Below are 71058 nucleotides of genomic sequence, written 5' to 3'. Positions count from 1 at the left end.
TAGCATGCATTAAAAAAAAAATAAAAATAAATAAATAAATAAATAAAAATCACATTTTCTCTTTTAAATTGTATATTTTCTAATATTTTTATGTGGTTTTACGCTCAGTGGTGATGGGTTTGAACAACGTTTTCCATTAAGGAAGTACTTACTAATGGGGGACTAAGAAATCTGTTGTGAGAAAGTAAATTCCTTTGGATAATGTTGGCTTGCACAAAAGGGCAAGACCCTTCAGCAAATATACAGAAGCAAAGTCAAACCAAAGCCAAAGTTAGAAATAAGCACATTTTGAGCTAATGCAGATTCATCTGCAGCTGCAGAGCAAAGTCACCTGCCTGACTTGTGAAATTATGAGGAGTGTGAAGAATCACAGGAAAAAAAGAAGCATTTGGTCCCCAAAGCTGGTCTTGAGGGGTGAAATAAGTTGGCAGTGGGGAACTCTCTGCAGGCAGCTGGGAGGATCTCTCTGCTTCCCAAAGGAATGACACTTTTAAAGAATAACCTGCTTTTCCTGCTTGGCTTTTGCCCCATGTCAGGACACAGACAGAAATAGAGACATTTCATAAATGCCTAAGCATAGCAGCATGGTAGCCATTCCCACAGGAAGCTTATAATTCAAGCAATTATAAACACAGAGGAAAGGCCATATTTCTTTCATGGTGCATCTCAGCTGAAAGCAAAACAGAGATAAGAATAAAAAAACAAGACCACTAAGTTTTGAAGGGAGCCGCAACAATGCTGAACATGTGAGCAGTCTGAATATGACTTCATTTGCTTAGTTAGTTACTTGCTCAGGAAAGTTGAGGCTTTGTTTTTTTTTTTCTTTCACTGCCTTCTGTATATTCAATTTCAGGTTCAATCCTAGAATGATAAATTGGTACACTGTAGTTAAAATTATTCAAGTGCTTTAAACAACTAACATTCAGTGAGATTAGAATGGAGATCAGACAAGCTAAAGTGTCAGAATATGTTCTTCCTTTTCATTAAAATTCAGGTTTCTGAGCAGTGACACATTTTGGATTTTGATCAATTGATTTATTTCCATTAGTTGTAAGGGGCAATTAATTGCTTGCTGCATTAATGACAGATTAGATCATTTTAATAGAAAAATCCAAACCCAGTGATCCCTTTCACTGTAACCAGCCCCTTCAGTCATCCTATTCTTAACTGCTAGAACACTAATAAAATCCTAATTTAAATAGGAATATTACTATTGACTTCAAACAAGGCCAACTTGCACCCAGTGTAAATCATCGTGTTTTGGAACTAGATAGAACCTTCTTGTGATTCTGCTCAACAGAAATTGATTTCTTCCTTGCTGAAGCAACATTAGTCAACATTTAATGCAAAGTTCTTAATAAAACTAATTTTTCAAATGATTGCCATTGTTGAGTTACAATGATTCTTTATTTGATTTATAAATTTAGAGGAAAGAGATGCCCAAAATTTTAAGGAAAAGACGCATGATATTCAAAGTACAGAAATTTGGCTTCTCTACACCAGGAAGGCAGAGAAGGAATATGGCTGGTCTTTATGAAAACATTGGAATCTACATATTGGATACTGTTTCATCCCCTTTCAGCAAGAGAAAGCTGTTACTCCAAAGAGCAAATATCTGCCTTGGGTAAATTTGGGCTGAAAATCAGAAAAAGACTCCTATATTTGTGGGAAAGCAGGTTTTATCAGACATTTCTAAGTGGATTGAAGGAGGAAACACAGATGGCTTTTACAAAGGAGCACTTCCTGCAATAATTTGCATGTCATAGTATTGTCAAAATAGATCCAACTCCATTCCTATTAGAAGCATTTAAAGTCAGCAGAAAAGAGTATCATGTTACTGATGTCAGCTTCATCATCAGATGCAACAAATTACAATTAAATATCTGGGGTTTTTGCTTGCGCCTTCTATAAACTTGTTTGGGGCTTTCTGAAGTCAACTGAACCGTACTATTTTTTCTCACTTCTAGTGAGTAACAAAGATTGTTATAGCACAAGATTTACTGACCTATCCCTATCTGTCCAAAATTAAGGTTTTAATTTGATCTGTTTTGATCTGTTTTCTGTGGTTGTCAGAGAGTTGTGGGCAGCCTTGAACAGCAGTGCAGCTCCTTCTCAGATGGGTTTCCAAGACATGGGGAGAAGTGTCTCCTGAGATGCTTATGCTGAATATGAGCCAAGGGGAAACCAAGACAGTTACCAGAGGCTACAGGCCCAGCCTTCCAACAGCTAAAAGGAATCATGAAGAACCCAAGCACTACAGCTAAAGACAGACGGTTCATGAAGACTCTGACAAGGCCAAATACTCATTTTTGCCTTTAAAACCACATGATTTTAAAGTCTCTGACTAAGAGAATAAATATTCTTTTAACACTAGTTTTGTATGCAGCTTGATGTTTGTCACCGTATCCATGCTCTACAAATAATATAATATAGTGCAAGCTGGAATTCTATTCCAAATCATGTTTCTGTAATGATGATTGAAATAATAGCTAAGAAAGATATTTCTAGGGTGAGCTTATTATTTAGTTTTTAAGCAAATATACTTCTTACCATTCATTGTAAGAAGAGGCAATATTCCAAAATCAGTGTTCCAGAATTTCTGCCTGGCTTTCTTCCCAGGAAGTTCAGCAGAGCAGCTCATCAAAATCTAAGATTCCTCCAATGTTTTGCTCTTAGCTATTGTGAAACAACTTCTGAGTAGTCTTATACTCAAGTATAGGAAAGACAGAAAATTCTTATTTTTGGGAAAGGATAGTCTAGCTCCTTGCCAGGCTCAGCACGTGTTCTGATGAAAAGCAAGTTCTCATCAGGGAGGCAGAATGATTGGCACAGCCAGGAAGGCTGAATGGGGGCTGCCTGGTCAGCATGGCCCATTCAGTAGGATTAGCTGTATTCCTAAACGTTTCCAAACATCTCGCCTCTTGGAACAGATTCCACAAGGAAACAGGAAAGCAAAACGTCTTGGGATAACACACTCCCGTCCCTGACCAGTGCTGTGAGCTACCAGCATAGTGTTCAGCTCACAGCTGAATTCTCTTGATGAAGAGCAGCTTGGCTCAGCCCTCTCAGAACAAAAACTCATGGTGGGTACCTGAAATGGCTCTTTTATCATTACCTGAGGGCTGCTGTGAAGCTTGTCACGGTTTACCAGCCCCAGCTCCACCTTCAGCTGCCATAGCCTCCTTGCTTCAATTTTCAGGCACACATTCTCTCTCCAAAAAACAGTTAGCAAGATAATTTTGAGTTTAATTAGAGTATTTGCTCTTCTAATTTGCTTCAAGCAGCTGAATTAAATAATGGAAGTTCTGAACCACCTAGAGGACTCTCTAGAAAGAATAACCACAGACAATCTCTACACCCCACCCTCTACAAACACACATGCACGCCAGCACGTGTGCGCGCGCACACACACACACACACACACACGTGCATACATTATTTGTGACTATCTTTCCACCTGTGCTGACATGGATGAGAATTTACAACTGCTTCAAAAAAGTTACAAGCAGTAAAATTCCACATTTTACTGAGGTGCATTACTATAGCACATTTGTCAGGCAGCCAAATGCTATGTCAGTCCTGCAATTGATTTCACAGCAACATCTGTAAGAATATTTGAGGAGAGGAGGAAACTAATGTCCACTTTCAGTTCAGCGTTCCAAAGAAACTAATGGTCGTAGGGGATTTACAAACAGAAAATACAGAAATAAATAGCACGTTTGAAAGGTTATGTGCTTGATGTTACGAAAAGGAAGGGAAAAAATAACAAATGAATGCAGTACTTTACAGACAGGAAAATAACCACAGCCTTTTCAGGCATGTCTTAACTTAGCCATATAAAACACCTGCCCCCCAAAAAAGCAAACCCTTTCTTTTTTCTTTCCTGACAAGTATATGAAGCTTGAGCAGGAAGCCCACATAAGCTTAAAACTCCTTTGTGAAAGACCTTATTAAAAAAAAGGAAAAAGGAAAAAGGAAAAAGGAAAAAGGAAAAGGAAAAGGAAAAGGAAAAGGAAAGGAAAAGGAAAAGGAAAAAGGAAAAGGAAAAGGAAAAGGAAAAGGAAAAGGAAAAGGAAAAGGAAAAGGAAAAGGAAAAGGAAAAGGAAAAGGAAAAGGAAAAGGAAAGGAAAAGGAAAAGGAAAAGGAAAAGGAAAAGGAAGGAAAGGAAAGGAAAGGAAGGAAAGGAAAGGAAAGGAAAGGAAAGGAAAGGAAAGGAAAGGAAAGGAAAGGAAAGGAAAGGAAAGGAAAGGAAAGGAAAGGAAAGGAAAGGAAAGGAAAGGAAAGGAAAGGAAAGGAAAGGAAAGGAAAGGAAAGGAAAGGAAAGGAAAGGAAAAGGAAAGGAAAGGAAAGGAAAGGAAAGGAAAGGAAAGGAAAGGAAAGGAAAGGAAAGGAAAGGAAAGGGAAGGGAAGGGAAAAGAAAAGGAGAAAAGAGTCCCACCAAATTTATAAAAATAGCTACTTTGTAATTGCTATGAACTATAAAAGCAAATTCCTATTTTTCTATTTAAGAATGTTTTGTGAGGAGAAAAGAGGTCCAACACAAAAGATCCAACACAACTGAACAGCTGGAAAGCTTTGGGTGAGGAAAGAGGTAGGAATGCCTTTTCCAGATCCCCTCTCAACCTCTGCCCCTGATCAATGCCCAGACGTTACAGACTCAAAGATGTTTCCTCAGCTGCCTTGTTTGAGAGCTAACTATCTGATGCAGCCTTTTATTTGCACTCAGTTTAACAGAAGAGATGATTCGGGCATTGCTTGCACAGCTCCTGAATCTGAGGTGCTGTTTGAGATCTGCTGGATCAAGGCATCTCCAGGGCAGGAGCCATGGAGAGCAGGGCTGCCACTGCGGCTGCCCTGCCAGCAGCACACACAGCAGGGCTGAGAGCCTACTCGGGGCTTGCTCAGATTCCACCCTGGGACCAGCCTCCTACAGCTCTCAAAGCGCGCAGGGAGCAGAACATTTCTAATCACACAGAAAAACATCAAGCCTGACTCTTTATGATTATAGAAACTTGTTGAGTCAGTACTTTCAAGAAGAAATCAAGGAGAGAAACATGGCACTGGTAGGAAGGAGAATCAATCCACAAGGACCTGTGAAACTCAGATCAATGGATTCGAGAAGAGGGATGCGCAGCAGGGAAAGAACAAGCAACAGCTCTGCACACTCCAGCTGTGTGCCTGGTCTGTGTTGCCCTGATAACCCAAGGGGCCTCTGCACTTTATATTCCAGTTCTGAACGGAAAAGGGAGAATTCAAAAACAAAAATTAAAATACTTTTGAGACAAGTAATTTCAAAGTGAAAAATCAAAACATTTCTATTTTTTCACACTTTTTTCATGTTCTTATTTAATTCCACTTAGTAAAACAAATTCAGTGACTCATTGTCACAGAGTTGCTTTTTGATTTAATCTTCTCTTTTTTTTCCCAAAAAACCCCCATACTTTGAATGCAAACACTGTTAGAGATAAAACTTCTAGAGTGTGCTGGTAGGTGAAATAACACAGTTGTTATAAGCTACAGAACAATAAACAAAACACATTTTTAAAATAAGGCACTAAGAACCTCAGTTTATATGAAAGGATAATTTTATTCATTAAGTAATGCAGCCTTTTGATTAGTCACATTTTCCATCATCACCACTATTTTATGAATTTACCTACTGTGTGGTCACTTTTACATGAAATTTAATTCATTCTAAGAACATTTTTACACGTGGGCTTTTGTGCCCTTGCCAAAATCTGAGAGCAGATTAACTTTTCCCTGCTAACAGCAAATGCCTACGAGGCTGCTGCAAGCACCCCTGACACTTTCCATTCTTTAGCTTACATGGACGGCTGTGTAAGCTAATTACATTGGAGGCCGTGTTTCCCCTTTCCTGAGGGAAGGTTAATAGAGAAAAGAACTTTACACTAATAAAGAATCCGATCACTCTGTGGCAGAGGCCAGGCTACGGGGCAGCTGGCTGCTGTAGCACTGATGCTTTCTTAATGCTGCTGGTGTACAGACCCACAGCAGGTAGCAGTACAAATCCAGTTTATTTTAAGCCAGGAGAGTGGCTAGTTTCAGTTACGAGTTGGCTTAATTATATATGTCTTCTAACACTTACTCAAACAGCAGCTTCTTCATTGCTGTGCTAGTCAGCCATAGCAATTAGAAAACATAGAAAAAAGACTGATTTGGAGATGTGTTAAAAATTACATGGTACCAGTGAATCAAGTATTTTTTTTGTGTGAACGGTCTGGTTAGTCAATAGACTGCAAAATTCTTCTGCATGCAGTAAGGCACATCATGAGGGACCTCCATGTGCCAAATGAAAGACCAGGTCTTTCTGCTCACTTCCTAGAACCACAATGAGATTGAAGAGCAGTTCCAGAAACTCCAACGTATTTTGTCCTGCAGAAAATGCACACCTTCCCCATTCAAGGGCTAATAAAGGGGCAGCTTTAACTCCTTGATAAGCATATAGAATTATGAGGGGTAAATGTTAAACCTGCGCAAGTTACTCCCTTGGAACAAGGGAACTATTCAAAACCCCCTCCATGGATGGGAACTACAGCCCTCCTCTGCTGAATTCCCTTTACAGTATCTCTGGAGCTCTGCCTTACAGTAGCTCTTGTAGCTCTGACTACTCCTCTAACATGCAGCATGCCAGCACAGGACAGAACTAGATATGTCTGTCAAGTGCTGGCACATCTATGAAAAACAGGATGAAAGTAGTCCACCATTTGTTGATGAACAGAGGCTGAATGGAGTCCTGAATTCTCCACGTCACAGAAAAACAAAATGCAAGCATTTTGCAAACATTTTGTAAGCCACCCAAGGACATCAATGTCTATTCTTCCATGACAGTATTTTTTTCAGTGATTTCTAAAGTAAGTAGGCTGAACACCAAGAATAGTACCAAAGGTCGCTTCTTTAACTGGATAGGAAGTGATGTAGCTTTGCATCATTTTGCCATAAAAAAAATCTGAAGCCTCACTGTCCAAAAAGATGTTATTTCACACGTCTCAATAATCAATACCCAAATTTTGATAATCCAGCAGCAGACCCAAATCGTGAGTCATAGCTTCTCCATGTATAGCTACAAAGGAAGTGCTAAAAATAATTAGGTCGCTTATTGCTGTGGCAAATGAGTGTCTTTAGACAATGTTGCATACCAGCCTTTCAAAGCAGAGGCCTACAAAATCCCAAAGCCTGTTTTATATCCAGGGGATCTTACTACCTCTGTCAAGTAAGCTAGATCTTAATTTCTAATGCCATATTTGAAATTCACATGCCTTAAAACTAGCCACCATTAATTTCAGAGCAGAGTACATACAGGTACTTGGACTGCAAACTCCTGCACTGAAATTGCTGGTCAACAGCCCACGGTCAACAGACAAACTGAATAGGAACCAATGCCCTTGTTGATGGCTGACATCCAGGGATCATGCAGAAGTGCTATTCACTAGTCCCTAATCTAGAGTAATTTATGGTTCTGTTCTCTTTTGTGTGGGAAAAAAAATTCTGAACTCACAAAGCCTAAATTTGTTTTACAAGCAGTTAATTTAGAATTGCTACCAACTTCACCCTCAGGTCCTGCTGTCCCATGGCATTCCTGAGTCACATTAATCACACGCATTCTGACACAGTGGACCCCACAGACCACATGACTCTGGGAAACTATGCACTGCACCAGCAATATTCAGTCTTGAACCCAAACACAGGAAAACAAACAGATCTTGTTTCTTGTCTACCAGGAAAGGAGATGTTAGATGGAGTAAGAGGTAACTCTCCAGATGATGTGCTCTTTGGTGCATTGCTGCTTTTGGCACTTGAAAACATAGAGCATACAGAAAACATTGTAAAGTTTGTAAAGTACAAAAATGCTCTTTGTTGTGCTCATAACATTATAATATAAATATTTTATCCCTGTTTCCTGAATTATGCATTTTCTGCACAGTCATACCAAGTTCCTCCTAAAGCTGTGGCCAGCCTGTTGCCCCCAAACACTTTCCCGCTCTTCCAGCACACAACCAACTGCTGATGTACTGCTTGCAACTGCACTGTGCTCTGTGAACTGAGTGCATTTGTCCCAGGCTGTCACCACAGAGACAGTGCAAGCAGAGAAACTGGGAACTGAGGAGCACACATTACCAGAGAGGGTCCCCTGAGGACACGGGAGCAATACTGAGCTATGAGAAAAAGAGCAGCACAGGAAACAGGAGAGGCCATCCATGCCTTTTGGTAAGAGGTCAGGTGTGCACATACTTATTTCGGGGAACAACTGACACCTTAATACTTAAACACAACAAGGAGAAGCACCTTTTGCCACACATTAGTGAGCTAATACGTTGTTTTTATTCGCTCCTGCAACACTCCCCTGAAATACAAAAAAGGAAGGTATTGGTAAAGTTTTTAATGCGAGTAAAATGGCATGTACACAAACTGCATCTTGTTATACATTGCTTTTTTTCCCAGGCTGAGGTTCTCCTGCCTCCTTATTTTCTTAAGTAATTTCACAAGAATCGCAAACTAACATCCAACTAGTCAAGACACATTCTCTACGACAAAGCAATACACAAAGTGAGCAAAAAAGATTTCACTGAGAAAGTTTAACTCCGAGATGTGTCATATCCATAACAAGAAATCTTGCAAGTAGCTAATAGAATTTCTGCTTATGTTTATATTCAAGAAGAAACACAATCCCCAATTATAGTCCTGGTTTGTAAGGCTGGCAGAACACAAATGTTTGCAGTGCAAAGCTAAGTCTTAGTTTTAAGCTTATTTGAAGCGGCTCAAGGAATAAGGCTTAAGTGTTCAAGAGATCCCAGAGACTGAAATAAGAAATGTTTGGTGACACTAATGAGCCCTCAGTTGGAGAAAGCTTTGCACCTAACTCTTTGCAAGATCTCCTTACAGTTAAGATTTCTAAATTAAAGCATTTGCTGCTGAAATACAGTAGAACTCCATAAAGTTGTGTTTGAAATTGTAATGCCCTTCAGTATGCAGGTATCCCTAGTGTCATCTCATACACACCATTATCATTACCATATTACACATTTAGAAAATGCTCACTCCAGAGAGATTGTGGCAAATGAGTAACTACATTTATCTAAAACTATTTAGGGCTTACAGAAACTGTACCTCAGCAATTGCTTGTGTGAGTTCAACAAGGCAAAACATTTTGTTGTGTAAAGCATTAAGTGGATACTGCCCTTAAAGAAAATTCTACAAGTTTTAAGTGAGCCCATGGCAAGATTCCAGCTGCTGCTGGTCATAAAACTGCTAAATGTCTGTTTTGCCACTGAGCAACACAAGACTTCTTTCTCATTCTAATTCTTGAGATGCAGTGTAAGCTTTACTCAGGGTTGGCTGCAATTTCTTTCCCCATCACATCAACTTACAATTTAGCTTTCAGCTGGGTAAATACCCAACTACTCACTAACATTTGCATCTTAAGGGGGGGGGAAAGACAAGCAAACTTCCAAGCCTTTAAAACAGGTGTTTTGTTACATCATTGGTTTAAGAAGAACTACTAAGATATTGAAACTATGTTGCACTCTATAGATTGCCACTGTATTAAAGCACAATCCACTTATAAGTCACAAAAACTCAAGCTAGCAGAAAAGATGATGTAGGAGCTTTTATTTTCATTCCTGGGAATTTAAGGCATCAAATAACATTTTAAGTCATTCCTATGTCTAGATTACTAAATGCAACTTGGTGAAAAGCATTTAAAATTCAGTCATTGACCCTGAAAATTTATTTAGGTACAGACATTCAAGCCCTTGGAAGATTAGTATCTTTGCAAGGGAGATGAAAAAAGAATGACATTGCCACTGTTCTCAACCTTCACCCACTACAGAATTTAAAGCTTGTTTTTCATGATGAACCTTTAACATGGAGTTCTTAAGGATACACACTAAATCTGGAGTTACTGTTTTTAACTTAGGTATTTTTTAATATGCCAAAAAAGCAATGTCTGGCTATAAACAGGAGCTATCACAGGCTCCAGCTCTCCTCTCCCTAAAAAACAGGGTCATTAGGGAGGGAGGTTTGGGGGGAAAAAAGGAGAGATTATTGAGTGAATCAAATTTTAGATTTCTTGCCTTGTTGACCTACAGGTTTGTGCTTAACTGAGGAAAAATTAATCCCTTTCAAATGCACTTAATTATAATCAAACACCCGTACCAATGTCTGTCACCACATCAGCACATCTGGCAGCAATGAAGACAAATTAACAATAAGTCAAAAAATCTGGCAATATGATCAACTAAAGCACGCAAATCCCATTCGGTAAGCTTAGACCACCAGTGACTAAGGATGGATTAACTTCCTGCCTCTAATACTGGTGCCTAAATTAAAGGGAAATTGCATTGCAATCTGGGTACCAGGTTTCTGGCTGCAGACAACTAAAAGCCCTTAGTTCAGCTACACCAGGCAACAAAATCTTTGCTTTCGCTTTAGCCCTGATGCCTGTGATGGCCTATTCTAACAGCTGCTTTTAATTTAGTTTAAAAGAAGCTATTTGGCAACCATGTAAGTTTGCACCTTCAAAGGAGGCAGATTTAAAAAGCCAATGTCCTGTAGAATTAACCATTTTGAAGTCTCACTGTTTTAGCACAGTGATGACAACAGAATTCACCGCTTTTTAAAACAACAGGCATCTGTACCTGGAAACAGAAAAAGTGGACTGTGTCCACTCAGTTTTAACTACTGTTTTCTCTGTATAGTTAGACACTGGGTTCTTTACTAAAAATATAATCCAGCAAAAGTCTACAATTGCTCAACGTGACTGAGCAATTAAATAAAGCACAGATCTCACCTATAACCAGAGAGAAGGGCAGCCAAGTAAAGAACAGAAGCATGAATTAAACAAAAAAACCCATTATCTTATTCTTGGATTACCTCCTCATGTTGAGCAGGGAGTGGCTGCAGAAGCAAGAAAAGAGGGAGAAAGGGTATGGGAAAGCAAAGACTCAGGCATGCACTCCGTATTTGGCAAACACTTGACACAGCCACTCAGAGAAGAGCTAGGTTACCAGGCAGATACCCAGTGCCATTTTTCTTCTTTTACTAAATAGCTTGATATCAATTCGTGCATCTACTGTGTATATCATATCCCTCCACCAGATGCAGGCACACTAACAAAGGCACAGGCAAACTGCTGGTTCTACAGTCTTACAGGCATGAAAACGGAGAGCGTGTGTGTGCACATCTGACAGGGGGAATTCACAAACTGGAGGATTTACAGCCTTGCTTTAGTTCTAACAGCTGCAACCAACCTTACCAATAACCATGGCAGGACCACACCCTCTCTTTGAAGATGAAGATAGTTTACATAGTAAATCTAAAGGTACAAGTTTAAGTCAAATAAAGGTGCAAACGTGCATCAGAAAGCACCTACATTTGCAATACTGTCCAAAAACATAATTCACTTTTCATTCTTCATACACTAATGTAGGTCAGAGACCACATGGCAGCATATTTTATTAAAGTAATGTGCAAATAAGATGCATGGTACCTGATAACAGCATGGAGTTTCCATTTGTAAAAAGGTACAAAATTTAAAAAAAAAAATACAAAATTAGAATGCTTACTACTCATTTCAAGAAAATGAAGTCTGACATAGAAATACGTACACTGTATTATTTACATCGTTAATTTACAAAACATATTATTTGCATTAAAAAAAGCTATAAAATAATTACAAATATAGTATTTTTATAATGATTTTTTTTCCCTGTAGAACCAATGTAGAGCATCTTGGAAATTATGCTTTATTGGAAAAAAAATATATTTTTTCTTCTGATTTCAGAGCATCATGTGGTTTCTTTCTTCCCTTCTTCTCCTTATTCCCCTTTTAAATAAAGTTCCATACTGAGGTAGTAGTATGTCAAATTATTTCTTTGGTTCCAGAAAACAGCAAGTCCAAAAGGAGCTACGTATCTGAATCACTGGATCGGAAAGTAGAAGTCCTAAAGTTTTCGAAGGACTGTTTGCAAGTATAAAAGCTATTTTCTCCCCTAGAAACTGTCCTTTTCCTTCCCTCTTCATCCACCTCTGCATCGAAGTCCAGTGAGACATGATTATTATGAGAGGTTTTTGGCTGGCAATTTGCTTGCTGTCTACAGCTTGAAAGAGAGTCCAGCTGAGGCCTCCATAAAGGCTTTCCAAATGTTCCTGAAAGACAGTGAAAGAGTGAGCACAGAAATACTGATGTTAAAAAGCTTTATGTCTCACCCTAGTGTACATAAGTGACACTGGAATGCAAGCCAAGGATTGACAAAAGAAAAAGTTCACCAAAGTGAGATTTTACTTAAATGTTGTTTTACCATTTAAAATACAATATCCATGTGCTCGCAAGCTTAAGGGCAAGATTCTGCCCTCAGAGACATTAAGAACACTTCCAAGTAGTTGTATAGCTACCCACAACTTCATTTCTTTTGTCTTCATGACTACTTCCATACTCATTTTTATTTGGGGAGGGTGGTGAGAGGGGAGGTGGGAACACAGACCAAACTGCAAACACATCACAAGACACCTAATGCAGAAGTCACTCCCTGTTTTGCTCTTCAATAAATGAATGGCATGTGCAATCTGCCATGCAGTTTAGAAAAAATAAAATAGGAATTAAAAAAAAAAAAAAAAAGTAACCCCATAAACCTCAATCAGGTTATACAACACTGTTCCACAGTGCAATCTGAACCCTAACACAATCTTCTTCTGGCTAGCACCTCCCATTAATAATAAAGATGGAGATAGTGACATGCTCCATTTACCACTGATCATCCAGCCAGTTGTGGGCAAAGAGAACAATAGCAATCCAAAGAGAATTACACATTTCAGTTCAATTGTTATTAATTATCTGGATTTACCAGTCAGGAAACAATCAGTGTGTGTCACTCTTCACCACTGGGAAGCTGTTAGTATCAACACCTCTACAAGAAGGACCTTCTTTTTTCACTGAACAAAGATAAAGCCATCGTAAGTCATAGTGTCTGTAAGCACTTACTTTCAGAGGACAGTGTGCCACAGGCTGTCTTTGAGGAAGTTTCTATTAATAATTTGACACTACATTTTTTAATAAATTTTGAGCCCAAACAAAATGCAACACTTCTGCTTTTGTTTAGTTGTTAGAAGCAAGGGTTTCAAGTAAAACTGTGATCTGAGAAGTTATTAAAAAAGGCACTGGACAAAATCCCTATTTCCATCAACGAATTGTACAGCAGGTTTGACCTAATGCAATATGAAACGATGCTCCTCACAGCACCAAAGCTACAAATGAACTGTCTTACAAACAAAAAATCCAAGCTACAAACTTTCTGGCTCGTGCATCAACCATGATGCTAAAATGCCAGCTGTCTTCTTCACTGTGACTGCACAAGCAGAAGGGGGCTTGAATTTGATGGCCATCTTGAAGAAGTGAATTCGCAACTAAAGACAAGAAATCTACCACAACTTCTTCCATAGCCACCATCTCCAAGATCTAGCGATAGGCTCTTTGAGGGAAGAGTGCTAATGGTTATGAAGCATCTAAGGCATTGACAATGCAACGTAAGTGGGGTAGTATGCTCAGAGAACTGATGAAAGTAGTAACTCTGCATAGCTTCTTAGGGCAAGAGGACTATGTGCCCTTGAGGTGACATTAACTCCTGGATATATGAACATACAGTTGGACTGCTTTCTGCAGGAGACATGCTAAAGCCCTGTCTGCACAGTCCCACCACAGTAATAGTGGCAGGCAGCCAGGAAGCTGGCCGTGTGCAGTCCCAGGGTCTCTGCCAGATGTCCTGGCATCTGCAACGTTTTACAGTTCAAACATCTGGCTTTTGAAGAGGGAAAACTTCAGAGCTTGTGCCTCCCTCCCCACCCCCTGAGAACAAAGAGCCCAGTGATGCACATTCCCCCAGGTCCCCTTCAGAGCCAGCAGACCCAGATCTCGATCAGCCAGTGCTGACACACCAGCTGGGAGACAATCTATGGTACCAGAGCTGTGTTTGGTGCTAAGATATCACAAGGATGAAAGCAGTATGTGGTTTTATATGCATTTTAAACCAAGCAACCAAACCAACATCCAAAATTTAATGAGCTTCGAGGATAAAGCAAAGCTTTCCTCCTTTCCCCACCTCTCCCTACAATCTGGATTAAAATTGTAAACCCTAAACTACACTTCGGGAATTCTTTTGTCATGCGCATTATGAGAAAATTACAAATGAGGGATAGAGAGGGAATTTTGACATAGTGCCTTCTTTTGAAGGGTAAATAGTTCTGGCTGACTGTGTTATAAAATATATACACATACAAGTTCAAGTCTCCCCACCTGCCCTGAGCCCTCCTTACACACCTTTTTGCCTGTCAGGCAAAACTTATGCCTGAAGTTTGTTAAGGTATATTTAAGTTATGTATGCTAACATTTACAGAAATCTGCCAGCTCTATTAAGACAGAAGATAAGAATCGCATCACCAATGAAATTTTTATGTAAGTGTGAGCTATTAAGATGTGGTCATCTAAATATCCTCATAACACAGTTATATTCACTTTTCTGTTCCTCAGCATCAAACATTTGGGAAAGAGAAAGCTGAGAAATCAGTTTTGCTTAGTATTGTAGGTACTTAGTATTTGCTTAGTATTGTAGGAAGCAAGACAGCAAAGACAATGGCAGCTTGAATAAAAAACAACAGCTAGAACATACCCATGAAAGTGCTGTTACTTGTAATAGATGAGGGCTCCAAACTTCTGTTTAAATCAAATGTGTCTAAGTTGAGACTTTTGCTTTTCAGTCCAGTTCCTTCATTTTGAGTATAAATAGAGTTCATCAATCTGCTACTTGTAGCCGGTGTCCCAATAAAGCCAACACACTGGTCAAAGGGATCTTCCTGAGCAGGTGAGTATTGATAGCTTTCCTTTTTCTTTAAATATCCAGACTCATAAGGGCCCAAGCCTACTGATCTCTGGTCAGGGCTGCAACCTAAAGGAAAGGAAAGATTGATTTTATACTGATTCATCATAGCAACGATTAAGTTCGGCCTAAACCTTCCCCCCACCAACTTACTTGTATTGTATGCTTCAAATGCATCAGAACTGTAAGTGTTGCCTTTTAAATACGAAGTCCCTGAAGTCCCCAAATAGTGACATAGGAATGGATCTGCAACACCCTCCAAGTCTGTTTCGCTGCTGTTATCTAGATGGCAAATGCCTTAAAAATAAAATTGATGTGTCAGCACACAGTCTTTTCTGCATCTTCAGCTTAGAGTTTTCTTGGGTAAGTTTTAAGAACCCCACGTGTTCAACTACATTTTGTAGTGTAGTTCCGAGTTTGCTTAGATTTAACCTAACTTTTGGATGAGAATTCTAATTCCAGCAACTGTTCTATTAATTAGCTTGACAGAGATGTGTCACTTCACTGTACAATCCCTGAATAACAAAACAAAACAAAACCAGTCACAGGGATCAGAACCAGGGACTTCCTTCATCCAAAGCACAGAATACAAATTCATGATCTGACAGCCACCTTCAAAGCAGAGTATCAATGTCTAAGTCCTGTTTGGAAGAATCTGAAGGAGTCACTGGCTGCTTAAACACCTATAAAGATTTTCAGTTCAATGGTTCCTGAAAGCTTTGGACACAGCCTCTGGTTCCTGATCCACAAAGAGGCTGTTCCTCTCACTACCCCAGAACTGCAAACCTATCTCAGCATCATTCCCACCTGTCCCAGCTCCTAATTGTATCTCAACCCCAAACTCTTTCCCAGAAAGGTGCCTTTTATTCTCTAGTGCAGGTATGTACAGGATTCTTAGGGGCCACACATATAAATGTCAAGTATTGCAGGTTTTAACTTGCAGTCACCTTAAATCCTTTACTAACCCTGACTATAATGATTTTTTTAACCAGCAAGCTTAAACAGCTATACTTAAGTTCCACTGCTATTACCACACATGCCTACATTCCACTAAAAGCACACTTTTCATGCTGTAAGAGAGGAAGACATGCCATGGTAATTTTTCTTTTGGACACTCTTGTTTTGTGGCATATCAGTTTAAATTTACCCTTGAGACTAGAGAAAAACTTCCTCATTTAATAAACATCCTAATATCATTTGGATGAACAGAACCAAGTTCCAGTTATTATCATGTTGAAAAAAATACCAAGCAATAAAATTCACATCCTCAATTAAATTTCTGTAAACATGCTTCTGTAGTGTTATTTCTGTTAGTTAGAAAGACAATAGCCAAACTGCAGCTCCTCAAGCCACATGAAAAATCATAGCTTAGCATTTTCTACCTACCATTACTGTCCCTCTGCTGCAAAAAATACCCTCCTACAGAAGATGAGAGAAACTGATGGTGACTGCCATTTTCAGATGAGCCATATCCATCCTGCCTTTCAGCTAGTGTCCCCTGGGATGACAGGTAACTTGGAATGTCAGCAGGTAAATTTGTTTCATCTGTGGGGAAGCAAAATACATACAAAAGCCATTAGCATACTTCAGTTTGTAGAAACATTTTTAAACTTGTCAGCAAAGCACTGAAAGTAACATATAATTCATCTTTTTGCTTCCAAGTAGAAACACACAAATGTTCCTACAATAAAGTCACTGCAAAGCAACCACGAACATTTTTTTTTTCCCTTTCCAAGGTGTCCTAGTTTAGGGCAAATTAGGGAGGAAAACTCCAAACCTTCAGTTTACACACCTGTATTTGTGATGCTGCAATCTTCATTTCTCCTTCTGGTGTGGTAGATGATGACCACCCACACCAAGGAAGTGCCCACCACACAGCAAACCACAGCTATGATCACAATGCCAACTGTGGCCCATCCATCATCATCAAGTGACGGGGCAATGTTTTGAGGAGAGTCACAGGTGGGAGTAGGAATTACATTAAGACGGATGTTGCCTCGTTCCGTTCCAAGTGTATTAGACATTTCACAAGTGTATTTCCCAGCATCTTCTACATCTGTATCCACAATAATTAGTAACTGATTGCCTGCAGCAAAGAAATGTCTTTCTGTAACCACGAGAGGGCTGTCATCCTTAGTCCAGTTCAGTCGGGGTGGAGGGCTACCACCAGCAATGCACTGCAAGACTGCAGTTTCACCTTTTGTCACAGTTCGGTCCAGCAAAGGCCGCAAAAATGATGGTGTTTCTGGAAAGAAAGCACAAGCCTTATATTCTTATAAGTCTTATTATTCTAATATTCTAAATGATCTTGCAAGAGTAATAACGTCCCTCTTCTTCACAGATCAAGAGGAAAAGCTAAAATAAATGCATCAGTAGCGCCTAATAAAGCTTACTCTCATTCTAAGAAGAAACTCAAAAATTTGTACTTAAAGCCTACAATTTACCTGTCAGTTGATCTGATTTACATGCTTGATTATAAGGTAAAAATGCCAAATCATGCGTGCTTACGATTGCACAAAACTCCAATAAAAGTGGTTAACAAAATGTCAAGAAATCAGAAGTTAAACAAATCTACTGTCTCTAAATTAAAACAGAAGCCCCTTCCCTCCATCACACTCATACCAGATGTGTATACACTGACAAACTTGACTAACTTTTATTATTTTGAATCATATTGATTGTGCTGTTAAGGTTTGCCAATATCTTACCTAGTACTGTTAATGTTGCGTTAGCTGAAATACTTCCAGCAGTGTTTTGAGCTGTACAGCTGTAAACACCTGTGTCCTCAATCTTTACATCAACAATAAAGAATACATCATCTTCAGGCATGACATGCATGCGCCTCTTGCGTGCTGCAGGAAAATCTGTTCCACCATCTTTCTGCCAAGCAATCTGTGGGATAGGATGCCCAACTGCAGCACATTCCAAACGCGCCATTGCCCCAGCTCGAATGGTTAAGTCCATGGGGATTTTTGTAAATGAAGGCAGCACTAAAGAAAAGTTGGTGATACCAAAATCAATACATGAAACATACTTTTCCTTTTTTGAACACTGTTTATGGGCCTAAAAACAGTAGAGAAATAATACAACCTAAACTCATCAGTAGCCAGCAGAAAGGGAAGGAACTGTGAAGTATGTGAAACCACCTAGATCAAAATCTCATTTCTGCTAACAGCCTCCTAGATGACCTTTTCATAGCATCTTGAAACAGAGCATATACTTCCTGTGAGAAAAAGTTAACATTTTCCATCTTGTAACATTGATTTTGCCAGATATAATATGAATTTGGTATGTTATCTGGCTTTTCCTATACTATGCTTCAGCACACTGGGACCAGAGGTAAAACTGAATGGTGTCCTTGGAAATAGATAAATTTTTATGAAATAATCTCATTTTATGGATCTTCTAAAGATGCACATGATGAGAATGGAAAATCTATGATTACCTATCTTGATTAAAATCATTCTAAGTCCACAAGCAAAACATAACATACTTACTGTTTACTGTAAGTTTGGCTTTGACAGAGTAGGATGAACCAAAATGATTTGAAATAACACACTGGTATTTCCCTTCATTACTGAATTCAACATTGCGCAGTCGAAGGATGGTGGTGTACTCCATCACTTCTCCACCCTGGGCCCGGAGGTGTGCGTAATTCTCCATTTCAGCATCTTGCAGCAATTCGTTGTCTTTCTTCCATGCAAAAGTCATTGGGGAATCACTGCTGCTGGCTGCTGAACACACAAAACTCAAATTGGAGCCTTTAATTGCTGACTGGGTTTCTGGCTGGACAGTGATCTGTGGTTTAGGAAAATCATCTGCATGAGGAAAAGAAAAAAAAATATATGCAGTGCCTGAGGACTCTTTCCAGACAGTTAGTAAGCCTTGTTTTATAGGTTTGAGAGAAGAGTCAGATAAGTATTTATTAAATGGATCCACAATACCTTTTGTTTTAAATTTTGTTAGCCATAGGGCATTTAAAGATGCTGTATTTATGAATTTATTGTGCCAAGCCATCTCTTACTGAAGAGAAAGCACATTTAAAAGCAGACTGTGTGCACAGTTTCTTCAACAGCAGCACTGAAGATGGAAGAACTACCCCCTGACATCCATAAGAACTATTCTGAACATCAATCATGAAGCCTACTTCTCATCTTTACAACTCCTCAGGCTGCTCTGAGTTTTTCTTTATTGAAAGCATAGTTCTTCTGCTATCAGAAACTCCAAGTTACAGTTGAGGGTTTTACACAAACCCACAAAAAAAAATCAAGTACAAAAGTTAGTGCTCCAGTGATCTGTGTCTGTTTGGGCCAAAGGGGATGGAAGGTCCCTTAAGCAGGGCAGAACACAGTAATTTCAAGAATTCCTGGTGGTCCCTTTACTATAGGAAAGTTACCTTCAAAGTGCCATGTTGTGAGTTTACAGAATTAACTGCCTTCTCAGTTATTTATTCAATTGTGTGTTCACTGCATGCGCAAAAGGAGAGGGCAAGTAAATGTGTGGTTTCCCAAAAGCAAAAGCCTTAGTACATACCCAACTTTCAAGATGTGTCCAATCTTTGCATCAGCTTCACAGGAACTGTAGGGAAAGCCCTGTGCCCCAAAAATTCCTCCCTGCAGACCCTGCTGTTTTTCCTAGCCCCTTTGTCTAATTACATCTCAAATGACTGGGAACAACTATGGGGTCAAAGTCTTATTTCCTTGAAGATCCTCCACTCTGTTATAAAGGAAAATGAGATGTGCAGATAGCCTAAACTTGAACTGTTGGCAAAACTCCTGCAGGTAAGAAGCTGTGCTCCAGTGACAGGGGAACATGGATCTGGGACTATAAGCCTGGGCTTTAAGAACCTCCCAGACCATTTGCTCTTCATGCTTCAAACCCATGTCTTACCATTTGCAAATTGAGTTAAAACATTCACTGACTTTGCACAGGAATAACCAAGTAAAACATTCTAAGTACTTAAATTAGCCTTGTGAAAGGATGGGAGAACATACTTCAATCTTAATTATCTGACAGGAAGGAGTGATAAAAAGGTCACTCAAATAAGCATACAGGTCAGAATACAGAATACACTAGCATAAGACGAGCACTATGTTTTGTCAGAACAGAATAATACAAGAGCATATCTGAATGACTCCATCACAAAAACATCCACATATATACACACACCTTTTAATTTCAGACAGAAGTCAACACACTCCACTTAAAAATTCTATATAAGCAAAAGCAGCTATTGCTAACTTGTAAGGCAAGATGCGTACACCCGAATGTCTAGTGATAACACACTTTAAAGATATAACTGAAACACCCAATGATTGCATTGGGACATTTTAGTTATTTTTGCATGGCAATTGCACTAAGTGCAAAGCTCAAAAACCAACTCAGTACATTTATTTTTGCTAGTAAGTCTTAAATGGTTTAAAATTAATTACTTAAAAACAGCATTCAGCAGTCAAAAGAAAAATCACAATTCCCACAATACAGCAAATGGAAGATGTATATTTCAATCCCCAGTTCAATTTTTTGACAAAATACCTTTAGCATAAATTAGGACGTCTACTTCTCATATACTCCTTTGACCCTGAGTAGTCTGTAATTCCCTGCATTATGTCAACCTCTCCTCCTCAGCAGTAGGTAGAATCTGCCCATTATTTAATTTATTAAATATTTGACTGCTAACAGGAAGGGAAAAACAACATTTTGGTACAGTATTTTATATTCTGAACCTGCTTTCCCACTGAAAAAAGGGTATGAGTAGCAACAGCAAAAATTAATCAGTTACATTTGCTATGAGAGGAAGTTATCGAGAAGGCCTTTTTGGCACCAAAGAATATAAAGTATGAATTTTCTTTAGTAAGAAAGTAAGATGTATTCAACAAAAAAACATTAAATGTAGTTAGCTTTTAAATTTCCTGATATTTTCTAAGTCCCCACTTTACATATCAGAGTAATCAAACACATGTTCTTACTCTGAATGCTTAGCTTCACTTTGCTTTAAATAGAGAACATAACAGAAGTGCTCATGAATGCTACTAAACACACATAGAACAATTTCATTTTTAAGGCAGATACTATCACCTCAAATTCTCAGGTCCTAAAGTAAAAATATTTTACTAGCACTTACTATCTGGCAAACTGAAATAAAAAATACTGGTATCATAACTGTGGCAATCAGGTAATTTTTAAACACAGTTTATATAAAGACAGTAATTTACATACTCCAAATAATTTTTAAAGCAGACAATAAGCACACATAAAAATCAAGAACTGAGGCTAGTATGGCTTTTTTACCTTCAAATTTTATCAGCCTTGGAATAACCTCAAGACTAATGGAGTATGAAAAAAATTTACCAATAACCAAACCAAAAAACTACATCTTAATTTTGCCAAAACGTGTCTCATTTAAAAACTGTAGTTATCTAAACAGTATCTTTTACATCTAGAGGCACATAAATTTACCCTCACAAACTACTGAGCTTTCACTTGCACACTCTATGTTCTATGTAAGCAAGCTGTACTTGAAATGTAAGTCAGAATACCATCACTCCTTGTCTTGTACAAAGCCACAGGCTTTGAAAATGTACATCACAGTTTGGGGACAGAAGATAATGTTAGTATCACATCTTCTCCATTTTTTTATAGAAATCACAACATATCAAGAAACCACAAAAAATCCCAAGCATACAGCAAAATTTGTTTTATGGAATGAGAAATAGAGCCTACACTCACCACAGACAAACTCATCCAGGCTGACAGCAAAAATACTTCTCCCTTTTAGCAGCTGAGGATGGGCACAACTGGCATTTACAAAGCTCTGGAAGTTGTTCTCTGACATCCACTGTGGTAGCCATTTTAACTGGCAGTCACACAAAAGACTTGATGTGTTGAAGTGCCTAAGAAAAAGCAATTAAAATTGAAGGCTGTTTGTTGTTTTTTCAGTTTGTAATACAGATCTGTATGAGCACACTTCTGTAGCAAAATTAAGGTTTTAGCTTAAACATATATTGCAAGATAAAGACAGCAATTTTGTTCAGCTCAAATCCCCTTCTTTGCCTGGCTGGCCATGCTGTGCCTGATACCCCCCAGGACATGCCTGGCCCTCCTGGCTGCCAGGGCACTGCTGACTCAAACTAAACTTTCCCTTGACCAGGACACCAGTTCCTTTCCCACAGCTGTGCTTTCCAGCATCTCATTCCCCAGTCTGTCCATACACCCAGGGCTGCCCTACCCCAGGTGCAGAATCCAGCACTTTATCTTGCTGAACTTCATACAGCCCTCTCATTTGTTGAGGTCACTCTGCAGGGCCTCCCTGCCTTTGAGGGAGTCAACAGCTCCTCCCAGTTTGGCACCATCTGTGAACTTGCTCAGTATCCCTTCCAGCGCTGTGTCCAAGCCATTTATCAAGAGCACAGGGCTGAGGATGGAGCCCTGCTGCACCCCACTAGTGACAGGTTGCCAATTTGATGTCACCCCTTTCAGTATAACCGTGAGCCAGCGTTGTTCTGCATTGATCAACAGAACAAAAGGGTGAGAGGACAAAAACCCATCCACACTAAAATACATTTCTCGCAGTGACCGCTTCACGACTTCTCTGAAAATCTGTCTCTGCTACTACAGGAGAGAAGAACCCAATTACAAGCACTGACAACCAGGTCTTTACAAAAGAATTACAGCACTGCATTTCATTGGTCCAGCAAGCTTTAGCTTAGTGATAGCACTGCTAATCTTGGAGCACATTACATCAAAGTCTTGCTTATCTAAAACCTGTTAGAAATCACCCAATTTAAAATAAGGACTTTAGAGACAATAAACGTAGCAGAAAATGAATGCCTCCTATCCTACACTCTCACTTAAATACATCCATCACATAAAAAGTAAAAAACCACAAAACACTGACATAGCTTTTTATGTTATTTCAGAGAGATTACAGCAGGGGTTTATCACTGCATCAGGCCATGTCTTACAAGGCTTTTATTTATAAATTTGCAGGACAGATATACCTAATAGAGATGATATCTTTTGATAGAAACTTACAATTCTTTGAGTTTCTTCATTTGTGAAAATGCATTTCCTTGAACTGACATAATTGCATTGTTACTTAGATCTCTAGGAAAAAAAAAGAAAAATAGGATTAGAAGAAAATAGTAATTTATTAAACTGAATGGATTTAGGACTCAAACAATAGTTTTCTATTTTAGTGATACACAAAACATGCTCGAGCTCAAAAACGAAAGAGACGCAAATGAGTTCCATAGCACGCTTAATATGTAAGAATTTCTGCATTAATTCCAGAAGTCACACTCAGTGTAACTCCAAAAATGAAAAATCATCTGAAGACCACAGTAGCAACCATGGTAAGTGCATTTCATACCAGTATATCAGTATCAAAATTAGTTTTTTTTCAATTCTGGGTTAAATGTGAACTTCTACTACTTACAAGTGTTCAAGTGCATCCAAACCAGAAAATGCTTTCTTTGTAATGGATCTAATTCTGTTTCCTTGGAGTATCCTGAAAAAATTAAGTACATGATGCAGAAGAAATGCAATTAAATGGAAAGATTTTTGAGCTGAATAATTGTATTTTTGGCATTTATTTTTGAACTGTGACTAGTATTCACCACTCACCCATCTCCAATGCAGCAAAATGTACCACATCTAAAAGATACTAATTTATTCCCCCTGAATAAGTATCTAGATTTTACAATTATTTTAGAAGACATTTAAGGTGTACAGTTAAGTGACATGGATTATTCTAATTATGTAACTGCAAACGTCTTTTAATTTCATAAATCTGCATTTGAAAATTTCAATGCAATGGAGCCACTTCCACTGGATGCAGCTTTACCTTACTGAAGACTAAGCCTGTCACTATGCCTTTGTCATATAATACATTTACTATTTCTTTGTATGGGAAAACCTCATTGTTTGATAAATATGTCCATAAATAATAATAATACTTACAATATTTCATATTAGTTTGACTTGGAAAATCTTGAATTTCTTTTTTTGAAAAGGAACATGTTACAGAGAAAAAGGTGAGAAAAAAAAATCATCTCTGCTATGGAAAATTTAGTATCTTTAGGTGTTGGGCTTGTCCCTTTAAAGACATATAATAAGCTAATATGTTTAAGGCATAATGAGATACAAATATTGTAGCAATACTTACAGCTTTCTTAGTTTATCTAGGCCAGAGAAAGCACCATTCATATCTTCAATAGTCCATGATATTTCATTGTTTTTCAGATCCCTGTTTAGGAGGAGAGGGGAAATCAAACCACAAAAGCTATTAAAAAGAACAAGGCACATACTTCAACAGCATGTATTACTTAAAAAAAAATTCTAAAATAGCTTTCTGTTAGGTTGGATTTTTGTTCAGTTGGTTTTTGTGGGTTTTTTAAGAGAAGCTTTTCCTGATTAACCTCATCATTTTAATTTTTACTGAAAGACTTTGAAGACTATTAGTATTTTTCCCACTAATAATTAAAAAAATCACAAACTCAACAATTTTTAGAATCGTGAGCAAACCAACCCACATATCCCTCCAAAGGTATTCAGATACAGGACTATTCTAAGAGAATATGCATCACAGGAAGGGAAAGGATCAACTGTCATCCCTCTGAAACACCCTCACATTTTTTTAAGTCCGTAATATTAACACCCAGAGAATCATTTTAACATCCCAAAACAGTTGCTTAATTATCTGTGACGCATAAAGAGATTAGAAATTTGTGTACAGAATAGTGTGTCAGCAAACAATCTACAGGGTAGGGGAGAAAGAAAAACCTAGGCGAAAAAGCCTAATATTTAATACCTTAACACCTCGCCATTCTCTAACTTCCTCTATTTATGATCTCCAACTCTCTATATTCTTAAAAAACATAGTGTACACTTCTCTAATTTTCATCTTTCCTAGATTCCCTAAGTGTGAGTATGTTAGCAAACCCCTGAAAATAAAGCCTAGAGGGAAAGGCAATCATTCTGCTCATCTGGCTGACAGATGGGTCAGTGGTATGCAATGGGAAGGTTTTAATGAAGAGGAATGTATTTAGATTACTTTACTTTCTTCATTCCCTTCCTTCACGAAATGCTATTGCAAAACATGCTATAATACTTGAAGCAATTGTCCAGTCATGACAATGAGTTTTGTCTTATTTCTGCTGCGAGAGAAAATGATTCAGTTACGACACAACTACAGTCCAGACCCCTGAAACTGTGGGTAGCAGTGCTCTGCTTGCTGCCTTCAAGCAGAGATATGCCTCTCCCACAATAATGGAAGTTTGTATCACATTTACCACCATCCATTGTGCACAGCCTTAACAAAAGAGAAACTCCTCCCTTTTTCAACTATTCTGGAAAGCAATCTTACTGTAAGAAAATTATACACTGATTAGGGGAAGTTAACAGAATGTTCTTAATGTTTCTTTATTTCATAAAAAAAAAAGAAATAACCTATAAACACAGCATTTTTCTTAAGGTTTTTGACCTTAAATATTGAGTTTGTCAACTTACAAAATCTGCAGACTGGAAAGTCCCTTGAAGGCACAATCAGCAATGTAATTTACTTTGTTGTTTCCGATGTACAGTCCAACCAGCACGCTTAAACCAATGAAACTTGAATCATCTAACCTTGCTAACTGATTGAACGTCAAATCTCTGCAAATTTAAGGGGGGAAAAAAACATTTTAATGTTCATACTGCAGTGCTTATTTAACTTAGTTCAACCCACATGAACTTTCAGGGGGGAAGCACAATTTTTCCCCTTATGATTATCATAGAACCTACTACACCACTTCTGACCACACAGCATTTTGCATTGTTTTGAACAATTCACAAACTACTGCAGAATTAATTTCTCTCATTTGAAAATGACTGTGTTACAGCTTTAGTACAACTGCTACAGTGAAATGGGAGCAGTCGCAGCTAACTTCCAACTTCTTTCAACAAGATGTAACTGTCTTATACAGCAAGGTTGTTGTCACCTTGGAAACTTTGCTATGAAAAATTCACAGATCAGTGCTAAGAAGCCCATGTTTTGGCATGTACCCGGCTTTTGAAACTGTTAGAGAATAAAGGTACTCACAGCTCACTGAGTTTTTGGCAAAATTCCCAGGCATCAGGACTGATCCTGCTGATGGCATTTTGGCTGAGATGAAGCTGCTGCAGCATCAATAAGCCATAAAGCCAGCCTTTGGTTACCTCTGTTAAGTTGTTATGGTCCAGCTGCCTACAAACACCCACAGACAGAAAAAGACATAAGGTTCAGAAACTCAGCAGCATTCATGCTGTGCCACAGTCCACATCTGACCACATGACACTGGCTAGATAGCTGGAGCCTCCATTAAAATCTTGAACTGTATGCATGCACTTAGAATGTGCTTCTCTACACAATCACTACTGACTGCTTGCTGCTTTTCAGACCACAACAAGACAATTTAATTCAAAAAAGCCTTTGAATTTTACCATGCAATTCTATTAATTTTGTGCAAATCTACTTTATATGCTTTCAGCAGCACCTACCAGCAAATGTTTGATACTTACAAGACTTCCATGTTGGTCAAACCCCAGAAAGCACCATCCATGAGCCTCGTAACCCCATTTCTCTGCAATTTTAATGATTTCAAAGCAGGAAGTCCTTGGAAAGTGAGCCCATCTATTTTTCTGATTTTGTTGCGATTCAGCTCCCTGCATCAATAGAATGTACAGTTACAGCACACTAATTTTATCAACATGCCAACCACCTTTCTTCCCTCTCTGGAACCAACTTTATTTAAACACTTTTCTTGCACATGAGACAAAGACAAGAAGTAATAAAAATCAAATATTTCATCAAACATGAACACATGTTCAACCATGTTAATACTGTTCTGCCTTTCTGATACTGAGGACAAGTACTTGGTAGTTCATTGATTTTCAGACTTAAAGAATCCCTGTAGACCTAGAATGTCATGGTTAGCCCTGTTCCTAAATTCAAAACTGAAAGTGGCGTTTATCCAGCAGTAGAGCTCTTAAGATTGGTTTGTAATTGCAATCAATGAACAGACAAGAAAAAGTTAAAATTTCAGTTGTGATAACTAGACAAAATTGAACATCCTGAGTGATCTTTTTCTGTATCTGTAGCCAAGCACAACCAGTTACACACAGTGCCTTCCCTCTCTCAAGTGGTCTTGGCACTCACCCTTCTGCCACTACACTCACCCTGTGCAGGTCAGAAACTGGGAGCAATGGGCATCCTGTGAGGGAGATGTAGGGCATAACTAGCCGGAGGGCAAGATGCAGTGACAGGAGTAGACAATACTACCAAAAGATAGTAAAACAAGTGATTATCTGCCCCTTCAAGGAAGTCTTAGGTCTACCAAACTAGGAAGAATCCCTCCTTCCAAGACTTATTTCCTCATGCAAAGTTAAGGTCTCCCCACAGTTGTACCATCATTATGTTTCAGTCATAGCCCTGTAAGAATTCAGCTTTCCTCTATGGCAGTCTGACACAAAATCTACCTGACAAGAGACCTGAGAACAGAGAGAGAACTCTACTTCCCATATTTTGTTTAAATATGAATAAAAAGTGAAGAACATTCAGTAAAAACAGGCTTTAGTTCTTCCCCATTCTTCTCTGAATAGTTACAGGTGATAACACCAATTTTTTGCCTTCCTTACAGATAAGCAACCTAATATAACTCAGTTAGCATACTGGTTATGAACAAAAGGAACATTTTTAGGCAAGAATATAACCAACGCCCAAAATTTAAGGTGAATCTGAAGATCAGAAAGTCTACCAAGATCATTAACAAATCCTGAGCTCTGCAGGACTGTTCTTATAGTTTTCTACTGAGGCCTGAGTAAAACTGTTCCAACTCTTGTACACAAAGAAACAAAGTCACTCTTTACAGAAGTGTCAAGAACCCTAACATTTCAGTGTTCTTATAACCTATCACTTTCAAGGCTAACCTAAGACACTTTGTCATTTTTAACTCCTGACTATCTGATATGGAAAATAATTATCCAGGATTTGACAAAGGGCAACCCATTCTCTTGTCCATTTTCTGCACTTTCTAAGTCTTCCAATTAGAAAAAAAAACCAAACACAGCCTCTTTCATATAACTTTATTATTCATTCAGTAAAACATTTATGGACAGGACTGTATCAGTAAAGCTGAAAGTCTATTTATTCAAGCATATTGCTTATTGTCATGTCATCTGAAAGCAAATTAATTTCCTTCATTACACTGTGAAAGCACAAAGTAAATGAGTGCGGCAGTGAACTATATAAGTTTAACCATAGAAGTTTACTTTACTTACTGTTTTCCTGATGCTTTTTTACAGAAATATTGCCACTACCTCTTTTCCAGACTTTTTTTTTCTTAACTTTTAATAGGCAAACACAATTTTAAACACAAAGACTGTTCACATTTCACCAACATATAAGACTAGTTTTGTTCAGCACAACGCTGCAGTTAGTAAAGGTTGTAGTAATATGTTTTCTCTGTCTGTCTCACTCTGCCTCTGGTTAAATTAAAGGCTAAAGTTCAAGCACTGCCAGTGCTTTGGAAAACCTGAAAACAATTAGTCAATTGTAGGTTACACTTACAGGTGCTGCAGATGGGACAGTTTAAACATCTTTTGAGGAATTGCTGAAATTTTGTTCCTGTTCAGTTTCAATACTTGAAGTGTGGTAGACAAATTGTCAAAGGTACCAGGCTCCATAGAGGTTATTCGGTTACTGTTAATATACCTGTTGAAACAATGTCCAGAAGGTTAAATTTACAGTTATTTAATAAATTCTTAACACCAAGTAGTGAAACGCAAAGCTCTTGTGGTGCTTAGTCACTTATGAATGGATTTTTTTCACATTAATTAATCTTGACAGCTTATTCTATAATCAAATAGTATTTCACCACCACCACTGTACTCTACTCTGCCAGAGTGTGATAATGAAAGAAAATAGTATGTGGCAATCCTGTCACTTTTTTATCAGTCAGTGTATTGCATCAATATATTGCGATACTCCTGAATAAGAATTAAAGTGTATTCACAGTAAGTCTATCACACCATATATAAATACAAACTAGCCTATCCATGAGGAACTCAAGTTCATTTTATCACAGAATTATTTCTCTCAAGAGATACATCTATTTGTTTCATCTCAAATAATGGCCTTAGCTTTTTTAATGAATTAAAACATCTCATTGTAACAACTCATACATTCAAATTAGCAGCTTATATTAAACTAGACAGGTGAAAGCAGGCATATTTAATGTCATTCCAATTAAAAGAAGACTTAGGACCTTAATAAACAGCTGCCAATCTAAATTATCCAACAAAATTTTTGAAAGTAACCTGAAAGAAAAAGATAATTTTTACTTACAGATACTTGAGTTGTAATGATGGAAACGATGAAATTTTTAGCTCTGATAAGTTATTATTGCTCAAGTCCAAAGTCTCTAGACTCTGAAATGGCTTCAGATGTTCAGACAAAATGTTGGCAATCTTGTTACTGGTCCTGGAATTTAAGGGCAGTAGGCAAAAGACTGTCATTTCCAGAGTAAACACATCTTAAGTACACAACTCTGGCAAATATTAGTTCTTAATTCCTCTACTTGAAAATAATTTTGAGTTACAGAAAAGCAATAAAGTATGTTCTCTATGCATAACATTAATCTGAAATCAAAAATTGGAATAGTCTAAATAAATTTACATTAATATTTCTTAAAATATAATTCCAGGAAACTATGAAAAAAATGCAATATCATCAAATTACTGCAATTCATGGCTTTAAAAAAGAGATGTGAAACTTTATAATCACCTATTTCTGAACAGTAGAAATACCTGGTACTTTCATGGAAGAGTATGGCACAGTATTGGAATGAAATAAGGTAAGAAATGTCTTCTATTTTAAGCAAATTAATATCATAGTAACTAAACACAGTGTTTGGGGTTTTTTTGAAAACTCCCTTGGCATAGAAGTCCAACTGAATTTCCAGAAAAAAAACATAGAGCTAGATCATAAAAGATGGACAACAGTGCAACCCCCTGAAAAACATTCTGTAATTGTGTAATTAGACCTAGTATTCCAACCTACAGATTTTTCTAATGAGTTGACGAAGAACAAAAGCCCTGCATATTAGAGGTCATTACAGGAGTTTTGGACTTCATGTCTGGTCAAACTTCAGCTCAGCACCACACCCAATTCCACAACAAAAAGTAGGCAACAATCTGAAGATAGTGGGTATTGTAGTCTACTCTAAGGAAGATGCCTTTTTTCACTTTCACACAACCTTTTTCCAGTGACCCTATTTCATGTTCATACCCAGCAACCTACCAGTTTTTCCATCTTGCCTGCATAATGTACAGAATCATACTTGCACATCAGCAACATTATTGTTCAGGGCTACGAGTACATAGGTGAAAGCAGATCATGACCAATTAAACAAATTTAACCTGAAATGGTTCTTGTTACCTTGTAAGTTCAAGTAAATTCTAGCTGTGGTACATTCTATACCTTTTTTTGATAATTACCAAAATTTAGGAGCTTTCCCCAGATCCCAGAGATTGCAGGCAAATGCAATTTTAGTAAAGCTATCAAGAAGCATATTAATTCTGGAAGGTGATTACTGGAAATACTTGCTCTGGATCAAACAGTAAATCACACATTAGGGTGGCATGGACAACTCTCATGTATTCAGGGGGTGTGGGCGAACTACTGCTCAAGACAAAAAAGTCTTAACAAACTGAACCAGAAGTGAGATTAATGGGCTTTCTGACCACATATGGGAATGGGAAAGTGATCCTGCAGCCCCTCCAATGCTGTGCTTGTATCATGTTTCATTCCTTAGGCTGTCTGGTAGAGGTAAACTGCATTTTTTAACTCTTAGCTGAAAGTATTTATAATAAATGGAAACAAATTACTTTAATAAAAAACAACAACAAACACCACCACCATGTGTCAGCTCCACTGGCCAAATAAGAATGTGAGTTAGATAACAGGTCATAGAGCCTTGCCTTTATGCATTAGTTTGTTTACAAGGTAATTACTAACAAGGTATTAAAACTGCCAATTACTTGAGTGACGAATAAAATTTTCCTTGCAGTAAAAGTGTGCTCCAGCAGAAGCCAGCAATTTCCTGAACTGCACGCCTCCTAAATTGCAGTGTGAAAGTGTTCAGTTATAAGACGGCTTGCACAGTACTGTCTTTGTGTCAGCACTGCTCCATAAAACAGAAATTCCTCACAACTGGCAGGATAATAGCCCCTGTATTACAAACTTTAGTTGGACCTAATGGAACTGAATAAAACTCTTACACAGTCTTCAGAGTAGCACTTAAACCAACCGGCAAATTATCTGACACAGACCAGATTACAACAAAAACAACCAAACAAAAAACCCTCAGTTTGTTTGTTTCAGGAGCATTTTTCTTTTTTGGAGATGGTAAGGCCATACTGAGGAGTGACGAGCCAACTTATTCTGAACACTGAAACTGCACTACACATCATAGTCCTATAGTCCATCTCACAATCAAAATAAAACCAGCTCTCACTGCACCTTCCTGGTTAATCATATTAACCAGGAATAGCAGAAGTTACCCAGTTGCAAAAAACTGAATGGTTCACTCCCTATTGCTCCAACACCCTAGTCCAGTTTCTCTTCAAAAGACTGTAAGTATAACAATTCACACGTTCAAATTATTCAGCACTGAATTCTGTAGCATATCTGAATGGTTCTACTTCAAGACCCAAGTTTATCTAAAGTGAGAAAGTTTAATTCTAATTATATTTTTCTTCATAATTTATCACTTAAGCAAATTAAAAGAACAATATACCATTTTCCTCACAACTGCCAAATCACCATCAAAATTAGTCAAGAAACACATACTTAAAAACACAGACCTATCTAACTGTCAAGAGAGAACCAAAGAGTAGACGTGTGGGCACAATGACATAGAAGTTTTCTCACTGAGAGGATGGTGGGGGTAAGAAAACCCAAAAGAAAATCTTTCCTGTGAGATGCTACTGTCGCCTTGTTCAGACAGAAGGAGCTGCATACAACCCATTGGTTTAATGTCACAGGCCTTCAAGGGGAGATGAGAAACAGATCCCCTGCAACAAGAAAACCAGCACATCAAGTTCTTCCAGAAACTAACCTGAAGCAATTTGATAACAATTTCTTCATGTGGAAGGAACAGCAACATGCTGCAGCTTCCTTACAACTTCTCCTGTTACAGCTAAAGCAGCAGGAGCACCAAGGAATGCAGATGAACCCACTAAAAAGATCTACATGAATTTGAACGGGCCTTTTGTGATTTGAGTGCCTACACCCTGACTTGCTGCAAAAAGCCCCACAAACCAACAACCATGAGTGCATACAGCCTGATTTAATTACTTTTACATAAGCCTGTGTGAATACCAGCTTAAGAGAGAATACCGGTTTTTCATTATGGCTATGAGAAACCCTAGCTTTTCCTCTCAACATTCATGACTTTAAACACACCACCAATAGGCCAGAAATCCTGTAACAGCCCACTCAATCCTGATCTTAATATTCATTCTATATAACCAGCTACCATGTAGCTGAACATAATGACTTGCACTTTCCTTACTCTGTGGAAATACAAAGCAGCTCAGAAAACTCTATCCATTTTGTTGAGCATCTAACCTTTCAGATATAAAAGCTCTTAAATGCTAAAACATCCCCGCCACCACCCCCTCCACCCCAGTTTTTAAAGATCTGAGACAGCCATACCGTCTCTTGATAAAGATTGTCAGTATGAAATGTTTTCTACCTAAGAAAAAACATCCATGTAAGCTTCATGGTCCTGATGAGTTGCAACTTACCCTGCACACCGTAACATGATAAATCCAAGGCAAGAACAGATTAGGACCTGAAGTCCTATCTTTTCTTTCTCTTTGAAATCTCAGCACAAAAAAACACTCCTGCACTTCTAGCATAACTTTTTCTTCCAGCTATATCCTGATCTGCAGTGTTTTGAAAACTTCTTAGCTGGATCTCACCCTACTATCCTGAAAAGGAGTAGTGGAAGAGTAGTGGAGGCTCCAGTAGAAGCCTGGAGGTGAAGGACCCTGGTAAAAAAAAAAACTTGTCTAGAAAGACAACTTTGGAGGAGAGTCCATACAGCCTGTTCTGTGTAATTAGATGTAAAGTAATTATCTTAACATATGCATGTATCTGGACTAACACAGCACCTCCTGTCCCTCAACTAAGCCCTGAAAGGCAGAATAATCTGCATCACAAACAGGCAAATTAAACCATAGTGAAATCTGCTGGAAAACAAGAGGACACATAAAGAGGAAAAAAAAAAAAACCTTCTCCTAGGACTAGATGTACCTTTCTGACCAGTGCTAAGACTGAGACAGAAATTCATGGATGCCTAGTCTGACCAGATCAGAGCTCTTTTGGAAGCAGCCATATAAGAGTCTTTGCAAAACCAACATGACTGTCCACATCTGAGTATGAAGAGGTCTCCATTGTGTGCCACTGCAAACACAGCCTCCTTTTAAATTTTTCTGGGTTTTTCACCTGTTCTTCCCATCACTCACTAGCTGATGTCATATTCATGTAACTGGCATATTATTTCTTGCACTTCCCCTCCTCCCCTCCCAAATTCCTTTGGGAGCAATGATGCAAATACTGTGTGGAAGAAAAGTGAAGCAAAAAGAAAAAAACAAATTATATCAAATACAAAGGATCAAGACTGTAATTGGAAGTGCTGGATGATACATACCTTGTAGCTTTTAGGATAAGACTGGACAACTTTAAGGAACTCTATCAGAAGAGCCTCAGTAACTACTACTTCAAGAAGAGCAAAAATATTTTTTTTTCTTCAATTCTACTCATTTGAATACTAAGCTGTATTGTCATGAACAATTACATTGTTTTGAATACTGAAATCACAGTTTTAAGCTGAACACTACCCTTACAAAGAAAGCAGCCTCTGATACGAATGGGACTACATGCTCCTCTCACCATTAAGACACCCAACTAAACTGAATTAAGAAAGTCTGGGGGTTTTTTTTAGTATTTTCAAGTGTTAGTCATAGAAATACTACAAGTGAAACTGTTTTTCTCCAAGACAAAGTCAGCAGAAATAGCACCCAGATTCTGGCTCACTTCCAGTTCTACTGTTAGGTTTGCAAGTCTGATGCTTCTTTCATGCATGAGCTTCTTGCCTTCCTTGCAGCAAGCAGTTCTTTCTTCTGAAGGTCTCCTCATTCCATGATCCATGCCTTTCATTCCTCTTTCAAGCCAGATGTCAGAAGGACTCTACTTTTATATTTTTTGTTTTTTATGGCATACAGGCATAAAATAGGAAACAAAAACTCAGAACTCTGTAGGCTACTGATACCCTGTCCAAAACTTGAAACCAAAGGTTTATTGATTCCCAAATCAAACATAAACTGGGAAAGGGGAAAGAGAAAGATGCAGACAGAAACAACTCTGTGATCAGATATGTTTTCATCAGCGAAAAGAAGAAAGACAAATCCAAACTTTCAAACACATGATACTTCCATAACAATTGTTTTCTGATTCCACTCATCGCACCAATATGCAACTTATTAAGCTTTCCTTCCCAACTCTTTTAATAATCTAATGTCTGCTTCCAATTCAGTTTTCTGCCTTTTCCAAAATAATCAAAAGTTACTTAGCATGTGATAGGCAAGTCAATGTGTAAGTTCATCCCTTTATTTTAACAACTGCAAACAAAAGCAATGCAAGCATCACTACTTTGGCAAGAGCTGACAAAAAAAAATAATAGCTCACTGCAGACCTGGTGAGCAGTTAGTTAATGCTAAAATCTTAGAAAATTTTAAATATGACCTAGATAAACCCAGCATAGTTCCCTCCAGTATTATAAATCATCTCTCTATTGTATAGAGTTCCTAAATAAAAACACCTATTCTTTATTGTTACAGATTAACCCTCTCTTTTAGAGAGTGCAGCCCAAAGTCTTGGCAGTTTAGATGGCACACCCTTCTAGATGAACCCTAACTTCAATCATTAATACAAGGTGAGGAATGTTCTCCCATCCACTTCTCTTTCACTCAAGGCGCAAGTGATTTCACTGCTCTACTGCAATCAGTACCACCAATTCTCTAAAACTTAATCCAAACACTTATGCCTGACCTCTCAAATTTCATTGTCACATCTCTCATTTTCCGTATCATATGCCCTACTCCCCTGTAAAATTCCTACCACTCTTCCATTCTGTCATATCAGAACAATGTTCTCTATTTTTGTAGTCCATTACTACTCTTTTTAATTCACCTTTTCCTTTACCACTACGATTAGAAAATCATGACAGATTTATCCATTGCAAATAGCTCATAAAATCTGCATTCTTTTCCATTCTCGTTGCAAAAGCATTAATCTAGGTTCTCACTCCTTATATTTTTGCTACAAAAAAGTCTGGGTTTCTACATACTTCTTCACCTTCCCATCAGCTTAAATTGCTGCCATAAAAACTGAGTTTCCATGTCTGTAAGTCTGACTAAATCAGGTTTCTTTTAAAATCCTTTCATTTACTTCCTCTTAAGTCTCCACACCAAATGTCAAAGACTGCAAGAACTAATTCCAATAAGTTTCTCGCTCTATCTTTTTGCTCACAGCTTCAGACCAAGTCACACATGGTTTACCACCACTCTCAGTTTTGGGACATTCTCCAAGTAGCCTTATGCTTGAAGCCCAGTCTGGCATTCCTCTATCCTTTCTTTCAATCCTTCTTCAAAACAAACCCTTCCAGGCAGCATCCAAATCTTAATCCTTCCCATAATAAAGTGGTAGCTGAAGAGATGACAAGGATGTAAAATATTTGACCAACATTTTCCTCATACTGGGATCCAGACTCCAGTTTAGTATGCTAGCTTTATAAACAAACAATACCACTTTCTCTGGCAAGCACAGAAGGGAAAGGCATCCACTCCCACTGAATGTAAGCTTTCATTTTCAGGAGTTTCATCTAAACATCTTTCTTGTGACTGCAGCTTTCTAACTGCATACCGAGACAGTGTTCTCCTGTATTTTATGCACAGCTTTCACTCCCAGACTACTGTGAGATGACAAAGAGGCAAACTTCTCATACCTCCCCTTCTGTCTTTACTGAAGGCCCTTCACAGGGGTTTATGTTACTGCCGCAAAGCACAAACTACCACTCTTATTTCCAAATTGTCAGCTGAGACAAATGCATGATTTACTTTGAATGCTTGCTTCAATTAGTTGAATTTTGTTTCTCAATATCACTATCTGAAGCCTTATCCAGGATGCCCATTATCACATAACATACATAAATACACTTTTCCATGCTTTAAACAGAAAGGGACACACGATACTAAACAGAAAAAATCCCTTCTCAATAGTAGAAGCGATTAACTACCACTTTTCTTCAGTAACTATGGTTGTGTGAAAAATAAGTAATCAGGCTAATTTTGTAGAGGCTGACCAGAAAGCTGAACTTAAAGTTGAAATATTTTTCTTGCTACGAAAACTTGTGACCCGTGCAGTCACCTAGGATTGGCTACTTTACAGTTCTTTTGTCCTGTTTTAATCTCCTGACCTTTTCTGTTAGTACTTTTTGTTTATTTACCATTTAAAACATCCAGGATACAAGACACATCTTTAGTCAGTGAATTTAAATTCAGCACATATTGACAGAAAGACATTACAAACCAAAGGCTGTAGAAAACCTTCAGAGAAGTGGCTTGTGGATTCTGTTCATCATCTAACAAACACATGGTCACATTTCAAAAATCTGCCTCAATTTTGGCGTACTTTTAACTCTCTCAGAACTCCAAAGTTATAGTCCCTGCCTTAAAGGCTCCCTGTACAGATAGTTGGAGGATTCCCCCAGCACAACAGAGAAAAACCTCCACCATGTCACATTTTTGTTATGTCTCTTACAAACAGAAGATTTCACATTCTGAAAAAAATAAAAATAGTGAAGCAGGAACCTAATATAAAACACACATTAATTTAAGACTTGAAAAACATTCCTGAACTGTGATTCATTCATGCACCCTTTAACTTCCACACCACGACTTCTGCATTTTCCTCGCTGGCTTTACTAAGACCAAATATTTGTTTGTGTTCTAGACTAACATGATCAGTACTCACAACATAACAATTTGAACCATGTACGCCATATGCTCTAGTGCCTTTAAATAAAGTATCTCCTATTCAATAAAATGTAAAATTACAAGTTTATTTAAAACACTCTGTTCTTGAAAACTAGTCTAATGTCAGAATCTCTCTACATGCACTAAAGATTTGGGCATGTACAGCTTTTCCAATCCCTACTGACTGCAAGTGGATTATTACAGAACATACCCTGGATGTGGGTTTGAGAAACATGGGGGTTTTAATATTAGTTCTACACATATGTTTTGATAAGAACAATAAATTCTAGTTGGAGAGTTGGAGAGCCAGGATACTTTAATACTCAAAGCTGTTCTGTCTCTTCATAGTCATTGCTACCTTCCATTTTTCACCGTACTCAAGGATACAGTATACTGATGATGTTGGATATTGTCTACAACTAGACATTTCTTTAAATTCTGCAAGGTAGCATGGGTTTCTTATTTGAACTGCATATCCTTAAACAAAATCTTAAATAACATTGCTGAATTTGCAAATCAGTGTCTCTTCCTTACAAAGTACTAGTAACATTAAAAGTAGGTAACATTTTGAGAAGAATTTTAAAGTAAAACCCCTATGCAAGTAGTAGTTGGTAGTTAAACACCAAGCAGGACTTCTAGACAAGGCTGTCATACTTACACTATTTGGTTTCTATCTACTTCTGGATTTGTACCCAAGGTCCAAAACTACAACTGTGATAGACCTAAAAGGTAGGTAATATTAGCTTTTTTCTCATGTGTCAAGATCACTGGTTCAGGCAGATTTTTAGGATAAATAGCATAGAACTGGTACATCTTGGATAAGCAACGTCATTAGAATGGAAACAATATTTAGAATTTTCACCTCTTCTGGAATGAGGGCATTAGCGCCCACTTTTGTACCTGGCACAAAAGCAATCCACCTATCTTGGAAGAGTAAAAAGTAAGTTGTTTTTCCTCCAAGAAATAAAGAATTTTCTATTACAACAATTTAAAGCAATTCTCCATTAATTTAATTGTTTTTACATTTACTTAAGGAACACAAACTAGAAAACTTATAACATTTTACTTCTAGGGATAGATAAATAGACCTACATTAGTGTGTGTGGTGTCTGCACATTATATACCTGTGGTAAGCAGCTGTTAAATCCAATACTCTCCTCAAAAGCTTATGTTGCCAGCATGTAGGAGACCTGACCTCCTGGCTAGAGCTATTGTGCTGACAATCTCTGGCAAATACCTGAACTTCCCTCTTCCTGCCTTAATATACTGCTCTCTTCATGCCTTCTCTCATAGAAGGTATATAAAAGGGCTTGGTGGCTGTGCAAAAAGAACATCCTGCAATTTAATTTTCAGAGACTTGACCTAAGCCTCCTGACCAGATATAGCCCAAATTATCACCCGTGTAGCTCACAGTAGTATCCAGATTCCCAGGAAGCTCACAAGCTCTCCTATGACATGTAACAAGATACATACTCATCACATGAATAAAATCATAGATAAATCTCCATCCATGTAACGAGTGTGCTTGAATATCCTTGTATACTCACTCCTTCACACTGGCACATCTCCCAGGGTGGTGGTGAGGAGGTGTGCCTGCCTGATACTTTTCATTCCCAAGATGTTCAACCCTCAGCTGGCATCAGTAAAAACAAAATGTTAGCATGGTTGTTTCATGTTACAGACAGACTAGGACCATGAGACTGGGAACATCTCCTGCTCTGGGTATGTTTATCCCGAATAATTCATTAGTATGTAAATATCTCATTTAGATAAAATATCAACTAGATAGCTAGAAATGAGCTAGCTCCAGAAATGGAAACTGGACTAACATGATAATCCACCCGTGCCTGTTTATATTCTTCAAAGAATTCAGACATACATGGCTGTGTGGGGATACCTGCACTATTATGGAGACATACCAGCAGTGCAATTTCTCTGCAGGGCAAGAAAATTCTTGCAGAACAGGTGAAATTCTAAGGTTCCCCAGCTCAGTGAAAATTCTTAACAAGTGAAGGAAAAAAGTCTTGTAATATAGCTTCTTCAACAATGAAGATACTGGCAAGAAAAGAAGGTATCACTTCTATAGCTTTCCTTGAAGATTCCTTGGAATAAAACAGCTGACTTCTCAAATGACAGTAATGAACCAACATATATGTATCTCATAAGAAGTGTAATCAAATCAAGTTTTGATATAGAACAAACAATTATCTTAACTACTGTAGACTGGAATTCGTAAGTTCACACTTCTTTATTAAAGAGTTAAATTATAAAGCTAAGTTATAAAAGTTAACACAATTATTTCTGCCATATTAAACTCCAGGAATCTCTGCTGTAGTAGCAGAATAAGTATTAAATTAAATGCAGCACAGTTACATTCCGTAATCTCCTTATCCACATACAGAATTAGAATGAAAACATCCAACCAGAGCAACTTTAACTGCATTAGTAGTGTGATAAAAGCTTTTAGAATTTTTTTTTTCTTTTTTAAGTGTTAATATATACAGTGCATAGCACAGATCTAATGAAGATTTTCCATGTTTGACCACCTGAGCAAATGCCCCAAGCCACCTAAGGATATGAAACAAACAATTCAACAGTGACTGATAATCATTTATACGCTCAAAAGAATACCAAAATTTTTGCACAGCTGCAAAAGAATGATTTTTAGGTTCCTCTAAACTCATTGAGCTTCCATGAGAAAGAGAAATGCTAAGAATTCATAAGTAAAGCAAGACAATATAAACCACAATTATACTAATATTTCTAGCCTTGTGACAAAAAGGACCTTAGCAAGGTGGTAAGATTTTTATATATATGAGAAATATAATCTTTAGATCAACTAGATGCTTAAACTACAGAGTGCTATGCCAGTGTAAAAGTAATACCAATGCTACTACAAAATAGAAGAAGTGCTTAAATTCAACAGTTATTTGTCAGACACCATCTGCTTTTTCTTTCATTCTTTTCTGATTTTGACCTGTAAGGAAACACATCAGTATCAAATGTCACTTAGTTCTTATTCAAACAGAGCAGCCCAGACACAGCGGCTGCACCAGCTGACTTGGCTGACCTAGGCCTAAAGTAAAAACAAACCCCTATAAATCACCAGATGTAAGCAATTGAATAGTGATCAATTTAATTAACTGAACAGCTTTCCAAAGTTTATTGTATTGTTTTAACCCTTCAGGATTGTTCAAGAAAGGTAACTTGCAATTTGTATTCAAGGACAGGATTTGGCCAGAGGGATACATATTAATACCTTCAGACACTTCAGATTCATTAGATTAGACACATTGATAAAACGCAAATCCCACACACGAAAACCAGGTCTTTTCTTTTTTCTAATACACCTTCCTTCCACAGTTTATTGAAACTAAATCACATTAAAAAAATCCAACTAATTTATGGCTAGTAGATCAGGAATAAGATTTTCTTTAAAATCAACTTTTTTGGTTATGGGCCCCATATGCCTTTTGCAACTTCATACTCATACTACAAATGAACACCAAGTAACCTGCTAATTTCTTTCATGAAAAGCAATGAACATGGACACACAATCATGTGTAATGATTTAATGTATTAATGTATTAACTGCAGTCATAAAAAAATGTGCCACACATTAAAAAGGGCTCAAAAAAAAAAATTTCAAGACATTGGCAAAACTTCTTCTATCCTAGATACTTGATCTGAAGCTGCATCTCGAGGGGATTTCCCTGTATTGCCCAGTGAAATTTATGGAATTCTGCCATGATTTAACACATCAGGATCTCAGCCAAAATGCATAATGACGGAGTGTAAGTCTTGTTTTAAAGACAGCGCTGTACAAGTTTGTGTAACATTTATGGATGCTTGTACAGTGCCTAGCACAACAGGACTGAGGCTTCCAGGCACTACCACAACATAAATTAATTATAATGCAGTCTTTGTATCTGAGAAGCACAAAAATAACAAGGATTAAGCTCAATTATTCACATTTTAAAGAACTACTAAATAATATGACATAATCAACTTCCTAACCACAAACTGCTCTATTTCCAATTATTTTACTTTAATCTCTGTAATGCACACATTTCCATGAACCCTGTAGAGTTAGTTCCACTAACCAGGGACAAGAGTAAGATCTACTTACAAAGACAGAAGAGTTATATTTGCCGAGACTGGTCCCAGATCTGGAATGATCTCCAGTTCATTGTTGTTCAACTTCCTATTAATATTACAAAAGAAAGAGTTAGCTTTTATGTTAATCAGAAGTACATACATTGGATTTGCTAAACTGTGTCACCTCAGAATTAAAAAAAAATTCCAGTTTCACTTAATCTAAAATATCAGAACAGCAAGTATCTTTGTTGTTCAAGCAACCATCCCTAGAGAAATAACTATACAATTAGCACACACAAACACAGGTTGGGTATTTTTTGGTTGGGGTTTATGTTTTGGTACGGTTTTTAATTAAGACAAATTAACTTACACTTCCTGAAGACTATGAAGGTGATCCAAGATACTGGTCTTGATTGAAGATAATTTGTTGTGACTTAAGTCCCTATGAGGTTACAAAAATAAACATCCTGTCAGTTTTGCCATACAATACCAGGTAAAGCAGTACAATTTCAATCCAAATTATGTTCTCACTTGTCCCCAAGTACCTAAGAAGATTTTTTTGTATTAGTAAAATTCTAATAGAAACTCATTTGCTTATACACGGTATAAATACCCAAATGCAAATACCTTGATCACTGATAGCAGCGTCAAAGAAATTCCTGGTATCTCTGAACAATATAGAACCGTTCACTAGAATGTGCATAGGACCCTGAAAAACATCTTAAGATTTTGATTCAAATACACCAACCCCTCTCCCACATCCCCTTACAACAGAAGATATGGCTATAACCACCTCTTTGTTACTTTAACAAGGAAAATTCAAAAAACAATAGTCACTGCAGTCTCATTCCTTGGGTTAATCATAATATTTCACTCTTCTCACCCATGTCTCAAAAGCAATCCACAGCTCAGAAATACAAGAGGACTGCCCATAAATTGCAGTTGTATTTTCATGCTTCCACAAAATTCAGGACACCATTACCACGTAACCAAATTTAATGGAGATCTTCAGAAATAGCAGAAGAAAACAGATGTAGAGAGGGCTAATTCCGAGTTTTAAGATGTCAGTACACTAGTGATATTAATACCTCATATAATTACACTTGAAGAAGTAGCTTGAACACTTAGCTTGTGCCATGTTGTATTGAAGATCCCCAGTATACACTGAGGCAGTTTAAAAGCAATTGTTAGCACCTTTGTAGTGTTTGCTACCATACAAGCCAGGTACTAAAAATGCAACACTTCTTGCTGACCATAAGAAATACTTTTCCTTACAGTGCCATGCATCTTTACGCTCAAATAACTGACACCATACAAGAGTCCTAAGAAATTTTTGCTGTAGCCTCAGAAGTACTGGAAACAGAAATAAGAGTGACTGTAAAGTAAAAGACAGGAAAGCTAACTGCAGAAACACAAACCTGCACATCTCCAAACCTCTGCACAAGTGGTACAGACTCACAACTCATCTTGTAACCATGACTAGCTCTGTTGAAGGCCGTCCCCTTCTCAGTCACTCATCCACCAAAATGGGCACTTTTCCTTCCCCTACTACAGATTATCACTACCTCACCAGCATCAATCCAGCCATCTGCAGGAATTTGTTCCAAGTTAAAACACTGCACTTATCTGAGCCAGCTAACAAAAACAACATTATTTTTAATGAGTTCTTAAATTCACTCTAGTCAGTGTCTGTAATGCAGACATATAAAGAAATTAATCAGCACACCCAGTAATGAGCAGCTGCAGCATCAGGTAAAGGGTACTTTAAAAAGCACCCTTTTGAAAAAAAAATTGTTCACAGTCCATGATACTCCTCCCCATGCTAATTAAGCACTAGAGTGATCCACCATACCTGTGGTCCTCATCAAGCCACACAGGTATGAAGTGTTATTTCAAGTTGAATCTATGAGGAAACTACACAATTCCTCATTTTACTGGGGAAGATGACTCAGTACAGTCATCCATGCTGAGCACACAAAACAGGCCTGACTGCCATGGATGGGTCTACTCTCCACCCTCAGTTCCAGAAGTCAAGAAGGCTGATGAACAGCATATCCCTGCTGCACATAGACCAGAACTGGCTCAAATGAAGCCAAGTTCAGGGTCCGTGCTAGGCATTCTGCTCTGTGACTAAGCCCTGGAAACCCACAGAACTCCTGTTTCAATGCACCCATGACTCCCACATCCTCAGACACAGGTGTAATGCTGCAACCCAGCCAGGCGCCTATGTTTCCTTAGCAGAACACATGGATAGTAAAACTCTGGTTTAGATTCTTCCAACCAACTCGTTCAATGTTGCCAGGACAGTTTCATTGTCACTTTTGTCCACTCCTGCAGCTGGCAGTTAAAAAAAAACCCCAGTAATAATAAAAATTAAGTATAAAAAATAATCCCAGACATGTATGTGTATTATGAAGGGTACCATAAGTACTCAGCTGTAAGGTGTGCTCTGAGGCAGCCCATGGACCAGGCCCAGCGGGCTGCTGAGCTGTGGCACCAGAGCCTGGCTCAGGGCAACAGACAAGGAAAAGAGATGGGCTGCATTTCCCAAGCCAGAGCTGCACAGGAGTGTGCACAGGGCAGAGATGCAGGTGCGAATGGCATTTTCCAGAACAAAAGAAGGGGGCTGAGGACTGGGAGAGAGCCACCTACAGAAGGGGAACGCACTCCACCACCTTCACATGGCCACAGAGGGGATGTTTTCAGAGACTCAGCTCTGGACTCAAGCACCTGATATACATCTGTGCCTTCTTTCAGGTGTTTATACCCCTACAGATTTTCCTCTTAACAATGGAAAACCAATATATTGTCAATGTTTTCAAAAGCCCACTAATTTTAGTTTCACCATTACGATTTTCAGCTCTCCTGTATATTAGGTTAACCACACTAAAGTTAGAGGACTGCATCCTACACTGCTTAAAAATCTAGTGAAAACATTCTCCTGGCCACAGACTGGAGAAAATCCCTTTGTTTAACATCTGAAGGCATAAGCTGCACAGATTTGGAATTCTCACACTGCATTCTTAAGCGTAAATACTGAAAAAGTATGCTGCTACAAAATCTAGACAGCAATCTAACTTGGTCCTTAAAGGCAGAGTAGAGACAGTTTTTCCCCTTAATTCAGTATTTGGCTTTAGTCTGTAGGGATTATAAGAACTATGCAAATAAACAGCCAAAATTCAATTAAGTTATGGCTGTTAGTGCCTAACATTACTGTTGTTCACACTTCAGACAAGACTTAGGAATCAGTAATTATTTCAACAAAGAGCTTTCAACATTAGTGCTAAAAACCTGCATTTCTTCATTTTACCTAAAAACTCTGAGAAAGGTTTATTTAAGGCATGTTTGCCTAAAGGACCTACCAGACAGTAACAGACGTGAGTAGATTTGTTCTGCTGGAGTTATAACATGCTAAAAAAAAAAAAAAAGTCTGGCAGAGTCCTTAAACTATAAAAATCCTGCAATTACAACCACTGCTGTGCATGATCACCACACTGGAGCCAGACACTTTCACTCATAGCTCAAGCTCACATCCATCTGGAGTCTATCAAGGCAACCGTGAGCGTAACTAACACTAGGTTTTAAACTACTTTTTTTTGTGTTTGTTTTTTAACACTGAAGATACATTCACGTTTTCCAAGTAGCACCTACTTTAAAAAATACATACATAGAAATTTCTTACACCTGGTTTACTTACAGCAGGTTGTCAAATACAAGATAGAAAAAAAAACCCAAAGCAAAAAACCAACAAAAAATGCCCAACCCTCCAGACAATACTGAATTGCTTGTTTCATACAGTATATATACTTGTCTACCAATAGTTGCATAAAATATGTATTATAAATATTCTATTAAACATTACTTCAGTACTACTGGCACAGGAAACTTCATGAAAACTCAAGAAAAAAAGCCTTGCAAGTTACATTTTAAGTTCAATTAGAGTGGTTGGAAGTGAACCAAGAGTTAAAATATTTGCCTTTTACTAATAATTTAAGTGAAGCTTATGCCTGTCGAAGTTTCTTAAACTTAAAAGCACTGATTTGGCACTTTTTCTTAAATATAAAAATCTATCATCCCAGTTGCAAAGCTGTAAGTTTCAACTCAACGCATTTCTTAACATACCTTAAAACAAGTAAGAAAAAAAAGTTGGAAAATTAAATTCTATTTTTCCTTCGCAGAAATGGAACTGACATTGTTCAAACATTATTACTAAGTGTTTTCCATTTCTGAATTTTCCTTGTATGTTAAAACCAAATTACAAGGGGGGAGAAAATTCCCTCTGTGATTACTTTTGCTACTAGAATTTCAGAAGTCATAGAAGATAGAACAGAACACACACTGAAAAGTCAGAAACCAGACACCTATTAAGAAATTATTTATATCAACAGTAAGCATATATACCTGATCTTCACATTTCTAATAGAAGTGATTGGACATTTAAGTAGAATTGCCTCCCCTTGAGAAAGCATGCCACAGTTTTTACCCTCTAAGAACCTGTTCTATGAAAGAAACTATTTTCTATGTTCCATTATGTTTGAATGACCATCTTTTGAAACTCACAAGTCTCAGAATTAGCTGAAACGTAACTCTGAACATCAATGTTTGTTTAATTAAAAACTGAAAGGAAGCCTAATGCGTAGAGGTAGAAGGCAAGTGCTCCTTCACACATTTTACAGATATAACTTTTAGACTCTAATTTAATTTACAACACTTAGTCACAATTATCATCTTCTTCCTTAGAGAACTCAGAAACCTGAGCCCCAAGTCAAATTTTAAAATGCAAATCCAGCAACAGTTCCTTAATCAGTCCCACTGGGGCCTATAGAGCTGCTAATTCAGCAGAAATCAGCAGAGCTGAAAAACAAAAAGCCAGGCTGTAGCTGTTTTAAGACACTGATCCAAAGTGACTCATAAATCAGCTTGCTATGTTCAAGCTTTAGTCTGGAAAATATTGAAAAACAGCTGTGAAAACCACACAGCTTTTTTTTTTCTGGCAATTCTGGTAGAGAACTAGAGGATTTATAAAATGTAAATACTAAAGATGTAATACAAACACAAGTGAAAAGCATTTTTCAGACTTTCCCTCCTGACCCACCGACAGTTCTAGCATTCCTGAGTAAACCTGGCAAAGGGTACTGCAGTGCCAGTGGGAGTTTGCACACATGGAGGATGCTGGCCAATGCTCAACAGTCTTCCTCCTCCTCCTCCTCCTCCTCTAACACCACATTCCTGCAATATCAGGATACACATTCTGGAATTAAATGGAAATCCAACTTCAAAACTATCTGTACACAAAGCCATTATAAATGTTAATCAATTTTCAGCTGACTGTTACCTCTCATGAAGGCAAGGTCATAGAAGAAGGTATTTGTGGATAAAATCACAGTGAAGTTGGCAATTACAGTCTGTTTACACTCCACCTTATGAAGCCACTTCCATACAAAGCAGTAGACTCACACCTGCCATCAAGAAGGGGACATAACTCGGACTCATTTTTTTCCCCTCATTGTCCATTCTGAGGTCACTCTCATTTTGTTTCAGCAGGGATTTTGAACAAAAAAAGGCATGAAAGAATGCAGCAAGAGCTTCAAAAACCTGCTCTCCATATGGGCAAGTACAGATGGGCAAAGGAAGGTGTAACGCCTAACATGGGCCTAGACCTTCTCAGGCAGAAGAGCTTTCACTCTCCTGCTTGGGGGTCTCGCCTGCTACACTGAGAATGTGGTAAAAAAGCTGTTGTTTTCTCAAGAGGAATAGAAGTCTGCAATTAAACTACTAGCCTTTGGCTATACCCACTATAGAGTCTCATAGAAAACATAGTAGACATATAGCAATAAAATTCATAAACAGTCTTTTACAATTTGTAATGTGCAGTTTGTTGCAACAATAATCCAGACTAGTCAAACCTTTTTTTGCATATGTAAAGCTGAACACATTAATTATCAGATTGCACAATCCCAGGTGCAAGCAACGGGGGTAGCTGGAGGTAACAGACAACCCCACACTCTCCCATGGTCTTATTAAGAGGGGAAGGAAGAAAGAGCTGGGTACTTCTAAGGCATTTGTCACAAACAAAAGAAATATTTACACAAAAGCGGCCAGACCACATGGTTTGGTGACACCTACAAAGACGTACTTCTGTGAGTTTAAAAGCAAGTGACACAGCTGTCCAATGAGTAATCACAGCAGGGTTTCTTACAACAGACCAAAGCTTATTTATACAAGCGGAACTTATTTTCTCACACTTTTAAAGGAATGTGAACTTACATAAGGGCAATTTACACTACCAAGGGAATTCTAATTAGAAAAATGTCCCTTGTGCTAACAAAGCCCTGCAATGTGTTTTATTGTCTCTCGGGAACATAAGTGGAAAAGACAAATTTGGATTACTGCTAACAAAAAATGCTTTTAAAAACAAGTCTAAAAAAACTTAAAGTTCTGTGATTTTTCCTCTTTTTATTTACCGCATCTGAATTTTAACAGCATTGATGTATGCTAAGAAACTAAACTATAAAGCTTACTTTATATAAAAAAAATCCTTAGATTTTTCAGAAAACTCAAGTGGGCATCCTGAAACAGTTCAAAAGAATAAGAGGGGTGAAATATAATAGAAAGCAAAACCATTTGCTGAATGTAAAGCAGATCCAGTAGTAGATCCGTATGTTTCAATCACGTAAGAAAAAAAAAAATAAAAAAAAAAATGAAGTCTCTTTCCCCTCACACTCTCCTATACCAGTCCTGGAAATAGTCAACTCCCAGAGCCGTGCCTGTGTTCAGTTCCATATGGTGTCAATACAGCCATCCACATTTCATGAGTAAAGCAGCATGACCTCCAGACGAGGCAATTGAACAGAATTAGCCACAACTAATTGAAAGTCTTCCTGTTTACTTTAAAGCCCTTATCTCGATCTGCTTTGAAAACGTAACAGAAAATTAATACAACTAATATAGAAGATCTTTCAGTGACAAGCGATTAAAAACAAATGTGAGAAGTTTCTCGGCCATTTTTTAAGCTTTTAGAAAGCTGGCTGAATTTGTACTTTTTCTGTAAAAGTTTGTCACTGAAAGTAACTTTTCCTCAGCTGGCACTTGAGTTCGCGCTGCCCGGCGCTCGGCCACTGCGCGGTAAGGGACCGAGCGGGCCCGCACCAGCGCCAAAACCACCCAGGGACGAAGAGCTGCGCGAAGAAAACCGATAGGAGTTTCCCCATCAGAGTTAACGTGATGATTACTGAACGTTGCCCAAGAAAGTCAACAGAACTTTTCCTCGCCCTCTCCGACAATGAGCAGCATTCCCGAGCCCGAACTGCCGGGCGCTTATCGCCATCACCGTCCGGGGCCGCAGCCTGCCCCAGGGGACGCTGTCCCGCTGCGGCCATCGGCGCCCTCTCCGCGCCCGCTGACAGCTCGGCCGCGGGCCGGCGCTGCCCTCTCCCGCACCTCGCTGCCGCCACCACACCCGAGCTTCCCTCAAAGCCCGCCCGTCCGCGGCCCCGGGGGCAGAAGATGGCGGGCAGGCGGACGGACGCGGGCCGGTCGGTACCCCCAGCCCGCCACCCCGATACTCACAGCTGCACTGCTCCCCGCGGCAGCCTCTCGGGCAGCCGGCTCAACTCCAGGCGGCTGCAGGCGACGAGGTGCCCAGCGCAGCGGCAGGGCGCGGGGCAGCGGGCGGCGGCGGGGCGGCCGCCCAGGAGCAGCGGCAGCAGGAGCAGCGCCGGGAGGACGGCGGGCGCCGTGCGGGGCCGGCGGAGCATGGCGGGCTCGGAGCCGCTGCCCGCGCTGCCGTCGCTGGCGTTTCCCCCACTGACAGAGCCGAGCGCGGCACGACCTCCTGCTTCTCAGCGCGGGTGGCGGCTGCCGCTCATGCCCCGGAGCGGCCTCTGAGGGGGGAAGGCGATGGGAGACGGGGGTGTAGAAAAAAGTAAAGACAAGAAAGCGGGAGGGGACCGCAGCGCCGCCACCGCCGCCAGCCACTCCGCAAACTTTCCGCCACCTCAGCCCGCCTCCGCGCGGCCGGGGGAGTCCCGAGCACGGCCCGCCCCGCTGCAGCCCCCTCCCCGTGCCATGTGACAGCCGCGGCCGGGCGCCGTGGGGCTGGGGTGCAGGATGGTGGCCCGGGGCGCGGGTGGGCCGCCATCGTGCCCCACTGCTGTCAGGCCTTGCCGGTGGCACCCCCGGGCCCCAGCCCCGGGCCGCAGCACATGGCCGGCCTCGCAGCACGGCGGGCGCTGCTGTGGAGTTTTTGCTGCCGTCCTCGGCCTCTGCATAGGCGGCCGGGAGCGAGCAGTGGGACCTATGTACCCTGTGCGTCACCCACCTCGCCCGGGCCGAGGTGAGAAGGCACGGGCGCCATGGCCGTGCTCGCGTGGGGTTTCCCTTGGCCATCACACCAGGTAGCGTGTGTTGTGGTAATCCAGAAGCTGCTCCAGAGGCCCCAACGGCGTCCCAAGCCTGGGGTCACTGGCATGTAAAAGGTGAGGTGAGGTTAACTCCTGCCTTCCGGGTCCTACATGGCTAGTCCAGACACCGTAATTAAGCCCATTATGTTCCCCACAGGATTCCGGCTCCAAAGGTTCAGGGAAGTGGGCAGGACGTACAGATTCCACATCTCTGAGGTAATTGATGTAATTTAAGAAAATACCTATTGTTCAAGTTCCATATGTAAGCCTGCACTCTGCAACGGATTCAATTACTGAAGGCTTTGCGCCTCCATACTCTGCAGCAGCAGTCATCAAATTACTCACAAACACTGCTTTCCCTCCCACCTTTATATGTGCACCTGAAAGACGGCAGACATCTTAAGACACAGTGAACCTTATCAATAAGCATCAATAAGTTTGACAGCTCCAGAATCAAGGTTTGTAAGGCTGAAACCTTATCCCTTTTTTTATTGTTTCCATGTATATCTCATGATACGGGGATTTTTGTTAAAGAAACAAAACTACATTTTAGCTAGGGGTCATGAGTTTGCATGACTGGCAAGTCCTAAGTAAGTACAAACATTCATGTGCCATTGTCAACATGACTGTTTCAGATGCATAGGGTGTGCAGAGCTGTGCAGTGTTTTGTCAGCTTGTGCCCCACTGACCACTGGTGTTTCTTAAGGAAATTACCATGGGGAAACAGGCAAATGCTGCAGGAACACGCTTGTTTCTACATATAAAAGCAAGCAAGCAAGTAAAGGAACAAAATACAGGATAGAAATTACTTACTATGTCTTTGCAAGTTATTATTATTTAAAGTGAATGAAAACTGTCCTGGTACCACTGGCATGTTAGTATTGCACTTTCTTTCCAGTCTTCCTTTGGAAAACATTAAGGTGACATTAGATCAACAAAAGTTGTGAAACACTGAGCTGTTCTAAACAGACAGCAGGAAAGTGCCAAATTTGGATTTTTGAAGCTATCCATCATTAGTCTGTACCTGTTTCCATGGAGGTCAGTGGGAAAGCTTCTTTTCTCAAGTTCCAGCATTTGTGATAGCTGTCCAGTTGTTTCACACTGGAACAAGTGAAACTGGAACAAGATACAGAGACACTTGAACATGTTGTGTGTATACATAGGTTATATATGTATATATATAAGTAAGGTATATATAAGTGTAAGGTTTATACTTGCTAATTTTGCAAAGTAATGAAAAATTCAAGAGAAGGATCTTTATGTTGCTTCGGGTAATTATTGAATGATCTACAAAAATTAAAATAGATTTAAAGTAACTAAGCTTTTTATTATAGTTCCCGGAGTGCACAGCAAAGGGCCTCACTTTTCTGGGAAAAGTGAGCTTTTCTTATCTTGAGTGTTGGTAAGGGTGGTGATTCACTAGTAGGTGGCAAGAGAGTCATTAAGCTGTCATTTTTAACATTCAAGGGAAAGAAAAATTAGAAATAAAGCATTTTGAACTTAATTTATCATAGCAGTCAATAATATATGCAGTGCACATGTGAACTATGGAACAAGAGAGAATCTGAGAAACAAAAGCAGAAAAAAAAAAGAGATGAAAAGGGCAGGAACTTCTGGTTTTGTAATTTTGAAAACCACTCATGCAGTCAGGGAATACTGTGTCCTTAGAAAAACCTAATGCATATTTATTGCTGGTAATATATGAAGCTGTTTTAAGTTAAGCAAGGTAAATTAATTCAGAAAATTAGTTCATTTGTCTTTGCAGCTTCTTTTCTCAAAATAATCAATATCATGAATCCTACAATGCTTCTATATCCTTATATGTGCACTTCAGAGTCCTTGATAGAAAATCTTTTTTCCCACAGGGAGATTTGGTCTCTTCAGAAGTCTTAATGGCTGATTCTGCACCTCATATGAACATAGCAAGCTCTGGCAGCCCTCAGTTCCAGGAGTCTCTTCACCATTGGTTTTAGGTTGGGCGTGCACTGTAACTGTACATAAGCAAATACAAGTCTCACCTTCACAAGTCTGGCTGGACTATATATATTAAAGCTTTAAAGTAAGCTTGTATCAAAATAAGAGGTCTCCCATTCATTTACCCTGTTATCTCCACATGTATCAAGGAACTTCTGGTGACCATTCCTTGGCATCAGCATTAGTGCAGCTGCAGATTCACCAGGATTAGGGGACTGATTTGACTGAAATGCCTTAAAAATAGTAACACCAGACACGCACACACACACACACACACACACAGACACTTTAATTCTAAGTTGGAACAATTTCCTTATCCAGTTTTCCATGTAGGTACACGAGAAAGAGACTTTACTCATCGTTATGCAAAGGCAGGTCCTTTCCATGACAGCCTGAATACAGGTCAGCCTGAGGGAATGATGTTGAGGAGGGGGAAGGATGGCTGCAGAGAAAAATTCTTGTAAAACTAGACCCTCAAGCTCTCTCTTTGGCTAACAAGATTAGTTTCCTCCACAACACTACCAGGCATAATCCTGTGGATGAGTTGGGAGTGGAGGACAGGAGATTGTGTAGTAAGATATAGCCCACTGTTTTGGATGTTATGGCTTGATTCTAATGGTATCATTTTCAGTCTCTGATTTTTTTAAATCAGATAAACACAGGTTTACAGATTCAAGTCCAAACATATGTTGTTTAAAATATGTATTCACTTCAAGGAAAAGACACACCCAGAAGCTAAGTAAGATTTTTTTGCATATCATTAATGCACTGAAATCTACTTCCAGAAAAGGTCAACCCTAAATCAGACTGGGTTTAGCAGATTATTAACAATAATTTGCCTATTGCTAAATTAGGCAAAACTTAATTAAGGTACTATACTTTTTCTGTTCTGAATTCAAATTGGAACATCTTTTATAACATTAGTGTTCATTTAATCTAATTACAGTTTTTTTATTCATTTTGCAAAAGGATCTCAAGTAATTACATCAGACAATTACATATAGTTGTATATAGTTATGTGTAGTTAGATCTGCAGGATTAACATCAGAAAGTCAAAATGACTAAACAGTTACATCTACTAAATACTAAGTGATTTTGTCCACCATGGCCACCTCAGGAATTTAAAGTCTTGCCGTGTACTCCTGGATCACCTTGTAATCCATATCTGTGTCTAGTATTTATTTCAGATTTTCTACTTTTCATGGGTAAATGAAATGATTTGGATAGGGTTCAGCAGCAAAAAGCAGAAGCAAAGCAGAATAACATTGCTTAGACTCTGACCCATCTCACTTCTGATAGAGTGAGATAAAAACCAATGGCCCATCTATTTACTTTCCTGTCAGTAAATGACCCTGTAGGAGCATTGGCAGAATTAATGTCCTGTCTATTTATTCCTAAACTTTCACAGTTCAGTTTTATTTATTGTCGAAGAAGATGTTTAGGGCTATCTGAGAGAAGGAAATGAAGAGTTCATGCTCTCAAGATCATTACTGCCTGTTAGAGATTTACCAATTTAGTCCACTAAAAAGAATAATCTTAAGGCTAACAAATTTTTTTTTTTTCTAAAACCACAGCTGAAGGATGAGATGAACCAGTGAGACCCATCCTGCTTAGTGGATGTGCACTAACAGAAGTGGAGCAGGACGTGCTTTTTGTGCTTGCCTATGTAAAATACGTTGCAATAGGCAGGAGCAAGTTTTGCCTCAGACGCCGGTCTGGAAGTTACTAAAGAGTGCCACAAAACCTCCTTATTATGTGTAAACAATAATTACATCCAATATAATGGAATATTTTTTATGACAATTACTCTAAATGAAGAGCTTTTCTTTCTTCCTTTGCTTCTGCCCATTTGGTATTGCAATTGATACTACTTCTAGATTATTGTAAGACTAAGACTTCATGATGATTTGTTTCAAACCCTGTGATTAACCAGGGTTTGAAATGAATACAATTTCATTTCCATTTAAGAAAAATAATAAAATATTCTTAAATAATTTCCTAGTAATTGTGAATCTCCCTCTAGTATGTCATAACTCTATAGTGAATATTCCAAGGTGCATACAGAAATTTATTTTTGGTAGTAATTATAATTGACTTTATGTGATCCAACAGTGAAACCATGAAAACCAAATTGTGCATAATTTGAATGCACCGATTACAACCAGAAAAACCATATGAACTCTTTCTGAACACTTTGCCTAGGGCAGAAAAAGTTCAGCTTTTACAGAATTCATCCAAACAGTGAGTGTTTTCCTCCATTACAAATAAACTTGAAACATCCTAAGGCAATCCACATTAGTGACGATTGTTAATGTCTTCAAGTCATGTCCTGTGTGAGGCTAAGTAGGAAGTTGAGTGCTTGATTGGAAGGACAATTAAACAATCAACAGCTACAATGGTGTAACTTCAAAGAGGTAAAAATAAGACTTAGTTTTATGTCATTAAGGAACACTCAAGTTGAAATGTTGTCAATTTGAATAAAAATAAGTAGATGTAATTTCAGGCTGGTGCTACTGTAATAAAACAGCTGCCAGGTCTGTTCTACCTGTTGTTTTAGTTTGTTGAGGGTTTTTAAATAATCTTTTAAAATAAGTAAACATTTTGTGGTAAGAAAGATCAAGAAGTGGTCCAAAAGGGAATCTGAAAGAGTGCTCTGTTGAGCCTAGCACTGTCTCTTTCAGACAGTATGTCTTTGGCTTTTCCCTGCTCCCCTTTCTTGGACTGGGTGGATTATGGTACCTGAAGTTCAATAAGTTCCTTTCTGCAGCGGGGATGGAAATTTTTGCCGCAGGAAAAAGGGCTTGAATGCTGTATTTGCTTACATAGTCATAGGCTGATTTGTAAGATTTTTATCAGTATTTTGCAGCCCTTATGTTTTCACTCACTACCTTTAGGTGTGTAACTCTACTTGAAGTCAACTGCTTAAAGAATCTCACAGTGAGAAATCAATGAGAGTTAGGCCCTAAATCTTTGAAGAATTTACGTCTGATTGTCTGTTCTAGAGGAGAACAAGCTGCAGCTGGGACTCATTTAATTTTAGCAATTTGGAAGTTGGTATCTCTTCTAAAGCATTTGTATTGGCTTCTTCTGTAGTCACTGGAAAAAGACAAATCCAGGAAGTGATTACTACCTTTCTAAAATAGACAATCAAGGAATTTAGAGTGGATCAGTCTCTGGAGATTTTCTCCTTCTGCCTAAAAAGGGCCTTATAACTAGTTTAGTTTAGACCCTGTTTTTTCAGATGATTCTAAATGTCTGCTTTCAAACATACACATTAAGCTAAATAGAATAATATGGGAGCATATTTCTCAAATCTCTTTCTATAATAAGGACCTATAATGGTTTTGTGTGGCCTGGTTTTGGTAGTGGGGAAACTACAGGGGTGGCTGCTTTGAGAAGCTTCTAGAAGCTTCTGTGTTCAGCAGAACCAGACCCTGGTGGCTCAAAAAATGGACATGCCACTGGCCAAGGCTAGGCCAATCAGAAATGCTGATAATGCTTCTGTGCTAATATATTAAGAGGAAAGATAAAAATTTATGCATAGTTTTATTTCAGCCAGAGAAGAACAGAGTGATAATATGTGAGAACAACTCTGCAGACATCAAGGTCAGTGAAGAAGGAGAGGCAGGAGGTGCTCCAGGTGCTGGAGCTGAGATTCCCCTGCAGCCCATGGTACAGTCCATGGTGAAGCAGCTGTGCCGCTACAGCCCACGGAGGTCCATGGGGATGCAGAGATCCACCTGCAGCCTGTGAAGGAGCCCCACACCAGAGCAGGTAGATACCCAAAAGGAGTCAGTGATCCTGTGGGAGGCCCGTGGAGAGAGGAGCCCTGCTTCCATGCTGGAGCAGCCTGTCCTTAAGGACTGCACCCCATGGAAGAGTGACCCACACTGCAGCGGTTTTGGGAGGACTGTTGCCCATAGGATGGACTCATGTTGCTGCAATTTGCAGGGAGCTGTTGCTTGTGAGTTGGACTCACATTAGAGGAGTTCATGGAGAATTGTCTCCCATGGGAGGAGCCCCATGGGGCAGCCAGGGAATGACTCCTCTTCCTGAGCAGTGGGAGAAGCCTCAGGTGGTGGCTGACCATAACTCCCATTCCCTGCTTCCTTGAGCCACTGGAGTAGGAGGTAGAGCTCCAAGGAGGGAGGGGTGGGGGGAAAGCATTTTTCAGGGCATATTTTACTTCTCATTATCCTGCTCTGATTTTGTTAGTAATAATTTCACTTCATAGCTCTAAGTTGAGCCTGTTTTGCCCATGATGGTATTTGATGAGTGATTTTTCCCGGTCCTTATCTCAACCCATGAACTCTTTGTTATATTTCTTCTCCTCTGTCCAGCTAGGGGAGTGAGTGAGTAGCTTTGGTGAGTGCCTGGCATCTGGCCAGCATCAACCCATGGCAGTACCTTAAATATAATTGTAACAATAGTAAGCAAAATTTATCACAAATATGAATTGTAGTTTTAAATTTCATTATACCCCTGTAATAGTTTACCTTGTTTCCTGCTGATGCAACAAGTACTACTAAGGATTTATTAACAGGATTACATCTTACAAGACTTAGTAAAGCAACAGGGAAGTGATATACATAAGTGAAGTATCATGTGCAGATACAAAATGGGGACCACATGGAAGAAAGACCTAGTAGTTCATCATATACTAAAGAAGTATGTGTCAACAAAAACAACATAGGAAGCATTTGGGGTTACATCAATGGAGTTTTCCATGTGAGAGAAAGAAATAACGTTCTGGTGAGGACTGAGATGAAGCACTGTATCCCATTTGGAAGTCACATATTGAAGGAGAGGAATGAAGTAGGCTACAAAAAGCTGGTAGCAAGGTCAGGAGGATGAAGTTTCCAGCTCTCACAAAATGAATACCCAGTGTCACAGTGCAGCAAGTAGCACTTGAAATTTTGCACAAAGCTATCCCCCTGCCTTCATTGGGAAACCAGTGAGTCATAGCACACTGTAGTGTCATCTAGAGTTGCTCTCCCCTTCTGCTGTCTTCTGCCTCTTGCTTTCCCAATTATTATATGCAACAAAATAGGCAAGTGCTATCCTGGTAAGAAGTTGGCCAAACACACATTGCACCACATCCACAGCTGTTCAAGTGGTTACTTGCAATAGCTATGTTTGCCAATAAAGTCTGACTTTCTGAGCTGGAGCATCAAAGAGCAGTCTGCATCCAACAGCAGCATACAGCCTGCAGATCTGAATGGGCTGGGTGCCAGCTACATCCCAGCAGAAACTGGAACCAACACCAGTCCTGTGCACCAGCTGGCCAGATTGGCAAACAATGGTCTGCAACACACTCTTTGCTTTGATCTTGTTAATATGGAATCAGGAGAAACTTCAAGGGATTCTGGTATGAATCCTTTTGGGGAACCTTATACAAGCAAAAGTTTCTGTGGGCCCTTATACATCTCTGATATTCAGGCAAAACGGTCTGGGAAGTCTCTGAAATGGAGATGTCACCCTCCAAATACCCCCTTAGCTTCCAGTGAACACTGGGAAATGGAGGTTTGTCAATTTCCTAATGGTCATGACACTTCTTTTGACCCTAAGTAACTTTATCAAGTGGGTTTTCTGCTAAGGTAAGCTAACCCTCAGTGTATATTTCCTTGATGTTGTCAGTTGTGAATTTTTTCCTTTGTTGTTTTCCCTCCCAGTTTGAAACTTAGTCATCTCCTCTTAGTAATTTCTCCCTTTCACTAACCTCTCTTCAGTCTATCAAAGAAAATATTTAGCTGGACAGAGAGCTGCATATGTTGATTCTTCAAATACTTTCCTGGTAGTGTTCTGTAATCTCCAAAGAAGGAACTTCTGGTTCAGGGACTCTCCTTGCAGTTGTGTTCTCTATTGTTCAGCTTGTGGAGAGGAAATAAATAGGATATAAGGGTGCAATGCTTTAGCACTGCCACAAGACAAATAGTTTAGTGTACAGTTCTCCCTGGACAGTACTGACCTCAGCATTGAAAAAGCAATCTTCTAGAAACATATCAACACTGTCAGCATCCTACCACATCTGAGGTATGACGATCTGAGGATGAGAAGGCACGGTGCCACAGTGTGGGATGTTGTGTACCTTGGCGCACATGTGCAGTGTCAAAATCAAAGCAGTACTATCACACATGTGGTCAGGCTGGGCACAAGACTGGCAGCGGTGATTAAGAAACCGTGGCTTTCACTGAGTTGCAGACAATTATTGAGTTATCCTTTGAGTGATTTATAATCAGCAAAGTCTCTATAAGGTTGGCTAAGCTACTGCTACGGTATGAATTTCCCTATTTTGTGGGGGGATTAAAAGAAAGAAGATATAAACTAAAGTAAACGGGAGGAGGTTTGCTGATCATTTTAAATTTTGGGAAAATTACATCTTATTTTAATAATAATTTAAAAAAAATCCACCACAAGTCCACCATGTTACTACAGTAATATTTCTTGTTCTGATTTTTTGTTAGAAAAAACTGCTAATGATAAACACAATTACTTTTCTAGAATTTTGATAAAATCATGCATGTCCTTCTTAGTACCACATGTGAATAATATTTCAGTTATCCCACTGATGTCACTGAGATGGAATTAAAAGTGCTGAAATTTTCAGTGATGGAAATTTTCACTGCAGCTGTGAGCAGTGTGTTCCTCAGAGACTAATTCTCCTGGGGCAATGTTAAACCCTTGGACTTGCATCTTATTTGTAAAATAATACTATTTAAAAATAGGATCAAAAGAGATCTTGCAAAGAAACTTAGCCTTGTGTATATTTCAGTATATAAATTAATATCATAAATTATAAATAAATGGTCTTTTTGCATATATATATGAATACATGTCATGAGAAATAAACCATAAAGTATGTTAAAATAAAACCAACAAGAAGAGAGTATTCAAAGGTAAAACTACATGTGATTGTCTAAAAAATGTCAACAACTAAATATAAAAGCGTAGAACTTCGTTAAAGATTTCTAGGTATAGCTGCCTGACTTCTCTTGCATTTTACATCTCTTGAACTTATTCTACTGCTTTCCAGATAATTCATTCTCTAATTTTCTTAAACAGATAAAATTAAATGTATAATTAATAATAAAATATGTAAAAGCAGTTCACACAAATTAATTATTCTACCAGAGAAGCTGCTTTGCAAATACAAACAATCCTTTGTTGTCATCTTTATTTAGGAGCATACACTGCTTCAGAGTTGAAATGGACTATTGAAAAATGTAGTTTATTTAAAGAGCACTCAAGCATGTATTTAAGGAAGTTTGGACACAAAACTGTAAGCCCAGTAAGATGGATGGTAAGAACCCTTTCTAACCAGTTCACCTTCATGAACTAGACTTGAGTGTTCGACTTGTAACAAAACAGACCTGAATACAGTGGATGGGGAAAGTCATTATAGCTGCAAGCATTCTGAGCATGTTTCTCTAAGCTGTCTCTAGCACTTCTCCCTCAGCAGAGCAGGTGTGCCTGAACAGCCTTTTGCCTGTGGCCTGAGGACCTTTCCATACCTATAGACAACTTTTCAAATTGACAGGGTGAGGTAGTGGAGAGCAAACAGAGTAAGTATCCCTGTGAATGCCTCCCCAGACCATTTTCTCAAGCAGACAGTGGCTTCAGATTTTCCCATCCAGCACACTGCCTGCTCAGACCTGCCCTAACCACCCTTTCCATGGTGTGGGCACAGCTGCTTGTGTGCCTTAGATGAAGCCAGATCGTGACTTTGGTTAGAGTTATTTTTAACCTGCCTCTGTTCATTTGTTTGCTTTGTGATTTGGTCCCACAAATGATGTCAGCTGCCATTATATGAAGCAGTGGCAAGGCATTAGGTATCCTAGGTGCACCTTAAATGGTTGTTACCAGTGAAAAGAGCATATCAAATACATTGTGCCCTAAAGAGTACCATTTAATGTGGTGGTAAATCCAGTCTTTGTGCACTGAGTCTGAGTCTAGAAACATAACAGTCCCTTGAACTTAAAAAACCTCACTTTGCCTCTTCAAATGAATTAAATATTTTTTCCATAGACGTCTTTGATTGTGAAGCCTTGCTGTTTCAAATGTTGTCTCCCCTGGTTTTGCTTTGTGCAAGAACAGAGTGGATCGATTGGTACTCAAAATAGCTAGTGTAAGATCCTAAAGACCATTAAAAATCCTACTGTACGGTTTGGCAGAATGCAGTTGTGTATTCAAACCTGATCTGTCTCCAATGAGCACTTCCATTTACTGCAGTAATGCACAGGTGTGGTACTAATGATCATGGAACCCGCAGTACGAGAAAAACAAGCTCATTTTCATAAGCCTGGCAGACATTCATAATGCCAGTAAGTGATGTGTAGGGGCTCAAAATTTGAAAAATAGTTTAAACAAACCTGACAACATGCATCAGGGCTTAGACTTCAAGTTCTTCCATTCCTAGTGCTGTCTAAAACTTGTCTAAAGCCACAATGTTTACATGCATGCTACAGTTCTTAAATGCCCAATTTTGTCTTGGTTTCTTGATTTGAATGCTCAGACACCCATTTGTATATTGCACCTGTAAAATTCATATATACATATAAATATATGTACTTTAACTTTCTGTGCACATGATATTTAACTTCATTTACTGCATGTGTTTTTGTCACAAGTACAGTAGGTTCCAAGCACAGCTAGTGCAGCTTTCAACTGAGACTATCTCTGTCAGCCTCAGGCTCAACAGCCTGGCAGGAAAACCTGCAAATCCTGCTGCACCCCACAGATTTCTGTGATTTGCAGTGTTGATAGAAACATCCTCCTTGCTGAGGCATTAGAAGTTCCCAGATGAGAAACCTTTGGTTCTCTCTTCCGAACTCACCAAATTGTTATACAACTGCAACTTTGAATCTCTTTGATGCTAAACTTGGAATTTGTGTTATTGCTACACATACAGTAAAAAAACAAAAACAAACCATGAAGTAAGGAGAATAACACTGCAGCTAATGGGTGTTTTATTGCATGGTTTAAAAAAGCTGGTATTTCTCCACATGAAAGAAAAGGCTAGGCATTTCTCATCATCAGAAAGACTCTGTTCAGTCCCACAGTTAATAGTGTTATCTCATATTGTCTACCAGTGACCTTAATGCAGTCACAGCTGCTATGGATTTGGTGAATTGTTTTGGGAACAAATTTGGTCTGTTCTGGTAAATTAATAGAGTGCTCACTATACTAAATCTGATGCAGTAGGTTTCCCTCTCCCTCTCCCTCTCCCTCTCCCTCTCCCTCTCCCTCTCCCTCTCCCTCTCCCTCTCCCTCTCCCTCTCCCTCTCCCTCTCCCTCTCCCTCTCCCTCTCCCTCTCCCTCTCCCTCTCCCTCTCCCTCTCCCTCTCCCTCTCCCTCTCCCTCTCCCTCTCCCTCTCCCTCTTCCTCTCCTCTCCTCTCCTCTCCTCTCCTCTCCTCTCCTCTCCTCTCCTCTCCTCTCCTCTCCTCTCCTCTCCTCTCCTCTCCTCTCCTCTCCTCTCCTCTCCTCTCCTCTCCTCTCCTCTCCTCTCCTCTCCTCTCCTCTCCTCTCCTCTCCTCTCCTCTCCTCTCCTCTCCTCTCCTCTCCTCTCCTCTCCTCTCCTCTCCTCTCCTCTCCTCTCCTCTCCTCTCCTCTCCTCTCCTCGTTTTCCTAACTGATGCGTCACAGATCAGCTTTTCAGCTGCAAACTTCAGTAAAGACCAACAAAAGGTTGGAGAGGCACTGATGAAAAATATCCTGTAGGATCATAGAATTAGAATATCATCCTGAGTTGGAAGGGACCCAAAAGTATCATCAAAGTCCAGCTCCTGATGCCAAGGTTTGTCCTCCTTGTTTTAATTTTCAGCTTTAAAGAATGGGTTAAAAAAGGGTTTTATAGATATTTATAATTAGGAAAGACTGTAAATGCAAAAAGGGATAGCAAATAATAAATGCAACTTGTAGTTATTAGAAATAGAGACAAGAAGTAATGTAGGCCTTCATTCTGCAAACAGTTATAGAGCTGTTTAATTTTAAGAGTGTGAGGGTCTTTTAATTTCAGCAGTCTACTCCTGTATCTAAAGTCACAAAAGACTTGAGCATGGTGTTTTCTGGAGATTATTTGTACAACATGTTAAATCCATATGTATAGTGAAGTGTACTTTGAAAATGAGATTGCAATAAAGGAGACTACTTAGAATGCAAGAAGATTCAGACAAACGTAGGTGTACAAGTGATAGACCAGGGTAGTGCCCTGCTTTAGCTGCAGCACAGGGGAAAAATTGGAATCTGTTTCACCCACCAGGACACATGACACTTCCATTAAGTTAATGTGAAGACGTGGGTGTGACAAGCCATTTAAGAAGCCTTTGCAAATTATGTTTGCTTTTAAGAAAGAGGCAAAGCACTCCTATGTTAGATTGAATAATATTTCTAACTGGGCTTTTAGGTATTTATCTGCTATTTCTTTGCTTTTTGAGGTTGCCTTCAAGTGAGACTTCATAAGAAGCTTTCAGCAGTCCTTTCCAATGCTGTCTATCAGTAATTAGAGCTACAGGAGCCTCCTGATTTGCTCTTACTCCCTGGGGTGGGGGCCACAGAGCCCCCACAGAGGGGGCCTAATGCTGGGGCATTAGGAGTGAGCAGCATTGCTCAGTGCCAGCCCACTCGCAGCGTGGGTGTCGCGATCCCTGTGGTGCCCTCCGCAGGCAGAGCAGTCCGACCGAGCTCTCACTGAAGTCCGTGTGGTGTTTGTTGCCTGTTGCTAACAGAATAAGAAAACCCTTAAATGAAATATTCAGCCGGACAGAATAGGTGGGCAATGCAGGTGTTACCAAGCACTTCTTCCTTTCTGAAAAGAATTCTGTTTTTACAGAACATATTTCACTGTTTGTATTAAACACACTTCAGGAATTAACTACTTTTGATTCTACAAATTCATTATTTAGAAGATGATTAATCAGCATATTAAATGGCACTAATCCCTCCAGAAAGCGCCTTAGTAATTACTTTTTAAGAGCATCACTGGTAGATTCAAGTCTGTTTATTCCTCTGAGCTCAACACAGCAAAAAGCTTTTAGTGTACCAAAATGCTTGCATCTTTTTATGCTAGCTGAAAGAGGTAATAAAGATGTGTTTTAACAAATGAGAGACCCATCATGAAGTCTCAAGATGTTTATCACCTAAGAAAGGCAGGATAAACCCTTTTAACCCTTTCTAGATGTTGTTTAATTTTAAAATTAATTTAGTATGACTACAAAATATTGAAAGAAAATGGAATGAGAAAATTTGGAAGTCAGTGGGATGATAGTCACTGTTTAGATTTTTAAATGCAGTCAACTTATAATTTTTTTCCTTAAGGAATAAAGCAAAATACAGTTAAAACAACATTTACATACCTAAAGAAGCATTGTAAAACCAACTGCTCTTGAGGACTGCCAGGGCTCAGCCATGGCAGCTTTAATGGGAACCTCTACTAAGAGTTATTGAGGGAAAAGATTATGAAAAACAATTGTATCTCTGTGCTGGTGGGAAATTGCCAAGGAATATATTAATCAAGTATTTCACTTTCTACCACTCTACCTCTAAATGGAAAGTACTTTATTTAGGGAAACAAGGTTTTGCATTTAAATAATGGAAAAAAAAGAGCACACAAACTTTTGTTAAAAGAATCTCCTATATAAAAAACCACAAAGAAACCCACAACCACCTATCCCAAAAATAAAGCAAAGCAAAAAACCCCCCCAACCAACCAACCAACCAACCAACCAACCAACTAACCAACCAACCCAACCAACCAACCCAACCCAACCAATCAACCCAACCAACCAACCCAACCAACCAACCCAACCCAACCAACCAACCCAACCAACCAACCCAACCAACCAACCCAACCAACCCAACCAATGCAACCAACTAACCAACCAACCCAACCAACTAACCAACCAACCAACAAACGAAAAAACCAAAACCCACAATGCAAAATCAACAATGTGTACCAGTCAGGAGCATGCAGTGCTTCAGTTCTAACCAGTTTATTTCCTTGATTTGTGACCAGATATCCTATCCATTAGACAGTGGACGATGCCTGTGAAATAAATTGAAAAGAGATCATAAACCAACCCCTGCACTTGGACTATGAACTTTGAATGGATGGATGCCCATTTACCTCATGCAGGTTTTGTGACTGCACAGACTTCTGAAAGGATGGAATTCATGGAAAGACTACAGCTTTATATTCTGATTTTTTAGGAATTGTCAAAGCTGGACAAAACATATATTTTGCTTTCTTAATGAAATAAATGAGAAAAGTAACTTCCTTTGCTGTTTCTCAGTTGGAATTTGGTACCTGAGACAATAGGACATATTTATTTCAAACCGAACAAGACCCATTCCCATTGCCCACAGAATAAATGTGGTAATTTTCAAGCCAAGACAAGTCAAAGATATAAAACAGCGTAAAAATAAGTTCTGCAGATAGTCTATTGCCCCTCCAAAATAAACACATAATAAAATAATAAGTAATAAATATTAAGTAATATTATTACTTAATTAATAATAAGTAATAAGTAATAAGTATTAATTACCGCATAACTGTGTATAGGAAATCATGTCTCTCAGTGCAGTGACGTGGAGCTCTGGGAATCACATTGCCTGTGGAGATGTGAGTTCTCTTTTGGAAAAATGTCACATGTCAATAAGAATAGAAGTTTTTGTGTCTAGACATAGGTAGGTATTTAGTGATTCTTTGATTCACAGAAATGAGGAAAGCCAGGGCCCAATTTAGACCGAATTCTTACTGGCTGCCACATAATAAGAAGGCAGCAGCTCTGGTTTGTGGCCAGGTAGAGTAAAAGTGAAGTTAGTTATCTGTCCCTCAGGCTTTGAAGCAGGCATTAACTCTTTTTTGGATTTCCAGTTGCAAATATCAAGGGAAGCTCTTGTTACTAGCAGATGGACTCCCTCTCCTTATATTTTCCTTCTCCTAAACTTTGTGTTATCCAAAGCCAGGAGCTTCTGCAGAGTCAAATCATGGAAAGACTATAGATGTCTGTAGACAAATCCAATAATTCTCAGTTTTCTCCCTTAAATAAGCAGAAAGAACTGTCAGCGTCAGGCAAAATGGATGCTACAAGTTGATCAAAATTTTATGTACTGTAGTGGTTTAGATTTGTCAATTTCGTTTCCCAGCCAATGCACCAAATAAATGTCGTGGTTTTAAAGCAGTAATTAAAGAATTACTAGAAAACTTACTTATTTTTTTCTGTGAGATATGGATTAGAACAAGAGCAAAACAGGCTTAAAACTTAAAAGAAACAAAGTTTATTAACAAAACTGTAAGAATAAGAACACCAGAATAAACTTCCAGAAAACTCCTTTATCCCCCACTACCCAACCATTTCCTTGTTCACATGACAACATAGAGACAAAAAACTTTGGAACTTTGGTGTTTAAAACATCTAGAGTCTTTTCATCAGCCTTTGTAGAGAAAAAGAAGTTTTCTTCTGCTAATATGGAGTTTCTCACAAGAAAACTATTTTTGTTATAGCTTTCTATTTTTCTGATGCCAGCTGCCCGGAAATCTCTCATCAGATTTTCTCCTCCCATTTCACATCACTCTGAGGTGTGTTATGGGCCATGAGTCTAGGGATGTCATTTTTAAGGATGAGTTATTCAAAAGCAAAAGTTCTTTTCATCTGTCTCTGTGAGCTTCTCTGGAAAACAGAAATTTTCTCATTGCCTCCCAAGGCTTCAAATCTTCAACTATTACTTCTCCCCTCTCTGTTCCAGCACCTCACTATATCACAATTACTCCACCTTTTGCTCAAAATCCACACTTCGAACACTCTATTCCTCCCAATATACTCTGTCATGAATTAAAGGAGTTTTTTCAGGACACTATTGTCCATTTCCATAACTTTAACAGAAAAATATTTCAGCTTATAAAGCATCTCCTTATTCTCTACCTCTTCTGAAGCTTAATTCTTTTCTTTACTGTCTCTGATAGTTTGTAAAGTCTCTTTACATGTTGATTACTCTCTTTTTCTTTCTCTGGAAAAAAAGATTAATCTGCAAGTCTCATCTGGGTAATGAAAAGGTTAAAATCTTGCCCAGGTTTTGTAGATGGTTCTGTGATCTCTGCCGGAGCAGGAGCTGGAGCTGTCTTCGATAGAAGATTCTTCATGGCTGCTCTGGAGAGTGTGGTCGCTGTCTCAGCCTGCCGCAGGTCAAGAGCTTTTTCTTTCTTTACTCGGCAGTCTCTGGTGAATTCAGTCACAGCAAAAACTGCAGCTGAGCCAGGGACCGGCCTGGCCCGGCCAGAGCCCGGGACAAGCCCCACAGGCCCCATCTCCCGGCCGGGAGCCGCTGGGCCCAGCCCAGCCCCCGCCCAGGCCACATGGCCTGGGCAGGGAACGGGAGGCCAGCCGGAGCTCAGTTACCTTTCACAGCCAGGAAACAAAGAGACAAAGAAATTCCCAGGCTTAGGTCTTAAGGTGGTGTTCACAGGTTGATCTCACTTTTCAATGGTTAAAACTGCTGTCAATTCTTAGAAATGGCCAGCTGTTGACTAGGAGAAAAACTCCCATCAGCCTCCAGCGGTTTTAACTTCCTTAGGTGTTTCTCTTTGTTTTCTTAAATGCCAATCTATCACATGTATGGAAAAATAAAATATGTATTTGGAAAACAACTTGGAAAGGGAACTGATGTCCTCCTCTTCCTTTCCTCCTTCTCCTTCCCAAAATACTTTAAAAAAAAAGGGAAGAGAAAAGAAAAAGAAAAAGAGAAAGAAAAAGAACACACTTAAGGATGATCTATAAAATGTATAGAATGTATAGAATGTATAGAATGTATAGAATGAAGTCACTCTCAGAAAAAAAAGACAAAGAGTCTTAATAAATACCTATTTCTGCTTTAAGATAGTCAAGGATAGTGTTCCACATATATTTTCTAGATTATTAACCTGGTAAATTCAGCTTCCATTCAGTCACAGAAGGATACCCTGAGCACAGAATTGTAGCATATAAGTGAAAACTCAGTTTCCATTGTCTTCAAATACTGTTGAGTAAGTGACTTAGGGCCATAACAGCAGACAGGTACCTTAAATTGTTCCTAATCCCAAGACCACTGTTATCAAAGTCCTGCCTGGGTTTTGGTTGCAGAAGATCCCTAGTGCACACTTGACGCTGCCTGGAACATGCCAAGAATAGTTCCTTATTTTGCAAGCAGTTAATTTAACAAGTGAGGGTTCAGGGATTCTTAAAGAATATAGTTACTTGTAGACAAACACCTGAAACTAACATTTGAGAAACTTGTAGTGACTTTCTTAGCCATCTCCCTGTATGTCAGTACTCCACTGATTTCGTCATTTGGTTACTGCGAATCTGCTTCAATGTAACATAAATTCTAATACACATATAATAACTGACTCTGTCTTAATAAGGGGTGCTTTCATACTATTTGTTTTCACCTCTGGATGAAGAAGGAAAAGTATTAGCTGCCTCAAATATGACTGTCAGAGCAGTTTTGTGGATTATTAACAGACCCAGGGAAGATCCTCTCTTAGTACTAATAGAGGGCATGAAGTCTGGTTTGGAGGTGTTTCCAAGATGATGGTTTTGGAGAATGCACAATTTAATACTTTTTTCAGAAAATATAAACAGTCTTAATTGCATATTATTTATAACTTCTCTCCACTGAGATAGTATGAGCTATGAATAGCTGTTTGTAAGGGAATGTCTGTTCACACCTTAGGAAGCAACTAATGAACAATTCCAGGCCATATCCCTTGATTTGAGTTGTATGCATATGTTCCTTTAGTAACTATTTTGTGTTCTCTGTGAAAGCCTTCTTGACCTGCTGGAGCCAGACTTTAACAGTTCCAGAAATCCATTCTCTCCCTTCACACCATCATGGTTGTACTAGTCTTCTCTTTGTGATTTTTTGGTTCTATGTAATGTAATCTCTGGATTCCTGTTGGTGTTGTTTGCTATTATGTGATATTTGCAAAACTTGCAAAAAAATCAGAAGCACTGGGAGTCACGGACCAGTGAGATTCTTGTTATGTTCAGATCCTGGCATACACATGGCATAATTGCATATGACAAGGTCACAGATAACTCTTCAAACTTCAAACTCTTATTTGCCTTGCCTACTGCAGGGCCATCTGCCATGTATCAGCCATGCACTTTGTTCCAATGCAGTTTAGGTTTTGCTTAAAAGTACTTCTTCGGGGCTGTAGACCTAAGTACATGGGCTTTGGATCATTATCATTCCCGGTATTTTACTGCTTTTTTTTGCTCTGTCAGTCATTCTCCTGCTAATGTGAAACAAAAACATTGTTCTTCCATGCAATCTTTTCTGAGGTCTTTCATTGTATGCTTGGTAACTGCAATGACACTCTAGGATGTCTTGCAATTCTGTCTTCATTTGCTTACAAATTAGATGATAATTTGTGCTTAAGTTCCCTATTGACACTGACTGATTTGTGTTCTACTGTGGGGCATGGAGGCCTGTTGTCTTAGAAAGTCAGGTTTGTTACACTTCTTTCAAAGAACAAGAGTCTCTGTCTGAATTTGTGAGAATCAGTGCACACAATTGAGAATGTGATAGAGAAGTGCAAAGAAGAAAAAAGAAACTCTTGGTCAGACTGCTGTTAGGTCACAGCACAACCAGAGCAACCAGTTGATAGGCTTTACAAGCAATACAGATGTCTTAGCCTATGACCTTAGTTTTGCTCTATTCAGTGCACTTAATAGAAAATGGAGCATTAATCTGCTGCTATCTTGTAATTACTGTAACTTTTAATAATTAAAATATATATTACATATCTCCTAGTTCTGTTGATTGCTTGGCTAGGAATAATTTTTCATAGATCTCTGTATGCTACTGATTTAGCATTTCTGCTGGTGATGGGCCTCAGCTTATTTCAAACGCATGATGCTCATTTTTGTGCCAGCTTCCAAATCCTCTGGAGCAACTGCTTTATCCTGCCTTTCTAAACAAAACACCATCTCATGGCTTTATCCATAATAGGGACTGACTTCCTGAGGTGTTTTCTCCTGAGATATGGTTACCTCTGGAGTATGAACACTCATCCATTCTCAGCACCCTCAATAGATAAACAAAGTATTTTATTTTGCAGGTAGTTTCTGCTTTATAGAGCTGTAAGGACGTTTGTTTCCAAAAGGCATGCTTTGATGTGTATCTCTGTCATTGGTAATGCTGTTAGGGAGTTGTTCCTTATCTTTACAGTAGCATCTCAGTAACATGAATTGCAGAATGTGGTGTTTTCTTTGTGATGGTTAATGATGATGAGAACATGCATCCCAGTAACTCATTCCTTTCCAGAGAACATGAACTTGCGTTTTCATGCAGTACTACTACTGTTTCGGAAAGTGCAGTTCTAGCTGCTCTGTACATTGGGAACATTTTCTCTCTCATCAAAGATCTGAAATTATATGATATTTTCTGAAAATCATCTGAAAATGCCAAAGATATAAGTATCCTGGATCAGGTCGATCAGTGACCTTATCACTGGATGCATTGCTGCTCTCTAAGTTCTTAATATAACATTAAGATATAACGGAGTTCCAGTTTTGTAACATTTAATAGAGGTAATTTTTTCCTGTGTTTGTTTTGCGTTCCACAGTATGGAATTGTACCATCCTAGCCAAGACATTTGCAGTCAGTCTGTCTCTGTCTTGAATTTCTTTATCCTTGCTTGTTGTCTAGCAATAACTTCAAATTCGAATTTGAGGAAGGAAAGTTTGGTCCTTGATTGAAAAAGATTGCTATTTTCTTAGATAGATTAAGAAATTGTCTCATTTCAGACCAGTCATATTTGTTTATGTCATCATTTCCAGATGGGTCCATACTACTTTGTTCTTACATAAATGATGTATTTATAACAAATATTTTATAATCTTCTAGACTATGAACTGTTTCTGACAGAAAATCAGGAATGCCAAATACAGTGAAACTTTTAAATTATGGAGTAAAATATTTTCTAGTTCCAGAGGAAAGCAACAGAAGTGCCATTAGAGAGGTATATGAAACTGTCGCATACAGCAATAGCAATTTTACTTTTCATGTGGGATATGCTTCAAGGACTTTACTCTCTCTGGTGTTAGCTGTGGTTTCCAAATGGAGCCCCTTTTTTTAAAAAAAAATACTATTATTATTAATTTTTAATATATTTTTCTGATTGTGTTGTTTCGCTTAATGTAAAATTACTTATTCCAGAGAAGAAAATCTTTCTCTTTTGCTTTTTCTATGGAAAACATAACAGTTCACATTTTCTTTAAGTTTGGAAACACTGAGCTGTTACTTGAACTTGTTTAATAAAGGGGAATTTCTGATATTGGCAGAGAATAACTCAGTGGAAATGTCTTTCTCTCTGCAGTATAGATTTAAATTGCCCAAGATACTCAACACTTTGAAAGTACCATTAGCATTTCACTTTTCAAATTTCCATTTGTGCGAATATGAGAAAATGAAGGAATGCTTTTTTCTGGTTGGTTCCTTTGCAGAATTTCATTGCCTCTTTTCTTTAGCTTTTTCTTTTAGGTCTGTTTGCCCTTGTAACTTAAAACCAAAAGTGAAGTGAATAGTTTGAAAGAAAGATGTTTGCTTAACAGCTAGTGGCTCCAGCTAAAACATCTGCAGTGTCCCATTGCTCTTACATGTTGAGTGAGGCAGCCTGAGGCTTGATTGCAAAGCTTATAAAGGATTGTGTATTTCTTACATTAAGTAGATACTTTTTTGAGACTTCTCCAGTGATTTTAGTAATGTTTTGGGTGCTTTATTCTACGTTTTTCTAAGAAAATGAAATTTAGAGGGTTGAACAGTCTTTCCATATTTTTGTCCATCAGGTCATCAAGGATTAGGGTTGTCCTGTGCAGGGCTAGGAGTTTGACTCAGTGATGTTTGTGGGTCACTTCCAAGTCAGATACTCTACGATCATCTCCTGTCATTTTGAACCTACTATCAGTTTTAACCAAGACGTGGGTATTCAGTCCATAGAATAAGAGCAGAGATAGTCCAGAATGAATCTCTGAAGTATGTGCAGCATCAGTTTTATTTTACACATCCTTAACAATTGCTCATGTAGTATGAATGTAAACCACAGTTTTTTCTTTATTAAATGACTGTAAATATATCCTTTTGGGGCTTGCTTTGTGGCTAAATCAAGTCAATTTATGAGCATTTTTAAATAGGGTTCTGCTATGTTCATTCTGCCTAGCATCAGGCAAACCAGTTGTAGTTAAACTCTCAGTTTTTGGGTATTTTCCCCTTTTCCATCACTCCACTGCAGTTGCTATAGGAACAGAGGGTATGATAATGTAGTCCAATTAAAAATATTTTAACCAGTTTCTTTTTTCTAAATTATTTTTATGGTAATAAATTTCAAGTCCATTATTATAAGTATTGTATTATTGCTACCATAACAGAATAAATCTGAATTATTCTAATGTCAATAATCTTCAGGTATGTTGTGGAAGAGAGTTTTCCACCATAAAAAGTCTGAGATTCGTAATTTTTTTAATCCAGAAGAGATCCCAGGGGGGTTTCAGAGCAGATTTTTGACTGTTTGAAGTATCTAGTTTGGGTGTGATTCAAACCTACA

The 71058-nt window shown here is 38.8% G+C and overlaps 1 protein-coding gene across 1 annotated transcript; it reads right to left on the bottom strand.

Annotated features, from left to right (window-relative positions):
- Positions 1 to 11088: 11088 nt before the first annotated feature.
- On the bottom strand, positions 11089 to 49024 carry LOC131572879 (leucine-rich repeats and immunoglobulin-like domains protein 3). Its single transcript, XM_058826300.1, has 19 exons — positions 48672 to 49024; positions 41473 to 41544; positions 41134 to 41208; positions 29248 to 29382; positions 28471 to 28614; positions 26424 to 26567; positions 25966 to 26109; positions 25395 to 25538; positions 24052 to 24132; positions 23323 to 23394; positions 22920 to 22991; positions 21615 to 21778; positions 18383 to 18703; positions 17594 to 17875; positions 16678 to 17130; positions 16272 to 16430; positions 15039 to 15182; positions 14679 to 14954; positions 11089 to 12165 (listed from the first exon to the last, which is right to left on the bottom strand). The coding sequence occupies exons 1-19, from the start codon at positions 48857 to 48859 to the stop codon at positions 11924 to 11926; spliced, it is 3312 nt and encodes a 1103-aa protein (XP_058682283.1). The 5' UTR covers positions 48860 to 49024; the 3' UTR covers positions 11089 to 11923.
- Between the last annotated feature and the right edge of the window lie 22034 nt (positions 49025 to 71058).

Source organism: Poecile atricapillus, chromosome Z (genome assembly GCF_030490865.1).
Source record: "Poecile atricapillus isolate bPoeAtr1 chromosome Z, bPoeAtr1.hap1, whole genome shotgun sequence".
NCBI lineage: Eukaryota > Metazoa > Chordata > Aves > Passeriformes > Paridae > Poecile > Poecile atricapillus.
Note: the sequence above shows the minus strand (reverse complement) of the source record. Positions and strands in the feature narration are given on the sequence as shown.

Coding starts and splice junctions, on each gene's coding strand:
- LOC131572879 (XM_058826300.1), bottom strand. CDS start 48,859: ATGCTCCGCCGGCCCCGCACGGCGCCCGCCGTCCTCCCGGCGCTGCTC. Junction 28,615..29,247: donor TCATTACAACTCAAGTATCT/GTAAGTAAAAAT, acceptor TTGTTTCAACAG/GTATATTAACAGTAACCGAA. Junction 23,395..24,051: donor CTAGATAAACTAAGAAAGCT/GTAAGTATTGCT, acceptor TAATTTTTTCAG/GATACTCCAAGGAAACAGAA.